This window comes from Dipodomys ordii, unplaced genomic scaffold (genome assembly GCF_000151885.1).
Source record: "Dipodomys ordii isolate 6190 unplaced genomic scaffold, Dord_2.0 Scaffold20, whole genome shotgun sequence".
Classification (NCBI taxonomy): Eukaryota; Metazoa; Chordata; class Mammalia; order Rodentia; family Heteromyidae; genus Dipodomys; species Dipodomys ordii.
The window spans coordinates 9850306-9916140 of record NW_012267236.1 but is presented as its reverse complement, the minus strand read 5'-3'; the positions used below and the strand labels follow the sequence as shown (position 1 = coordinate 9916140).

The window sequence follows — 65835 nt, the reverse complement described above, 5'->3', positions numbered from 1 at the left end:
GGGGGCGAGAAGCCGAGGGGCCCCACGGGGGCCCCCACTTGCCGGCGCCGAGCGGCGATCGCTGCGGGGCAGCCCCGGTGTGCGGCGGGGCTCGGAGGACGGGGTAAATAAATGCACGCCTTCCCGCGAGCAGGCGGGCGGGTCGGGTCTCCGAAGATCAAAACCCGGGGCCGGCCCTCCCGCAGGTGAGGCGCCCTCCGGGGCACCCGCCGCCCCTCCTCGGCCGCAGCTTCCTTCCGGGGCACGCAGAGGCCCCGAACTGAGGTTTGGGGGCACCGCTCCCCTACCGGGCGCGCCCGGCCTACGGGTCCCCGCCCACCGGGAGCCCGATTGTCTGGCGCAGGGCCTGAGCTTTTGGAAGAAGGGACGCGGCCCCGGAGCCGTGGCACGTGGAGCTGGGGGAGGCCGGCCTCACCGAGGTCTCCCCTGGCACATCCTACAGATCTCAACAGTGTGGAATTCACGATCTCTCCCTTAGAACCTCAAGTGCTCCTTTGGAGTGGTTAATCCCATCAGTCTCCCACTCCACAGTGTAAGTTATTTTCCTTGAATTTGACAGAAAACAGGAGGAGAGAGAGGTTGCTTTGGAGCCAGGAGAGGTTAGTGCCGAGGACTGCCCGCAGCATTAAGGATAGGGGCCCTTTTCAGAAACTCAGGCACTCCCCTGGCCTCCCTTAGGGTACGGAGGATCCATCCGAGAGGACTCATGCCTTCAAGGCTGTTTGCATCAGTCCCTTATTCTATCTGAAGTCAGCTGGGACTCCTCAAGGCTTTGATTCCAAAGGGGAGGGGGGCATAACCAGATAGAAGAGCCAGGGCTATGTGCATAAAGCAGCAACTTTTCTCCATTGTTTTAATTTGTATGGAATCCAAAACTTTATTTTGACTTGTTACCTAATGGAAGGGGGGGTGGGGGAGGGAAAGATGAACAGGAGCCATCGGCGGCCCCCATCCTCGGGATGTTACCAGACTTCTGGCTGAGGGGGCCTGAAAGTGGCACCTTCCAGGTAGCCGAAAGCCCCACCCTTGGTCTGCATTCTCAGTCCGGGCCATTTCCTGTGGGGGAGAGGGAGAGCTGGGCAGAACAGCTACCCTCCCCTGGGCCTCCCTGCCCAAAGAGGGTGTGTGTGTGTGTGTGTGTGTGTGTGTGTGTGTGTGTGTGTGTGTGTGTGTGTGTGTGTGTGTGTGTGTATTCCAGAGCAGGAGAGCTGCACACAGACCTGTACAGGGAGAGTTCAAGGAATTCACCTGGAGCCTGGCACTTAGTGGATGCTCAACACGTGGTCATGGAAGGAATGTACCATATCTGAGAAGACATGGTACTTTATAAGGGGACTAGGGAGCCCCGAGTGAACCATCCAGCCTTATTCCCTGCTGCTGAAAATGCCTTAGTCCAAGGACAATTGTAACCACTCTCAGGGCTGCAATGTGGTTGGAGTGGTAGAATGCTTGTCTAGCATGTAAGGTGTGTGAGTCCCAGGATTCGATCCCCAGCGCAGAGGAGCCATCCTCTAGTGAAAAGGGAGGGACTGAAGGATGGGCTTTCGGTTTCCAGACTGTACTTGCATCTGATGATAATCTGGACAGCTGGCTTGCTTTGCTTTTGCAATCAAAGCTGGAAGAACAAGTGGTGCTCACCTGTAATCCCAGCACTTGGAAGGATGAAGCAAAAGGATTTGGAGTTGGAGGCCAGCCTGGGCTACATTGTGAAATTCTGTCTCAAGAGAAGAAAAGGCTACAGTAAATCTGTCACTAAAATACCCACATACACCTGCACAGAAACCCTGAATGGCTGCATGGATAACCAGCATGCACATCTTGGAGGTGAAGAAGCTGGGAGGGAAGGCTTCCTGACCCCCATCCTCTCTCAGAATCTGCTTGGATGGGGTTGTATTGGTTGAAGGCAAGGCTAGAGATGATTGCTGAGAATTAATTGTTATTGGGTAAACAAGAGTGGTTAGGCTCCCCAGGGACGTGGTGGCTCCTGAATCCAGCAAACAATAGATCTGAGCAGAACTCTGGTGTCCTGGGGGAAGGAGGAGGGGGAGAGGAGAGATCATTAGTTCCCTGGTGTTAGGTACCAGGAGGGCTCTGTTTGGGACCTAAAAACAGAGCCCGAGACAGGGCCTGCCAAGCTAGTTTAATCGGGGAAAGTGATTCCAAGGGAAAGGAGTCGGGGTGCTGAGAAGCATGAAACAGAAAGGGAAAAGCTGGGAACTATTAGGGTTTGTGACAGCACTGAGAGTGAGGGACTATAAGTAGTTTTCCAGAACATGCCTTGGAGAGTTAAGAGAAGAGAATTCCTCTACCTGCCCTCCCTTGGTGCAGATGTCAGTTCTTCCAGGTTTGTGCACAGGAGGCTGCGCTAGAAACGAGAACGCAGTGCAGATGCCTTGCTCCAGGGTGCACCTGCAGAGATGGTGGGACTATATGATAGTTCAGGAGGACATGGCCCCTGACCCCCAGTATCAACTAAGGTTCCAAGTTTACAAATGAATCAACTTGCTCCTGATCCCACAGTCAGGAAGGGGCAGGGGTCCATGCACACACAGGTCATCTGTAAGCCCAGCTCCTTCTGGAATGGACTGCGCCCATAGTTTCAGAGGCTCCACACCTCTTCCACGGGCAGGGGGCTACAAAAAGGAACTTTAGTCAGTATTCTTCTCCCACCTGAATGGGTCTAGGGCAGCCCAGAGAGGTTAGAGAGAAAGACTCCTGCGTGCCTGTGAGCCAGGGCAAGGAGTGCAGCGTAATCCTGGGGCCTCTGTGGGAATGTCACATTTTTTTCAAAAGTGCTCATGCAAGGGCCCTTCGGGATGAAGCACCATAGAAATACATGCTAACAAGCCTCCCCTGGCCCGCTGGGGACAAGGGAGAGCAGAGGAAGAGTCTAGAATAAAAGAAAAGTGGCTAGAAAAGGCCAGGCTGGCAGGAGATGAAGACCCATCCCATGGCCTCTTGTGGATGAGAAACACACTGATGTTCAAGAATGAGACCTATAATCCTAACTATGCAGGAGGCTGAGATCTGAGGATCAAGGCTTGAAACCAGCCTGGGCAGGAAAGTTCATGAGACTCTTATCTCCAATTAACCACCAAAAAAAAAAAAAATCCAGAAGCAGAGATGTGACTCAAGTGGTAGAGTACCATCCTTGAGCAAAAACAACTAAGGGCCCAGGCCCTGAATTCAAGCCCCCCTCTTCTCTTTCTTTTCTCTTCTGTCTCTCTGTCTCTGTCTGTCTGTCTGTCTGTCTGTCTGTCTCTCTCTCTCTCTGTCTCTCTCTCTCTCTCACACACACACACACACACACAGAAAAGTCTGAGATAACCCAAGACCTCACCTGCAGAGAAGGATCTAATTGTCCTAGTGTTGCCCCATGCTAGTCTGGACCTCATTTCAGTCATCAGCCTCCACCCTGCCCTTTCTCCCTCCTTCCTTTCTCTCCCACTGCACAGCCCCTGAGCAAGAACACCCCAAATCCACATCTGATCCATCATTATCTTCATGAAACATCTGGCCCATTAGCTGTCTCTCCCCAGTGCAGCCACCACCTGCCTCATTCTGTGCTAGAGGATTAACTAGTCAATCTTTTTTTCAGATTCTGGGACTTAAACTCGGGGCCTGGGTGCTGCCTGTAAGCTTTGGTATTTTTTTTTCTCTCAAGGCTAGCACTCTATCACTTGAGTCACACACAGACCTACTTCCAGTTCTTTGGTGGTTAATTGGAGATAAGAGTATAATGGACTGGGCTGGGAATGTAGCTTAGTGGTGGAGTGCTTGCCTAGCATGAATGAAGCCCTGGGTTCAATTCCTTAGTACCACATAAAAGAGAAAAAGCCAGAAGTAGCACTGTGACTCAAGTGGTAGAGCAAAAGAAGCTCAGGGACAGTACTCGGGCCCTGAGTTCAAGCCCCAGGACTGGAAGAGAGAGAAAGAGAGAGAGAGAGAAAGAGAGAGAGAGAATGGACTTTCCTGACTGGACTGGCTTTAAACCACAATCCACAGATCTTAGCCTCCTGAGTAGCTAGGATGATTGCAGGTGTAGGCTGCTGGACACACTGCAGAAAATGATATTTGAGAACTTTATAAGATTGACTTCTTAGCTGGCACCAGCAGCTTACACCTGTTATTCTAGCAATTCAGGAGGCTGAGATCTGAGGATGGTGGTTTGAAGCCAGCCTGGGCATGAGACTGTGAGACTCTTATCTCCAATTACCAGTGTTAGGTTATTAAAAAGAGGTAGCTAAGAACCACACCACGCACATGGTATTCAGGTAAAGGGTAGGTTTATTCAGTAGACCTGCTGGGACCAGGCCAGGTTGGCCCTCCACATGGCTGGGAAAGGCCTGGGAAAGAGCTGGGAAAGTGAGCTGGGAAATTGACAAGGAAAGAGCTGGGAAAGAGAGGTGGGAAAGAGAGAGGTGGGAAAGAGAGAGCTGGGAAAGAAAGCTGGGAGAGAGAAGAGAAAGCTGAGAAAGAGAGAGAGCTGGGAAAGAGATAACTGGGAAAGAGATAGCTGGGAAAGAGAGCGTTGGGCGAGGCCTTATCTAGGGTATGGGTGGAGAAAGGTGTGGCCACATCAAATTCAGATGTGACCTCAGCGGATGCAGATGTGATCTCTTCCAGGTGTGCCAGTTGCCTAGGTAACGCAGGTACTGGGTAGAGACGTGCTGCGAGGAGGGTGGAGTCTGCTCGCCATCCAGGAGTGGACCTTACAACCAGAAAACTGGAAGTGGAGCTGTGGTTCAAGTGGTAGAGGGCTAGCTTTGAGCATAAAGAAGTTCAGAGACAGTACCCAGGCCTTGAGTTCAAGCCCCACAACTGACCAAAAAAAATTATATAAGTATCCCCTTCCCTTTGCAGCTATCCTTGAGTAATTTTTAGTCCTTTTTTTTTTTTTTTGTGGTGCCTGAACTCTGGGCCTGGGCGCTGTCCCTCAGCTCTTCAGCTCAAGGGCTAGCGCTCTACCACTTGAGCCACAGCGCCACTTCGGCTTTTTTCTTTTTGCTTATGTGGTGCTGAGGAATCGAACCCAGGGCCTCAGGCATGCAAGGCAAGCGCTCTACCACTGAGCTACCTTCCCAGCCCCCCCTTTTTTTTCTTTTTTAAACTATACTGTTGTTTTGACTCAGAGCTTCTTAAGCAGGTGCTCTACAAATGGAGCCATGCACCTAGTCCTTTTTGCTTTAGTTATTTTTATTATTTTGTTGTTGTTGTTGGTTGTACAGCTTGAACTCAGGGCACAATCCTCAGAGCTCAGGCTCCAGAGTAGCTAGGATTATAGGCATGAGCCACCAGTTCCTGGTTTCAATTATTTTTCTGATAAGGTCAAACTTTTGCCCTGGGCTAGCCTTGGACTTTGATCCTCCTACCTATGCTGCTTCCCTTATAGCTAGGATCCTTGGCACACATACCATGCCAGTTTATTGACTGAGATGAGGTATTCCTCATTTTTGCCCAGGCTATCCTTGAACTTTGATTCTCTTTTTTTTTATATTCTTTTTTTTTGGGGGGGGGGTCCGGTCGTGGGACCTGAAGTCTGGGCCTGGGCGCTGTCCCTCAGCTCTTCAGCTCAAGGGCTAGCGCTCTACCACTTGAGCCACAGCGCCACTTCTGCTTTTTTCTTTTTGCTTATGTGGTGCTGAGGAATCGAACCCAGGGCCTCATGCATGCAAGGCAAGCACTTTAGCACTGAGCCACCTTCCCAGCCCTGAACTTTGATTCTCTTGATCTCTGCCTCCCCAGAAGCTGGGATTATAGGCATGTACTGCCACACCCAATTATTAGTCACTTTTTTACTTGGAGATCATAATGGGTTGAATGGTGTCCCCCAAATAGAATGTCTATATCTAAATCTCATGAATTGGGAAAAGGAGTCTTGAAGGTATAATTAAGTAAAAGATCTTGAGATAAGATCATCCTGGAATACCAGGGAAGGCTCTAATCCAATGGCAAGTGTCCTCATAAGAGACACACACAGAAGAGACACAGAGGAGGAAGGGAGTGAAGGAGTCAGGGGTGGCAGGGATGTAGCCACAAATCAAGGAAGCCAAGGGTTTCCTCCTCAAGCCTGTAGCGGGAGTGAAGCTCTGCCTGCCACCTTGATTTCAGGCTTCTGGCCTTAGAGCTTCAAGAGGATAAATTTCTGTTGTTTAAAGCCACCAAGTGTGGGTTAGTTAGTTATGACCACCACAGAAAACCAAGGGCAAGATCTAAGTGCTAAGTGCCAAGTGCACATCTTCTTTTCTTTCTTTCTTTTCCTTTCTTCCTTTCTGTCTCTCTCTCTCTCTTTCTTTCTTTCTTTCTTTCTTGGTGCAGGTCGTGGTGCTTGCACTCAGGGGCTGGGTGCTATCCCTGCTTTTGCCAGCTGGGTTTCTCTCTTTCTTTTTTGTTTTTTGCCAGTCCTAGAGCTTGAACTCAGCCTGGGCATTGTCCTTGAACCAATCTGTGCTCAAGGCTAGCACTATTACCACTTGTGCCACAGTGCCCCTTCCAGCTTTTTCTGTTTGTGTGGTACAGAGGAGTTGAACCCAGGGCTTCATGCATGCAAGGCAAGCACTCTACCACCAGCCAGATTCCCAGCCCCCTTTTTCTTTCCTTCCTTTTCTTTCTTTCCCTTCCTTCCTCTTTATTTCTCCTTCCTTTCTTCCCTTCTTTCCCTCCCTCTTTTTCCTTTTTCTCTTCCTTCCTTTTCTGTCTCCCTCCCTCCCTCCCTCCCTCTCTCCCTCTCTCTCTCCCTTCTTTCTCCTTCCTTCCTTCCTTTCTTTCTTCCCTTTTTTTTCTTTCTCTTTCTTGTAGTCAATTGGAGATAAGAGTCTCACAGACTTTTCTACCCAGACTGGCTTCAAACCATGATCCTCCATTCTTAGCCTCCTGAGTAGCTAGGATTACAGGTATGAGCCACCTGTGCCTAGCTCTGAAGTGAACAATTTCATACCTGTATTTTAACAATGCTGGAGTCTATTGTACATGATTCTTGCCTTGTTCACTGGACATTAAGCAAGGTCTATATGCCTTTCTGTACATGGAGTGGTGGCTCCCTGAGACTCTCAATAAATTTTTGTTAAGTAAAATTTAAGGGCTGGGAATGTGGCTTAGTAGTAGAGTGTTTGCCTAGTATGCATGAAGCCCTGGGTTCAATTCCTCAGTAGTACATAAACAGAAAAAGCCAGAAATGGTGCTGTGGCTCAAGTGGTAGAATGCTAGCCTTGAACACAGAGAGGCTCAGGGACAGATACCAGGCCCTGAGTTCAAATTCAAGGACCAGCAAGCAAATAAATAAATATCTGTCAGGTTCTCTTTTTCCCCCTTCCTGTCCCTACCCTCACATTACATAATTCATTTTTTACATAATTTACATTGAATTATTGCTATTTCATTGTGAAAACAGCAGAGATTTGTTATGAGTGCAGTACATGAATTCATATCCATTCTCCACATACAGGGCAAGACAGACAGCCATGGCTCCTGTGATTTTACCCCCCCCCCCACCTCCTGCAGGCTCTTTCTATCTACCTCTGTAAAGACTTCTCAAGTGCCCAAGCTATGGCGTGGATGTTTACCAAGATGGCGTCTCTCCTGCCGCTCTCCCTAGGCTAATGTCCTTCTGAACAGAGCTGGGAAAGAGCTCCAATTTTAAGGCCTCATGTGATTAGACTGGACCCATTAGAATGTTCCTGGATAATTCCCCATCTTAAGAGTCCTTCCTTGAAATTGTTTCTAGTGTTCACATTGCTTTTAGATTCAATTCTAAAGACTTTAGTATCCAGGATGTCTCTTATCTAGACTTTAAACTACTTATCACACATAATCTTCAGAACATTCCTAGGAGGTATGTACAATTACCACATCCATTTTCCAGAGGAAAAAACTGAGGCGAGATTGACCACTCACCCAAAGCCCCACAGGCAGTAAAGGGTACTGCCCAAGTGTGCCCACATATCTGACTCCAGAGCCTGGCTCTCAGGCCTGCAATCCGCTTTGCATCATCAGTCAGGAAGGCAGGAATGAGGGAATGAGGGGCTTCCTACTTTCCTATCTGCTTGAATAAGAGCCAAGGTGGCTCCAGCCAGGGGGCTGGATCCTAGGAAACAGCAGGAAGACTGGGTTTTGACCTTAAGGGACCTGTCTGCTCAAATCCAGTCATCCTCTCCACCAGCCTAGTCAGAGGGTGGAGACCTAGACAGCAGTACCACACTCACAGCGGGCTAGCCTGGCTTACATATTGCCAACACATTGTATCTTTTTGTGTTGTTTTGTTTTGCTTGTGTGCCAGTACTGGGGCTTGAACTCAAGGCCTGGGCTCTATCCTCTAGCTTTTTTGCTCAAGGCTGGAACTCTAGCCCTTGAGCCACAGCTCCACTTCCGGCTTCTTGGTAGTAAATTGGAGATAAAAGTCTCCTGGATCTTTCTGCATAGGCTGGGTTTGAATCTGGATCCTTAGATCTGATCCTCCTGAGTAGCTAGGATTACAGGTATGAGCCATGGGTGGCTGGCACATTTTCACATCTCAAAATAAGAAGCATTATGTATAATTTCAGCCATTGTATTTATTATTCAGAACACCATGAGGACCAGGTTCCTGAAAGCTGAGGTTCATTTGTCTACTTTGTTCTCTGCCCCCACCCCCCACCCCTGGCTGGCCTGGAGCTCAAACCCAGGGCCTGGGGAGCTCCCTAAGCTTTTGTGTGCAAGGCTAGTGCCCTACCACTTGAGTTACAACTCTACTTCTGGCTTTTTGGTGGTTCACTGGAGATAAGTCTTATGAACTTTCCTGCCTAGGCTGGTTTCAAACTGTGATCCTCAGATCTCAGCCTCCTGAGTAGGTAGGATTACAGGCGTGAGCCACCCACACCCAGTCCATCTTGCTGTTTTGAGGCATCTTCCTTCCAGGGGCCAGGTCTTGCAAGTACTTACAAGCTTCCTTCTCTCTGTTCTCAAGACATGACGTCAGAACCAGCCCCTGAGAGTGGCCACATGGATGACAATAGAGTGTCACTGCTCAGATTGTGCATGGTCATGTTTTTCCTGTTCCTGCTCTGGACCACTCAGGACACGGACCAGGGAGAGAGGGAGCAAGAGACCAGTCATAGGGATGAAAGTGAAATGGGTCCTAGGGCTCAGGTATGTAGCCACCCTCTTCCATATGAACTCAGTCTGGACTTGAACTCCACACCCAGTCACTAGCAGGTGAGGCTGCCAGACACCTCCCTGGGGAAGGCAGAATGGTAGGAAGGGGACAAGTCACAGAAGGCCTTGAATACTGAGCTTAAATATCTCCATCCGCTGTTAAAGGTGCTGGTGAAGTTTTTTTTTTTTTAAGCAAATGACTCATCCCTCTTTCAAAAGATTAATTCAGGATAAAAAGTGGTTTCGGAAGGAAATAAACTATCAAGAGAAAACTGGTGAGAAAGCACAAGATCCTGCACACCGAAAACAGGCCCACTAAGTAATGTTATCTAGGATTCATTCCACAAAGTTCTCAGGCCTCTCACAGATACTGTGCTAACTTACACTCAGAGTCAACACATGAGCGTTTTTGGTTGAACATATCTGTGTGGCATTGCAGACAGTAAATTTTATAACTATTTTTTTTGGGGGGGTCAGTCATGGGGCTTGAACTCTGAGTCTGGGCACTGTCCCTCAGCTCTTCAGCTCAAGGGTAGCACCCTACCACTTAAGCCTCAGTGCCACTTCTGGCTTTTTCTGTTTATGTGGTGCTGAGGAATTGAACCCAGGGCCTCATGCATATAAGGCAAGCACTCTACCATTGAGCCACCCTCCCAGTCCCAAATTTTATTACTATTAAATAGTTCATGGGGGTGGGGGACAGAGAAGACCACTCTTGGAAAAATACTTTTTCTTGCACGGGTAGAGATGAAAATAAATGAGCCACCTGCTCAGCCATCTATTTCCCAATCTTGCTGGGTCATGTGGGGGCAACCAGGCGTGGCCAGACACTTACTGGCAAGTGTTAGAGTCAGTCGAACATGTGCTAACCTTTCCTAAAACCAGATCTCTATTTAGCTGTGTATCTCCATATTTAATTTTTTTTTCAGGGATTGAACCTATGACTTGTGGAATGCTAATTAAGCTACATCATCAGCTCCCCAGGCCCTTTTTTTTTCTATTAGGATTTTCATTTTAATTAGAAAAAAAGTATGTGTTTTCCATGGTATTTAAACTCAGATGTCTGGTTAGGCATGATGGTACATGCTTGTAATCTCAACTATTCTGGAGACAGTGATGGGAGGACTGATGGACAGAAGTGCAAGACCTTATCTGAAAAACAAGTAAAGCAAAAAGAAGTTGGGATTGTGGCTTAAGTGGTAGAGCACCCAGCAAGCACAAGGCCCTGAATTCAATTTCTAGTAATGCAAAACAAACCAAAACCAAAACCAAAAAAAAACTCATCTCAGTGTAGTGAGTTTAGAGAGGGTTTTAGTAATTCTTTCTCTCACCCATTCTCCTGCCAGATGGGAAGCACATGGTGGCCCTCACTCATCACAGAGTGAGAATGCAGAGCCCAATGCTGGCTCCCTAGGCAATGTGGCTGAGTGGCTATGACTCTTCCATTCATTTCCAGCTTCTCAGAGCGTGGGCATGTGCACACATGCATGCATGCATGCACACACAGACACGCGCACACACACACACACACCTGCCAGTGTTAAATCTAGACAGGAAAGCTTGAGACACTGCTCTGCTAATTTTAGGAACTGCTAGGTTGAGTCAGTCTTTCTGCTGGCTTTGTGCCCTCTGTCCATTCTTTCTCATGATGTCTGTTTAGGAGGAGATGCTGGCTCTTATCTTCCAAGGATGATCTTGCCTCCCTCCACATGTGGCTCAGCGTGATTCTCTATCCTCACTCTGTCATCTGTCCAGGACAAATTTTCATCCATCCCTATTGCTTTTATCAATTGCTTGCTCATTCCCTTCCTTCCTTCCTTTTTCTTTTTTCCTGCCTCCTTCCCTCCCTCCTTTTCTTCCTTTCTTCCTTGGATTTAAACTCAGTACCTAACACTTGTTAGGCAGGTATTCTACTATTGAGCCAAGCCTCCAAGCGTTTTGGGGATGGTAATTCTGCTTCTTGCCCAGATGCCTGGACTATGATCCACCTATTTGGGGTGACCTCATTGTAACTGGAATCTACTAGCACATGCCACCATACCCAGCTTCTTCTGGTGAGATGGAATCTTGACATTTTTTTTTGCCCTGCTGGCATCTTGATCCGCTGGTTGTCAGCCTTCCAAGTAGCTAGGATTACAAGTGTGAATGACAGTGCCAGGCTTTCCTTACTTTTCTTTTTTTTTTTTTTTTTGGATCCGGTCGTGGGGCCTGAACTCTTGGCCTGGGTGCTGTCCCTCAGCTCTTCAGCTCAAGGCTAGTGCTCTACCACTTGAGCCACAGCGCCACTTCCGGCTTTTTTTTTGCTTATGTGGTGCTGAGGAATTGAACCCAGGGCCTCGAGCATGCAAGGCAAGTGCTCTACCACTGAGCCACCTTCCCAGCCCCCTTACTTTTCTTTATAGAAGCCTCACCTCAAGTTGCACACATGTACATGGATGGGACCCAACAGCCTTGTGTTCACACTTTTGAGTTAATGAAGCCCTAAGAGGGAATTGTTATTTCAGGAGGGGGAAAAAAACCCTCCAGATCTAAATTCAAATATGCCTTAAAACTAAAAATAATTACATTTAAATAACTTTAGAGAGAAGGATATAAAGGAGGATTTAAATGCCAGCTATAAATTGATGCACTTCCTCATTTTTCTGTCCCAGGGTAGAGCAGAGTGACTGACAGAGAGAAAAGGCACTTAGCACATGTTCCATGGAGGAAGGAATAAATGAATACATTCCGAGGCACTAACAGTTTGGTAATTTCTCCCTCTCAAGGGCAAAACATGTAATTTAGCACATAGGTCTTTTCTTTAATAAATGACATGGTAGAGTTTTCAGACCTTGGTCCTGGGGCGGCCCCTGGGTTGTATTTTCATTGTTGGGATGATTTCTGTCTTAAGTTACTCCATGCTCAACTCCAAAGGGCATCTATAGAAGGAAAATGTATTATTTCTACCCAAGTAGTCTGGCTAGTACAAGTCCAAGGTTATATTCTAGCAGCTTCCTAACATTTTTGGAAGAGGCACTGCTAGGGATGGAACTCAAGACCTTATATATGCCCTACCTCTGAGCCACATCCCCGCTCCTCAATAATACCTTTAAGGTCCACAGGCTCTGTATATTCTTCTCTGTCACCTGCAGGGAATTAGTTTTACTCTCAGGACCCTACTTTTTTTAAACTAACAGTTGAATTCTGTGAATTTTTTCATATTCACAAGACTTATGTATGCATGTATCCTGTACTTCATCTCACAGTTGAGCAAAATTACCATTCATTTGTTCAAGTACTTGTTATACCTGTATTAGGACTCAGACACAGAGGAAGTTGGAAGTCATCATGTTGAACGAGATAAGCCAAGCTCAAAACACCAAATATCATGTTTTCACTCATTTGTAGTATCTAACTTTATTTTTTTTATTTTTATTTTTTTGGGGGAGGTCCGGTTGTGGGGCCTGAACTCTGGGCCTGGGCGCTGTCCCTCAGCTCTTCAGCTCAAGGCTAGCGCTCTACCACTTGAGCCACACCGCCACTTCCAGCTTTTTTCTTTTTGCTTATGTGGTGCTGAGGAATCGAACCCAGGGCCTCATGCATGCAAGGCAAGGGCTCTACCACTGAGTCACCTTCCCAGCTCCTGTAGTATCTAACTTTAAAGACAGACATATCTACATACATACACACACACACACACACACACACACACACACACACACATATACATAGAACCAAATACACATATAAACACATACACACAGAATTAAATTGTAAACTATAACAGTGTTTCAGGGCAACATAAACCAGGACACGACAAGGACACCTGCACATCCATGTTCATTGCTGCACTGTTCACAATAGCCAAGATATGGAAACAACCCAGATGCTCTACTACAGATGAATGGATCCAAAAAATCTGGTACCTAGATACAATGGAATTTTACACAGCCATTAGAAAGGTAAAGTAATGGTGTTTGCAGGGGAATGGCTGGAACTAGGACAAATCATGTTGTGAGGTAAGCCAAGATCAGGGTTACAGTGCATGTTTTCCCTGATATGCAGATATTAGATCTAAAACACAATGATATGACAAAGTAAACAGGACTCGAGATACCCAAACACAGTAAGACCAAAAGAGGCTACCAAAATATAAGACCCAAACACCTCTTCATATGTATATAAAATAATATACCAACTGAAAAGAACCCTAACTATAAGAAAACAGAAGACCTCTTCTGAATTTGTCTTATTGTTTTTAGATGACCATGTATTGTTTACCTCATACATCTACATCTACATCTATACATATATATATACCTAATGTAAACACGTGCACATCAATGAGGAGGGTGAAAAAGCGCAGCAGCAGGGCCCATCAGTTGTACTGGACATTGATGAAAGTGAACTAAGCAACTTGTGGGTGGAGATGGGAGAGAGGGAATGAGAGGGCAGGAGGGAAGAGCTGATATTAAGCAAAAGGAAAGAAATGTACTTATCACCAAAGATATGTAAAGGTAACCCCACTGTATATCACTTCTAAACCAAAACAATATTAAAAAAAAAAAAAAGAGGGCTGGGAAGGTGGCTCAGTGGTCGAGTGCTTGCCTTGCATGTCTGAGGCCCTTGGGTTCGATTCCTCAGCACCACATAAGCAGAAAAAGCTGGAAGTGGCCCTGTGGCTCAAGTGGTAGAGTGCTAGCCTTGAGCTGAAGAGCTGAGGGACAGCGCCCAGACCCAGAGTTCAGGCCCCACGACCGGATCCAAAAAAAAAAAGATTGTTTCAGGGAAAGAAGAGAGGAAAGAGGGGGAGATATGATAGAGAATAAGTAAAATGTAAATACAGCAAGAAGCTGGTGGCTCATGCCTAGAATCCTAGCTACTCAGCAGGCTGAGATCTAAGCCCAGATAGAAACTTCTATGCTTTTTTTTTTTTGTCATGGGACTTGAATTCTGGGCCTGGGCGCTGTCCCTCAGTTCTTCAGCTCAAAGGCACTCTACCACTTGAGCCACAGCGCCACTTTCTGTTTTCTGGTGGTTAATTGGAGGTAAGAGTCTCATGGACTTTCCTGCCCGAGTTGGCTTTGAACTTTGATCCTCAGATCTCAGCCTCCTGAGTAGCTAGGATTACAGTGGTGAGCCACCAGCGCCCAGCTGACTTCCATCTCCAGTTAACCAGCAAAAAGCCAGAAGTGGAGCCACAGCCAGGCTTGAGAGGTAAGGGGGGGCAGGGAGAGGAACCCAGCAAGAGTGCAAGGCTCTGAATTTAAGCCCCAGGACTGCCCCCCCCCCCAGCCACTGCATCTACATCACAAAGAAATACATTGCATCTACACATGAAGAGGGAATAGAATGTTACTAAAAACTGTTAAATAGGGTTAAGGATGCTGGGCGCTGGTGGCTCACACCTATACTCCTAGCTACTCAGGAGGCTGAGATCTGAGTCAAGGTTCAAATTCAGCTGTGAAGATAAATCAAAGAGACTCTTATCTCCAATTAACAAGCCAAAGGCTGGAAGTAGAGGTGTGGCTCAGCTTTAAGTGAAAACAACTAAGCAAGATTTTGAGGCCAGTTCTAGTACCAGAAAAAAAAAATCTTTGGGGGGAAAAAAGGAGAATATCTTCATCTATCAAAAGGTTATATATCAGGGAGACTTTTACCTGAGAAGAAAGTCTGCTATACGTGCCTGGGTGACGCAATGGAGTAGAGGAAATTTCAGAGGACTCACTGATCTAGACCTACAAATGGAGGAAAAGTTTGCCAGGCTCAGAGGAAGGAGGAGGGCGTGCAGAAGGAAGGACAGTGAAGGGGGGGGGGGGAGGGTGTGCTGGAGATGCAGCAAGTACAAAACTCAAGGCCATAAAGGACAGCGTGGTCAGAGAACATGGAGTTCTGTGTACGGAGAACACAAGCAAAGAGAGAAATGAAAGGCACAGGCTAGAGACAGACAGCAGACTCCAGATTGCTCCAGATTCAGGTAGGGAGATTGGGGTGGGGACACTCCGGCATTGAAATGGCCAAGGCCAGGCACCATTACAAAAGCTCAAGGGCTTTGTTTCCTAGGGTGGTCACAGCAAAGGACAGGATGAATATCCCCAAACCTTAAATTTGAACACTGAGGGGCTGGGAAGGTGGCTCACATGCATGAGGCCCTGGGTTTGATTCCTCAGCACCACATAAGCAGAAAAAGCCCGGAAGTGGTGCTGTGGCACAAGTGGTAGAGTGCTAGCCTTGAACTGAAGAGCTGAGGGACAGCGCCCAGGCCCAGAGTTTAGACCAGAGTTCAGACCCCACGTCCGACACCTCCCCCCCCAAAAAAATTGAACACTGAAATGTTCCAAAATCTGAAGCAATTTTTATTTGGGGGCAACAGGACAGGGTCTTAAGACTTGCCATGGGGGACCAATGGCAGCATCACTGATTATTATCAGGAGGTACCAGAAGGCAGACAGCTGAAGTTCTGGACAGAAGATGAGTCTTCAGGCCAGGCGGGGAGGTTATCACCTACTCTAGGTTAGCTAAAGAAGGAGAGTAAGGGTGACCATGAGGAATTGTGCATGGGTTGTAGTGTAATTAGTATTGCTGGTACTGGAATCTGAAATCAGGACCTGGAGTCTACTCAGTTTGCTGGCACTCTACTCCTATGTCATGCCTCTAATCTGGCCCTTTGCTGGTTATTTTAGAGACAAATCTCTCGTCTGTCCAGGCTAGCTTTGAGCTGTGATCCTCCAGGCTTCATTCAGCATCCTGAGTAGCCAGGAATTACAGGCATGAGCCAGCAGTGTGGGCTATATTTTAATATGTAGTCAATCATGTGTAAAATCTGAGTGACGGACTTCCCTTGCCAGGAGATTTTCACTTTGCTATCTTTGATGAAATTATAAGCTTGAGAAGCAAGACAATTCCAATTTTATAGAAATGAGTGGTTTTAAACATGCAAGTCTAGTGGACTTGCCACTAACAATTTCAAAGCTGTGACAGCATGTGCCTTTGTAAAATGAGAAGCTATGGGGCTGGGAAGGTGGCTCAGTGGTAGAGCGCTTGCCCTACATGCCTGAGGCCCTGGGTTTGATTCCTTAGGACCACGTAAGCAAAAAGAAAAAAGCCAGAAGTGGTGCTGTGGCTCAAGTGGTAGAGTGCTAGCCTTGAGCTGAAGAGCTGAGGGACAGCGCCCAGGCCCAGAGTTCGGGCCCCATGACCGGACCCCCTCCCAAAAAAATGAGAAGCCATATTAATAATTGTGTGTAGTAAGAAATTTAGCCACTTAGGAGACTGAAGTCTGAGGATAAAGGTTTGAATCCAGCCTGGGCAGCAAAGGCTGCTCTTATCTCCAATTAACTACCTAATTCACTAATTTTGTTAAAATTAATTTCTCTTTATCTCTTTTTCTTTCTAGAAGTAGAATTACAACAGAAATTTAAATTCTATGAAAAATGCAATTACATGCAAGAGGGGACCTCATTTTCTTGCTTGTAAAATGTATAAGATAGTCACCTTTAAAAAAGTTCTTAGAGGCCCAGTGCCAGTGGCTCACACCTGTAATCCTAGTTACTCAGAAGGCTGAGATCTGAGGATCATGGTTCAAAGCCAGCCTGGGCAGGAAAGCCTGTGAAACTCTTATCTCCAATAAACCACTCAGAAAACTGGAAGTGATGATGTGGCTCAAGTGGTAGAGCACTAGCCTTGAGCTGAAGAGCTGAGGGACAGTGCCCAGGCCCACAGTTCAAGCCCCATGAACAGGGGGAAAAAAAAGACCTTATTGTTGGGTGTAATCCTAGCTATTCAGGAGGCTGAGTTCAAAGCCAGCCTGGGCAAGAAAGCCCATGGGGAATCTATCTCTAATAACCACCAAAAACCCAGAAGTAGACCTATGGCTCAAGTGATAGGCTATTAGCCTTGAGCAAAAAAGCTCAGGGACCATGCTCAGGCTCTGAGTTCAAACTCCAGTACTGGAATGTACACAGACACAGACACACAGACACACAGACACAGACAGCCACAGACAGACAGACACACACACACACAGACACACACAGACACAGACACACACACACAGACAGACAGACAGACAGACACACACTATCTTAGGTGTTAAGTAACCAAACAGCCTCACAGTGAAGGAAAGCAACCTTACCTCAGGGCCTCTTTTTTAATTAACAAGAGGAGAGTCTATCCCAAGTCTCCTGGCTTCATTTCTCCTCCTATGTTACTTACAGGAGAGTGAAACCATATTAAGTGGATCTGAAATTCAAGCCAGAGAGCACTGATTATTATGTCACCTTTCCAAAAAACTTGTAAGTGGCTAAAAGCTTTTTCCTCTGTGTCTGAAGTTTCTCCTAATGCAAAGAAGCAAGATTTAATTACATTCTAGAACCACAAAGACAACTTCAGAAAAGTCTTTTTCTTCAATCAGTGCTATGTTTAGTGAGTTAGTTTCATATAGCTTCTTAGATGATCACATTAATTGCTACTCATTAGGAAAAGTCAAATAGAAAAGAAAAACAAAGGGCAAAAGGCAAAACCATCTCACCCATCTCCTAAATCACACACTGCCAGGTCAGCCACTTCTTCCAGTCTGGTGACTACAAACTACCTCTTCCTTTAAGTCCAGAGTTTCGAACACCAAGCCTGGCTTTGGGGAAGGGGTGAGGAGGGAAATGGCCCTTTTACTTCATTATAGTTAGAACACAAAAGAATATGTTAGGGACATGAAAATAACTCACAACCAAAATCTCTAGGGTAGATCTTCCTGTCTTACTGTTTGTTAGTTTCTAGGTGACCTGACCTTCAGTTGATGGTGTGGTTAGGCATCCCCAAAGACGTGATTTTTCTGGCCCTTCAGGAAACATCAGATGTCCTGAATATTGGTCCCAATTTCATTTAAAAAAGACAATGAACTCAGGAGGCTGAGATCTGAGGATCACAGTTCAAAACCAGCACTGGCAGGAACATCCATGAGACTCTTATCTCCAATTAACCACAAGAAAACTGGAAGTGGCACTGTGGCTCAAGTAATAAGAGTGCTAGCCTTGAGCTGAAGAGCTGAGGGCTAGTGCCCAGGCCCAGAGTTCAAGACCCACAACCAACAAAAAAAGAAAAAAGACAATGAGCACAATCATGCAAATGTATCATATTCCATACCTGAACAGTTAATCACTTATTGTCTAACCGTTTATGGTTTCACATCAAGCTGATTTCCTGTTGTTTGGGGTACAACTCAGAAGTTTTGAAACCAAAGGAAAAACAGGAATAAACCACCTGCTCTTGGTTCCTAAGATGACCCGCTAGATTCCACCTGCTTCGGCTGACACTGATAGCCACTCTGATGTGTGGCCCACGATGGAAGAAGTTGATGCGGTTGGATATGATCACCTTTCTCCAACACCTCAGTTTACAAATATCCCCAATCCTTGTCCTTTGCTATGTAGATCTGAGACTTGTTCTTCACTGTCTTCAGGCCTGGCCACCTGTCAGAAGAAGTTTCTCCTTCGTTTCTGTGATTGTCATCTAATGATGCAGTTGTAACGATAGCTGTTTGTTATTCCTCTGCATCCATTCTCAGTTTGAATTTGTGTTACTGATGAGGAAAACTATACTCTCAATTAGTCTTCTTAAAAAAATACAGAAATCCCCTGGCCATAAAGGAAATGCAAATCAAAACATTGAGATTCCATCGCACCCCAGTTAGACTGGCCAACAAGGAGACCTAAACAATAACAAATGCTGGCAAGGATGAGGGGGAAAAGGAACCGTATTGCACTGTTGGTGGGAATATAAATTAGTACAACCACTCTGGAAGGCAGTTTGGAGATTCCTCAAAAAACTAAACATAGAACTTCCCTATGATCCAGCCAGACCACGCTTGGGCATCTGCCCAGATTATTATAAGTCAGGATATGGTAAAAAAAAAAAAAATACCCCCACACCCATGTTCATTACTGCACTGATCACAATAGCCAAGTTATGGAAACCACCCAGGTGCCCTACAATAGAGCAGCAGAGCAAAAAAAAAAAAAAAGGTACATATACACAATGGAATTTTACTTATCCATTAGCAAGAATAATACTATGTCATTTGCAGGAGCTAGTTGGACCTAGAACAAATAATGTTGAGTGAAGAAAGTCAAACTCAGACAAATATTACATGTTTTTTCTCATTTGTGGAAGCTAGATGTAAAACACATTGGACATGACAACTTATACAGGCCCTATGCATTTACACACAAACAGACTAAAGGAGGATACTCTTAGGGGAGGAACCCAAAGGTGTAACCCCTCTGAACTTTTAGAATACTACTTACCAAAACAAATTCTAGGAAATGTTATTGTTGCTGCTGTTGTTTTTTGTTATTTTTTGTTCTTCTTAGTGGGGCAGAAGGAGGGCATAGCAATAGAGGAAGAGTAAACAAATGCAGTCATGGTATTCAATATACACTATGTAAAACAATGAGCTATGGAACTTATGGGCAGAGACAGGAGGGGGGAAATGGAGGGAAGTAAAGGAAGGAGTGAAAAATTGTCCTCATTACCTGACCTATAGAACTGTGGCCCCCTTCGTACAACTCCTTAATAGTAACAACAAAAAATACAGGCCTCTTTGTATTCATATAGTCAGCTAGTACAGTGGTTATATTATTCACAAGTATGAAACAGAACACAGTCACCAACTTAATAATGATTCAACTTGATATTATTTGACTTTACAATGGTGCAAAATGATAGGCATTCAGTAGAAATATACTTGGGCTTTTAGATTTTGAACTTTTTCCAGGCTGGTGATAGGGTATATACCTCACCCTTGCTGGATGGTGGCAGGGAGATACAGTTTAGCCCAGAGATCACAGGGGAAAAATGCTTAGGATTTGTTTATGGAACAAAACATGGTTAAGTTGAGGAGCATCTGGATTTGAAAATGTGGATCTTGAGGCTGACAGTATAACTTGGGAACCTGTAATAGCTTCTAGTGTGACTAAACCTCTGTAAAGTAGGAATAACACTACAGGAGCAAAATATATCCATCTTCTTTAGTCACTGGAAACTTTTGTGTATCTAGTATCTGACGTGTGTGTGTGGGGGGGTACTGGAGATTGAACTCAGGGCCTCATGTTTGGTGAAATATTTAGGAAACTAAAGATGATCGTTAAAGACAATGATGAATTGAAAATAAAGTCAGATACAATTTTGTATTTTAAATCAACCCTGAGATAAACTGAATGAGCCTAATTTTTCAACTGATTATTGGTTTAAAACACAGACAAACTGGGTGTAGTGGTGCACAACTGTAATTTCTGTGGGCTGTGATAAGAAGTTTGAATCCAGCCTGGGCTACAAAGACCTTGTCATAAAAACCTATAGCTGCTGGGTACCAATAGCTCAAGCCTGTAATCCTAGCTACTCAAGAGGCTGAGATCTGAGGATCATGGTTTGAAGCCAGCCTGAGCAGGAAAGTCTGTGAAACTTATTCTTAATTAACCACCAGAAAACCAAAAGTGGAGCTGTGGCTCAAAGTGGAAAGCACTATCGTTGAGCAAAAGAGCTCAGGGACAGTGCCCAAGTCCTGAGTTCAAGTCCCACCCCCCCAAAAAAAAAACCAATAAAAAAGCTATAGCCAAAGATTTGGTAAATACCAAGTGACTGGATATATGTTAATATTTAAAATGTTGCAAAATACTTATCAATGTTATAGCAGTCTACAGACCTCAGCTTTCTCATCCTGCTAGTGTCTTTCCTTTTTTGGAGGACAGGCTATTTATTATTAATGCTGTTTTGTTCTGAAGTGGCTAATGAGCCTGATGAACCACCAGTGCTGGGGTCCAGAGACTAGGACAGGCTCCCAGCCACCAAGCTCTGCCTCTCACTAGTTGGCTGTTTCATTCTTTTACATCTTTCCTACAAGTCTGGAATCAAGGCTGTTGGCATTTTCAGGACTCATCCTCTCCTGAGAGGAAACTTGAGCTATTCCAATTAGCAAGACCACAGAGAGAGGGAAGCTGAGTGGCTCATCTTGCATCACATTCCCTCCCTTCTTCTACTGCCCTGTAGTCAGAAAGGATGGACAAGTCACACGAAGAACTGGGATGTTTACAGCACAGCAGTAGGCTGGAGAGGATGGCATAGTTTCCCAAAAGAGGGGTGGACCATTTTGGAAAAAAGGCACACTGGGCAGCTGAAGGTCTGGCATTACAATGAGCGGAGCTCTTGTTTGTAGCCTCACGAGACATGATGCTTCCTGTGGACCAGTCCTTCAAGACTCTGAAATTCTAGAGTGACTCTAGTCCTTTAAGGCTTAGTTATTAATAATTCAGCTAACTGAATTATATACAGCTATATACATTCTCTTTTTGGTAGTAGGGATAGAACCCAGAGCTGTTCTGCACCTCCAGGTCCTAGCCTGCACTGTTGAAAATGAGTTTCATCTGAGTTGAAAAGGTAAATATAGTCCCAGTATCTTTTTTTTTTTAAAGGTATCCAATGCTTTCGTCACAACTTAAAAAAAATATCCAAAACAGCAATATAATTTCCTTCCTTAAGCCCTGCGGAAGCATGAGCAAGATGTCCTGCTGGAGGCCCCAGCTGGCAAGGAACTGGACGTGCTTCTAGTGTGTTTTTCACTGGAGAGCAGGGTCTCAACAAATACAGCCCACAGACCAGGGTTTGATATTTGGCTTTACTTTATAAAAATACACAACTTAAATACGTATGGCACTCTGTATACAAGACATAAACAACTGGTAGATTTAACAGCTTCAGTTAGTTCACCAGAAAGCAAATATGGGCATTACCTTACAGGAGCAAAGACTCTGCATTCACAGTCAGAGGGCAAGAATGCCCAGGGGGCATCCAGGGCAAACAGCTAACCCAAAAGGTCAAGGTCCCAGCAAAAGCCCCTTACCAAGGGCCTTCATGGCACTGTACAGCTTAATATTGCACTGCTTATTAGATATAATCTCACTTTTTATCCACATCACAAGCTTCTTTCTTTTGTAGGAATGGATAATGGAAAATATCAATGTCCAGACAGCACTGACTGTCTTAAAATTGTGCTCAATACCAAATATGAGAGACAGGAACTGCTCTGTACTCTGCCAAGCAGCTAAATTCATTATCTCAAGTTCTACAAAAAGCAGTGGCAGACTCAGGCAAGTTCCAGGGGTGCAGGGACAAACGAGGAGCCTTTCTAAGCCTACTGAGTTTCCAGTTAGAGGGGCAGCACTGTCACTGTCACAAGGCAATCTGCACAGGGCTCTAACCTGAGCTGGAAATCTCTCCCTCCCTCTGGTGACTGTCACAATTCTGTGAGGAGACATTCCAGGCATCTAACTGCCTTATCTATGGCTCATTTAACTAAGCATGAATGAGGTGCTACTTTCTAGGCATAAAGAAATATTTACCACGTGAGAATTCAATACACTTGTGAATTCAAATACTTACCATTAGAATAAGTTTCCTGAGGAAAATGTAAGACTTAGACTGGTGTGCAATCTTCACAAGTACAGTGATCTTAGCACTGCTGAGTAGCAAGTCCATACTTTAAACTAACAGGCTACTAAAACTGTAAGCACATTTACATGAAGAAATAAAAGACAGTGCTGAAGTGAAAGAAATATTGACAGTTGAGAAGGAGGAGGCACAAGAGATGGAAGCTGGGGAACAAATGGGAGAAGTCCTTAAAGTGCTTAAGTAGGCTGATGGGAGACAATCCCAAATGCCTCCAGGGATTTCTCACAAGTTTAAGAAGTGTTCCTTCGTGGTGACTCAGATGTGGAAGACATGGCTTTTCTTTAATTATAGCTGTTCAAACTTTTTATTCTTTTTGAAAATTATTCTGCTAGTTGTGACTCTCACCAATGTGTTTTGAAATCTTAACTACATGAAGACACTTTAATAAGGTTCAACTACGAAGTATACATCTGCTCCAAGCACTTAAATTAATGCATGAGATCTGTAAACATTTGGCATGAAGTTTGTACTAAAAATACTTCTCATTGCAAATCATTCTCTGTTACATCTTAACGTTCTGAGGATGGGGTACTGACATCTGAAAAATTCTACAACCTTAGCACTTCCCTATCTTATTCCTATTAAGTACATAAAGTAGCATATGGCCATTCTTAATGTTAATAATGAAGTTTGTTGAAAACCCAGTCCTGAAACCTAAGCCAAGGCTACATCTGAAAAAACGACTGTGAATGTATGAATGCAGCTCTAGAGAATTGTTTCTGCTCTAATCACTCATCTGAGAAAGGACACTGAATGAGGTGACTGAGTGTTTAATTCCTTACGCAGGGCCATGCCCTCAGAGAGCTATCCAGGCAATTTGGGCAGACAGCCTAAGCACAATTACTCATTCACAGACTCCTTCATTCTGTTACAAGAGAAACCTGAAGCTAGGGTATTTTAGGAGAAAGGCCTTAAGCAAAACTTAGACCAAAAGAATTTCAGTAGGGGTCTTGTAGTCCCAAAAGCTACTTTAATGGCCAGAATAAAATCTCACAAGAAATAATCCATCAGATCTCAACTCCTTAAAAAAGAAAATTAAGCATTTTTGATGATCACTCAGAGGAAACTAATATTGGGGAACAATGCTCTGTTTCTGACTTTAAGTATAGCCACACAAAGTGAGGCTGCTTTCAGGGAAGTGAAAAACCCAGAAAAGTGAAGTAGCTTGGACGGTAAGAAACTAGGTTTACCTCTTAGCTACTAAAGTTATGTTATTTGGCAATCAATATGGGATGGGAAAGCGGTTACAACTCACAGAATAGTAATATTTGCTCTACTTCAAAGCTCCAACTGGCACAGGTGGCTGCAGCTAAAAATGTGATATAATGAGAGTGATGCCATAATGAGTCAGGCCACAGGCAGGTTCCCCAAGCACTGGAGAGAAGACCTCCTCTACACTATGCCTCTTCTCCACTCCCTATGACACTGCCACCGAACAGATTCTCCATGGGAAATTAGTTTTTATAATCTGTAGCTTAGGATTTTTGCTATTTAGAAATTTGTAGCCCAAGCAGAAATTAGAAGTATTCTGTCCCATACAGGGCTTAGATCTGCCCCACTGTCCCCAAAGGACCAACTTGTTTCTGGCCAACCAAGCTCAGGGCAAGGCTGGCAGGGGGGAAGAGAGGAGGCTGAGGCAGATGTGAGCAGAGAGAGACGAAGAGGGAAGAAGAGGTGTGGAAGCCTGTCAGACGCTTGTGAGGACACTGCCCGTCCTACAAACACACCTGCTCTTAGCTGGTCTTCCCCTCTGGGTATGTGCCTACGTTTGGCCATGTGCAGTCTCCAGCGTACCCTGCAAGTGCTTCTGTCATGGAGCCTGCGTCTCATTCCAGTGCACAGGGCTCCCAGCTGCTCCCAGCAACCATTTCTACAGCAGGCAAAGGCCTCAGATGGTGGGACTGGTAAGCCCCAGCAGTGTTCCCACAGCTAAGCCTGCCTCCCACTCTTCTCTTAGCAATGGCTTCTCTCTCCCCCTGGTGGCTGCTGAAGGAAACACAATGAATGTCAATCCAGAATTGTAACGCTACTCCACATAGTTCCACAGGGGTGCCCAGAGCTCACTTATAGATGCCTTTTCCTTTTTTTTTTTTCCAGACAGGGACTCTAGTAGCCCAGGCAGGCTTAGACCTCTCAATCTTTCTGTTTCAGGCTCCTTAGTGCTGGTATTATACAAATGTGCCACCACACTCAGCTAATTATAGAATGATAATTAAAATATCACCAAAGGAACTCATTTCATTGATAATGGAACAACTTGTTTTAACCAAGCCTTCTGGGGGCTTGAAAGTTGTCTGCTTGTTTTTGTTTTCTCTCCCTCCACTTTTTTCTCTGATGATGAATTAAAAAGTAAAAGCGTGAAATTCACACTGTCTCTTGTCTCCCTCCAGTAACCTCATGGACTTTCTCAAGCCTAAAGGGTGCTCCCATTACAAAGCTTACAAACAGATGAGAAAACCCAACTCTGATAATAGGAAAGGAAGAGCAGTGCATAACGACGCGGGCTTCTCTTCACTTCACGCAAAGGCAGATCCTTTGTTGTAAATGCCTGCAGGATGGTAAAAGGCACCTGCATTACTGAGCTACAAATGATGGCACATGAGAGAACAGAGCAGAGAGATTTCATGAAGGAAAACTCCATGCAGGCTTTTCAACTAGAGGGGTCTGTCTGCACTAAATGCTGTCTCCCTCTGTCTCCTATTTGATGTTTTTCAGGAGGGCTGTCCGGGCATTCACAACTGCTTTGAAGGCATCTTCACTCCCAGGAGCCGTGCACTTGTCAGGGTGGAGCAGCACAGCAAGCTTCCGGTAGGCCTTATTGACTTCCTCCCTGTGGAAAGCAGCCAGGCTTTAGTAACGGGTCAGTCCAAGACCTGCCTTTCAGCTGTTTCCACATATACTGTATCTTTTGTTGTAAGCATATCCCAATTATTTACCTTCTCAAAGGTAGATCTAAAAAAACTAAAACAAAACAAAAAAACCCCCAACAACCTCATAAATAAGAGGCAATGTGTAAGTAAAAGAATCTAATACAGAACATACACAAACTCAGAGGAAACGGTAAAACATGATCAGATGACAACTATAGCACTAGGCAGCTGGGGTTGCTGAGCAAGCCTTTGCTGGCTGGATGATGATTGCCTGGGGTACCAAGGAGCCCCTACTCCCTGAAGCATTCTGAAAGTGGGGGCTTGGGATTAGTATAAGTTGGGAACTCAAGAGTGCCAGAGAGAGAACGGACAGAGGCAGAGTGCGGGCTCACATGGGAATAGTCCCAAAGGAACCCAGCTGGCCAGGGAAGAGGGGACAGTCAAGGATAGGCCTGGATCATAACATCAGGGGTGCTTCGTGGCAAGCTGGCACCGGGAAGTCTGTTTCTCAAAGGAGGGAGAACAGAGCTGCGTATCATGCCTCACACCCATAATCCTAACTACTCAGGCGGCCAAGACCCACAAGTCTGTGGTTTGAATCTGCACAGAAAGTTCTCCATCAAATAGAAAAGATGAAGGAGAAGGGACTGAGCAGACTTCCAGGTCCTGAGGAAGAGCAGAGCCTGCTGGGGACGACCTGGAGATGCTGGGACCCACCCATCCAGCTCTCCAGCACCCTCAGCAGTCAGGATACTAGCTGGTTGGAAGTACCCAGCACTACTAGGGTCAGATTAAGTTCCACCGCTGCCAGTTTTATTTCCCACTCCTCTTTGGAAAGTAACCAGGACCCACCTATCCCACACAACTGGCCATGGTGCTATGGCCAAGTGCTCTGGCCTTTCTTTTGTATTTTTTTTTTTTGGTCCGGTCATGGGGCCTGAACTCTGGGCCTGGGTGCTGTCCCTCAGCTCTTCAGCTCAAGGCTAGCGCTCTACAACTTGAGCCACAGGGCCATTTCCGGCTTTTTTTTTTTATTTCTTCTTATGTGGTGCTGAGGAATTGAACCCAGGGCCTCGAGCATGCAAGGCAAGCGCTCTACCACTGAGCCACCTTCCCAGCCCTTTCTTTTGTATTTCTAACAGCACTTTCTAATCTCCATCTCCAAATCAGGGAGATACTCTCTGACACCCTGGAGGTAATGGAGTTTCATGTGTCAACCTGGACACTTGTATCTTAGGCATACATGCTAAGTCTTTTTCTCTTACAGAAAAATTCCCTCTGAATTTTCTTGTTTTAACTTTGAATGTCATCTTTTTCTTTTTCATTTTTTTCTCTTTTCTCTCTCCCTTTTTTTTTTTCTCTTCTTCTGTCGGTTGTGGAGCTTGAACTCCTGGGTGCTGTCCCTAAGCTTTTTTTGCTCAAGGCTAGTACTCTATCACTTTGAGCCACAGTGCCACTTCTGGTTTTCTGGTGGTTAATTGGAGGTAAGTTTCTCATGGACTTTCCTGCCAGGCTGATTTTAAACCGCGATCCTCAGGTCTCAGTTTTCTCTTAAAGACATTGAAGGGCCAATGTTTGCATTTCTCCCCTCCAGGCAGCTATCTGATCCCTGCTTTCTCCCCGAAGGAAGTCCTGGGCAGAGCCAGGGGCCACTGTGCTCTGTATCCACCTGCTCAGTGTGATGGTTGGCCTCTGGGTGGGGAGTGCCTGTCAAGATATCTAAGTCCTGGAGAGACTCTCAAGGGGAATTTTTGGAGAAATGAGGCTGATTCAGGTCCACACCAATGTATCAACTCTGAGGAAGATTCTTTTAAAGTCAAGAACGGTATAATGGTTGGCACCAAACAAATATCAAAATTCTCTGCAACTTAAGAAAACAAAAGCGTTTTAAGATTTTCCCCAAATGTGCTTAGTATTATTTTGACAGACCCTGTTAAGCAAAAGTAAGAGATGTTTTGTTTAATTTATTTCAATGTAGTTATTTGGTTGGTTTTGTTTTAAAGTAGTAGGGCTGAACTCAGCCTCCTTGTTAGGTAGGCCCTCTATAACTTGCGCCATAACCCAACTCTCTTTTGCCTTAGATAGGTCTTATGCTTTTTTTTCCCCCTGGGCTAGCCTTGGACCTCAATTTTCCAACTTACACCTCCCATGTAGCTGGGACTGCAGGCACCACCATGCTCAGCTTTTTTGTTGTTGAGATTGGGTCTCAATAACTTTTTGCCTGGGATGAGATCAAACTAAGATCCTCCCAGGCTTTCCCTTCACGTAGCTATATCACAGGCACGAGCCTCCTAGAAGTATATATTCATCATGGATACCAGCATTTTATTTTTACTAATCAATACTATGCTAAGTTCACTAATAAGTAGACAACTGGCCAAAAAAAAAGATTTCTAATATTACAGCTTCTATCCTTTGGAAATGACATGGAAGGATTTAGAGTGAGACTATGGAGGTCTTAAAGGACATTTAAAAGACACCAATAAGCTCTGCGTTTTAGACATGAGGTAATATGAGTCCCTTCACAAGTCCCTTCAAGAATGACGGTGGAAAATCAGACCCTGATTACTTGTAACACGTGAGGTTAAGGTGGTAACAGTACACCATCAGCAGTTATACTGCACAAACAATGAAGAAGAGCAACTGTACTTCTCTTCCTGATTCTTTTTCTTGAGATAGATTCTTGCTATTTCACATCAGAGCTAGGTATGGCTCAAGTGGTAGGTCATCTACCTGGTGAAACTAGTACCAAACAAAGAAAGAGAGATAAAGAGAAAGCGGGGGGGGGGGGGGAGAAGAGAAGAGGGAGGGAGGGAGGGAAGGAAACAAAGAACATAAATACACCCACAGATGAGGAACTACTAGAGCTCTTGAAAAAGCCAGGTCAGAGATAGGCAGATGCTATTATTAACTTCTAGGAGGTTAGAACATGCTTAATCTCAAAGAACCCCAATTTTCCCACCTATGAAATTTCTGAATGAGTTGATTGCTGATACTCTTTCTCCCTGTTGATTTGAGAATTCTCTTTTATAAGTTTCTCATGGTTACACTGGCTCTGAAGTAATCCATGTCCACACACCTTCATTTTTCTAGCCCGGTGGAAGGGGGGGGCATGCCTATCAGAGCTCAGCACTGAGTACCCCGGAGCCATGCTTACCTTGATGCCCCGGGTTTGACTCCCAGCATGTCCCAGCTATCTTTGCTATTGCGAATTCTGCGAATTGTGTCTGCTTGTTCTTTGGTGAAACTAGCACTGCTGTTTGTAGTTGGACGCTTCCCACCGTTTTCACATAAGTCAACTATGGACACATAAAAGGTCTGCAAGAAGAAAACACAGAAGAACTGATTCTGCCAAAATAGGAATGCCTTTCAAGTGTCAACTTAAGGATTTTTCACATACTTCACTAACACTTCAAAGTCACAAATAAAGCAAATGTGTACTTTGGAAGATCTTTTTTCCTCTTATACTATTTAAATATTTGGCTTAGGTACTATGTGTTCTTTAGCTTTTCCACTCAAGGCTGGTGCTCTACCACTTGTGCCACAGCTCCACTTCAGAGTAAAGAGTCTCACACACTTTCCTGCCTAGGCTTCCTTTCCAAGTGTGTAGCTGGACTGTAATCTGCCCCTTTCAGACTTCCTGTCATAGATAAGATCACAGCTGTACACTACCACACTAAGCTTCTTCCATGGAGATGAAATCCAGTGGACTTTCAGCCTATAGTTGGCCTAAAACCATGATCTTCCTAATATCAGCCTCCCATGTAGTTAGAATTACAAGCATGAGCCACCAGCACTCAGCATTTCTTTTGTATGTGTGTGCCAGTCCTAGGACTTGAATTTAGGGCCTGGGCACTGTCCCTGAGCTTTTTTTTTTTTTTCTTCAAGTGGTAGAGCGCAGATCAAGGCTAGTGCTTTACCACTTGAGCCTCAGCTCTACTTCTGGCTTTCTGGTGGTTAACTGGAGATGAGAACTGCCCCGTCTGACTTCGAACCACAATCTTCAGATCTCAACCTCCTGAGTATCCAGGATTACAGGCATGAGCTACCCACACTTAGCATGGCCACAAACTCTTGATCCTACTGCCTCAGCCTCCCAAGAGCCAGGATTATAGACACTGCCAAAAAATATGGCTTGAAAATGTATGTGTGTGTGTGTGTGTGTGTTTTGTTTATTAGTGCTACTGGGGCTTGAACTCAAGGCCTCATGTTCACTAGACAGGCATTCTAACACTGAGCCAAACATTCAACCCTTTTTGTTTGCTTATTTTGAGAAAGGTCTCACTTTTTGCCTGGAACAGGGCCTGAGTGCAATCCTCCTATTTTATGCTTCCTCATGAAGCTAGAATAGGTATGTCCCACCACACCCAGCTATCAGCTGAGAAGGGAGTCTTAATGAATTTCTACCCAGATTAGCCTGCCAATCCTAGGCTTCCAAGTAGCTTGAATATAGCTGGGAACCACCACATGTGGATTGAGAATGCACTATGAATGAGTACACAGAGAATCTTAGCAGAGAATTAGGAATTATGCAAAAGAACCAACTGCAAATTCTAGAACTGCAAAAAACTAAATTAAAAATTCGTTCAATGGGTTTAACATCAGATTGTTGATAAACAGAAATTATACAACATAAAAAATTGAAAAAAATGGAGGAAAAGAAGCAAAGCCTTAGGAACTGTGGGACAAAATCAACGATCTAGTATAAATGTAACTGGAAAGAAAAAAAAACAACGAAAATGAGGCCAATTAATATTTGATCTAAAAAGGAGAAAACACCAGGCATAAAAACCTAGCTACTGAAGAGGCTGAGATTGTTCAGAGCCAGTCCTAGCAAACAAATAACTGAGACATCTCCAGTTAACCAGCAAGAAGCCAGAAATGAAGGTGTGGCTCAAAACCCCAATACCGGCATCAAGAAAAAAAAAAAAAGCCAACATAAAGAAAAATAAAACCTTCCCAATTTTGATGAAAACCATCTAGCTATCAACCTTTGAAAAATCAACAAATCCCAAAGGGAATAAATGTGATGAGAACTACCCCTTCGTACATCATGGCATAATTGCTAACAACTAAAGTTAAAGATAAATTAGTGTGCCAGGTGCTCATGCTTGTAATCCTAGTCCAAGCAAAGTTGGTAAGGCTCTTATTTCCAATTAACCAGCAAAAAGATGAAAGTGGAGGTGTGGCTCAAGAGGCAGAAGCACAGCCTTGCTTGAAAAAGCTAAGCAAGAGAATAAGGCCTTGACTTTGGGCCCTGGTACTGGACTACTCTTTACCCCCCAAAAAAGATAAGTTATTCAAAGCAGTCAGAAGCGGTAAAAATATATTTATGAAGACTAAGAATGTGAACAGGTTCAACTTATGAGACACAATAGATGCCAATGAGAATAAAATTTAATTTATGGAGATACTAATTACCCTGATTTGATCATAACAGATTGTATATAAATATATATCTAATTATTATGACACTCCCCATCAGTAATGTATAATTATAACAATAACATAAAACAGAATAAAAAAGAAATTTAATCTCTAACAGTTATTACTTACTCTCCTTAGTAGCTGTTCTCATGTATAAGAAGTGAATTATTTGCCACACTTTGTAAGTCTCAAAAGAGATAAAATATAAAGCATCTCCAGAATTGCAAAATACCACTGAACAGTTGAGAATCATTACTGCACACATAGACCTGTAAACTCAAATAGGTCTATGTATTCAAACAAATAGAAAGCATAGCAAATGAATATCAACCTTGACCCTGAAATAGAGTTCAGCCTGTCAGCCAAAAATGAAGCCTGTCTGATAGTAGGAGGGACAATATCTTCTAAGAGGAAACTCAGCATAAAAGATACAATACTGCTGGGTGCTGGTGGCTCACACCTGTAATACTAGCTACTCAGGAGGCTGAGATCTGAGGATCCCAGTTCAAAGCCAGCCCAGGGCAGGAATGTCCTGAGACTCTTATTTCCAATTAACCACCAAAAACTGGAAGTGGGCTGTTGCTCAAGTGGTAGAATCAATAATTGAGAACAACTCGTTATAGTAATAGCTATATTACTGGAAATGCTAGAAATAGCCGAACTATCAGCTATAGTCCTAAGAAAAATTATTCATACCATCTCTCACAAACATACCTATAATTAAGAGCTGACTTTATAACTTAATGTTTTAAAAAGCCTCCTTCACTTAAGTTATTCAAAGTTAGCAGGTTTTAAAGAGTGACCATCAGCTGGCTGCTGGTGGCTCACACCTGTAATCCTAGCTAAAGAAGCTGAGATCTGAAGATCACGGTTCAAAGCCAGCTTGGACAGGAAAGTGCTTATCTCCATTTAACCACCAGAAAACCGTAAGTGACACTGTGGCTCAAAGTGGCTGAGCGCTAGCCTTGAGCAAAAGAGCCTAGGGATAGTGCCCAGGCCCTGAGTTCAAGCCCCCCAACCAACCAAAAAAAAAAAATCAAAAACCCATAACCATCACTGGGTACCAGAGGCTCATGCATGTAATCTTAATCAGAAGTCAAAGATCCAGAATTGGCAATTCAAAGCCAGCCTCATCAGAAAAGTTTGAGAGATTCTGTTTCCAAAATAACCAGCAAAAAAAAAAAAAAAACAGGCTAAAGGTATGACTCAAATTGTAGAGTACCAATTGAGCAAGCATGAAATCCTGAGTTCAAACCTTAGCACCAGGGGAAAAAAAAAAAAAAGAAAAACAATGACCAACTATTCAGGTTGCTTGCTTCCCTGCTGACCTCATTTTTATGCGGTTGGCTAGATTCTGCATTGACCATCTTGAAAAAAATCTTCTGTTTCACTTTAAGCAATACACTAACTTGTAGACTTGATGGACCTCAAAATCACCTGGAGAGCTTTTCCAAAATATCGATTCCTAGGTTTCATTACAACTTTCAACTTCCAATAGGTCTGGAACCTAGAAATCTATATTTTGAATAAGTTCCAGTATTCTGATTATCAGCAAGGTCTGATCTGTAATAGACCGCATGCAGATATCACATACACACACAACCTTCTCACTCTCTTATCTCTCTTTCTCTAAATAATTATATCAATCTATCTATAGCTTCTTTGAAAAGAATTTGTTCTAATGAAAACCTCCTATTACTACTTTGCTAAAAAATTGGTACTACTGATCTTGATTCAAACTGTAAAATAGCAAAATGTTCATTTACCTGAAACATCTCATTGATACCTTCTCCAGTTTGTGCTGAAGTTTCAAAATACAGAAACCCTTTACTTTCAGCCCAGAGACGCCCTTCACTTTCATCAATGCAGCGGTGCTTCGTGCAGTCGATCTGAAATAAAGTCAGTGACAGAGAGGATTCCTGACATCCCATTAGAATAGGCCAGAGGAGGCCTTGTCAATCCTCTACTGATGCAAAACAAATAAAAACAAACACAGCTTTTTTTGTGTGCTGGTCCTGGCATTTGAACTAAGGTCTCTGGCACTGTCTCTGAATTTTTGTGTTCAAGGCTCGTGTACTACCACTTAGTCACAGTGCCATTTTCATTTTTTTGGTAGTTAATTGGTGGTAAGAGTCTCAGACTTTCCTGCCAAGGCTGGTTTTGAACTGCAATCCTCAGGGTCCAGCCTCCTGAGTAGCTAGGATTATAAGCATAAGCCATTGGCACCATGAAAAGCAAAATAATTTTTGTTGTTGTTGGTCATGGGGCTTGAACTCTGGGCCTCGGCGCTGCCCCCCAGCATTTCAGCTCAATGTGAGCACTCAACCACTTGAGCCACAGTGCCACTTCCAGTTTTCTGGTAATTTATTGGAGATAAGAGTCTCACAGACTTTCCTGCCCGGGCTGGCTTTGAATCATGATCCTCAGAGCTCAGCCTCCTGAGTAGCTAGAATTACAGGCGTGAGCCACTGGTGCCCAGCAAAGCAAAACTTTTTTTTTAGGGGGGGGGTCCGGTTGTGAGGCCTGAACTCTGGGCCTGGGCGCTGTCCCTCAGCTCTTCAGTTCAAGGCTAGCACTCTACCACTTGAGCCACAGCGCCACCGGAAGGTGGCTTAGTGGTAGAGTGCTTGCCTTGCATACATGAGGCCCTGGGTTGGATTCCTCAGCACCACATAAGAAAAAAGAAAAAAGCCGGAAGTGGCGCTGTGGCTCAAGTGGCAGAGTGCTAGCTTTGAGCTGAAGAGCTGAGGGACAGTGCCCAGGCCCAGAGTTCAGGCCCCATGACAGGACCAAAAACAACAACAACAACAACAACAACAAAGTCAGCCTGGGCAGGAAAGTCCATGAGACTCTTATCTCCAATAAACCACTAGAAAACCAGAAGGGGTGCTGTGGCTCAAGCAGTAGAGCGCAGTGTTCAGACCCAGAGTTCAAGCCCCAGGACTGACAAAAAAAAAAAAAAATTGGACAGAGGGGTTACAGTTACATGAACAAGGTAATGAGCACATTTCCTATCAAGCATTGTTACTCCTCCTTTGTTTTTCCCCTACCATCTCTTCTCTCTCTCCCACCTCCATGACTACACCTCCTCCCCTCTCCCCTCCCCACCTAAATTGTAAAGTTCATTTTTCAACATAGTGTCTTGTGTATCTCATTGTTACAATGGGTCAACCTGTATCCCTATTTAAGCATTGTTTTTTCCCTTCCCCTCACCAAATTAGAAAAGTGTATATACAAGATGCAGGGTACCGACATCAAATACAGTGAAAACAGAGGTTATACCATGGGGGAGGAACATACAAAGAAACAAACAAACAAAAAAATCACATGGTACATTATAAATACATTAGAAACAATAGCAAGAAAGAAAAAACCACTTGTGTCCCTATCTTGGTGTTCATTTCGCTTAACAACATCTTATCTGGTCATATGTACATAGCATTTGACCTTTTCTACTTATCTCAGACATATACTAGTTATTGCAAATAAGGGAAACCATGGGACCTATGTTTCTTTGGATCTGGCTTACTTCACTTAATATAATATTTTCCGAGTCTTTCCATTTCCTAACAAAAGGGGCGATGTCATTCTTTCTGATGGAGGCATAGAATTCCATTATATATATATAAATATATAATATATATATATATAATATATATATATCACATTTTCTTGATCCATTCATCTACTGAGGGGCATCTTAGCTATGGTAAATAATGCAAAGCAAAACATTTTTAATGAGCCTTACCAAACCAAAAAAACCCAACAAGAATAATAAAACTGAGTGTAACTGATTTTTGTCTGATTTTCTATCATACATCCTACTTCCTCCCTTGGTAGAGCAGCTACTACCTTTGTGAAAGGGGCTTCATGACCTGCCACACCCAGGGAGCTGCTGTCTACTTTCTGCACCTTTCCATGGTCTACATATCCTGCATGCTCTTTCTCCCAGCAGGTCAGGGTTTCATTATCAGGCTCTAGAGCTTCTGCTCAGTTCTCAACCTGTTTCCTTAAGTAGGGTACTAGAAAAATAAAACAAAATAAAAACTTTGATGGTACTTTTCTGGTTGTTTTGGTTTTGTCTTCAGGCATTCCTTTTTTTTTTTTTTCCTTCAGTCCACGGGACTGAGCACTGTCCCTGAGCCTCTTTGTGCTCAAGGCTAGGGTTCTACCATTTGAGCCACAGCGCCACTTCCAGCTTTTTTGGGGTAGTTTATTTGAGATAAGAGTCTCATGGGGACTTGTCTGCTGGGGCTGGCTTCAAACCACAATCAGATCTCAATCGCCTGCATAGCTAGGATTATAGGCGTGAACCACTGGTGCCAGATTTACAGGCATGTCTTACTGAAAGATGAGTGATTCTATGTCAAAGAATAAAAAACCTTAGGGCTGAGCTGTCCCTTTTCCCTAGGAAGCTGAGTGGTTACCTTGTTGGCACACACCACAAATATAATATTGTCCATATTTCCATGAGGCCCAAGCTCCTGTTTCATTTCTGCCAGCCATGCATCAAGGGCATCGAAGGAGTCTTTCTGCCCAACGTCATAGACCAGAATCACGCCCTGTGTGTCCTTGTAGAACTCATTGCGCACCTTCAGATGGAAGGACAGATGCATAAGATGAGGTTCTCCAATTTCATAAGAATGTATCTTCCAGTCATTAACTCAGCAAGTGTGTTCTTTCGTGTACTCAGTACTTAAATCTCCATATTTACTGTTTTTTAGAGGTTTTTTGTTTTTTACAAAAATCAAAGTAACATAAAAAACTAAAGTTCAAGTACTGGCACACACATACAAAATCTCCTAGTACACAAAGTCTCATAGCAGAAAGCCAGGGCATCTTGCTTCAGCCCTCTCCACCTCCAACTCCACAGCCAGAGGCAATCACTAGCTAACTGTTCATAGACCTTAAAGGAATACCAGTCATGCCAAGCTCTTTTTACAAAGATAAACAATTAAAAAATTTTAAGGTAAAAATGACACAAATCTCCACAGTTGGTACAGCCATTGAGATATTACATCCCTATGCTGGCTTCTTCCAGGATGCTATAAAGAGCTCCAGGGAGTTTGGTGGAGGAAGCGTTTATATAACAACTTTCAAAACTCCAAATTCAGAGCCTTGGCATAATGGGACAGCAAGGAACACAGGCTTTGGAGACAGACAGACATGGGTTCACACTTACTGGCTGCATGATCCTAGACTAGTCATTTAATTTTCTGTGTCTCAGTATTCTCATCAGTATAATGAGGACAATACTACTTGCTTCAGTTAGTATGAGAACTAAGTGAAATAATGAAGCCAAAGCACTTAGTATGGTGTCTAAAAAGCCATGTGTATCGGCACTGCCTTCCTTCTGTCCTGTGGCCATTATCTGATGATTCTCAATGTTCTATCAGAAATGACAACCTGGCCTGGCACTGGTGGCTCATAGTGTAATCCTATGCTACTCAAGAGGCTGAGATCTGAAAATCTCTGTTCAAAGCCAAAAGGTTGGGCCAGTGGCTAAAGGACCAGGCGCGAAAGTGTGGTGTCCTAGGTTAAAACCTCAGGACAAGTGACTCATGCCTGTAATCCTAGCTAATTAGGAGGCTGAGATCTGAAAATCACAGTTCAAAGCCAGCCCAGGTAGGCAAGTCCATGAGACACTTATCTCCAATTAATCACCAAAAAGCCCAAAGTGGAGCTGTGGTTCAAGTGAGCACTAACCTTGAGCAAAATAGTTCAGAATCAGCTCCTAGGCCCTAAGTTCAAGCCCAAGACTTGAACACACACACACACACACACACACACACACACACACACACACACACACACACACACACACACACACACACACACACACCAATTACATTTCATATCCCTATTTAAGGATAACATAAAAGACTAATGGGTTCCTAACAAGTTAAATCTCAGAAGGCAAGCCACAAACATGATTAATTTCACACATGATTCCAATATTGGTTGTTTTAAGTAACTCTCAAAATCACTTTCCCTGGTGTTCCCAAACCCACTGACAATACTGAATAGAAGGTTTCCTTACCTCATAGAAGAAGGGATGGCCAGCCATATCAAAGATGTTGACTTTGATTTCTCTGTCTCTGACTTGTACTCTGAAATATTCAAACAGAAACAATCCCAAAGGAGGTCACAGTTTCCATTTCTGTCAGTTATGAATTTGAGAAGGATCTGTGTGTGAAATTTCAAAGAGGCTTTCTCTATGCCTCCTTCTGAGTCCAGATAATCTTTACCACAGGAGCCAATAACTGGCAGACTGCCCTGCTGCCATGCTTTGTGAACACTGAGCTGACTTGGAGCAAACACCGTCATGACTTCAAGATAATTCAGTCCACAATCCTGAACCAATCTACTGTGGCTACTACTATGGTATTAAGAAAAATTTATTCAGGATAATCAGGAATAAGATAAAGGAGAAGAAAAAGCCGTGTGCCAGTGGCTCACACCTGTAATCCTAGCTACTCAGGAGGGTGAGATCTGAGGATCACGATTCAAAGCCTGCGAGACTCTTATCTCCAATAAACCTCTAGAAAACTGGAAATGGTGCTGTGGCTCAAGTGGTAGAGTGCTCGCCTTGAGCTGAAGAGCTGAGGGACAGCGCCCAAGCCCAGAGTTCAAGCCCCACGACTGACCAAAAAAAAAAAAGTTTCAATTTACTAGGATAATTTTTATTTTTTCCCCAATACTGGGGAATGATTTCAGGGTTTCAAGCTTGCTAGACAAGTGCTCTACCATTTCAGTCATGCCCCCAGTCCCACTAAGATATCTTAATCATCACTGGTTATATTTGGTTACCATACAATAGAAGAATACATATATATGTTAATAGTACTGGTCTAATTCTCTTGTGATTGTCATTAGAAAAAGAACAATAGTCAATTTGTTTGCTTTTCTGAAACAAATTGGAAAATAAGAGAACAAAAGGGCAAACAATAACAATTCCAAAAGAATGAACAACTATTAGTATCATGGAATGTTTCTTCCTAGTTTTTTTCTGAGAAAATTGAAAAATACTTAATGAATAATTAAAACCTTAAGGAAAACCACAAATATTTAAAAGGTAAACATTTAAGTTATCCCAAATCCTACCACCTACAACCTTCATTAATATAAATATAGCTATAGACTATTTTCTATGCATAGATAAGACTGATAGACATAGTCTTATAAAAGTGGGATTATACTATTATAACTAACCTGAACTTTACTTTTTAATTGAATTTAAAAGAAAAAGAGACTAAATGAACTGAGAGGAAATTACAACACTTTAAACGTTAATGTTTCCTCAGCACAAGAAATGATTTCCTAAAACACCCTTCAAAGTTTATGAGTAGAGAATATTAACAGTAAATAAACAGTAGAGTCATTATGCCTTCTTAGTAACATGTTTTGGGTTTTGACATTATGATATGACTCCTTACTATGGAACCTGAGGGTCTCAGCACCTGCTCTCAATGCCCCTCTACTGCTTCCTGTTTTATTCATCCTCACTCCCTGTCCAAGTTTATAGCATTGACTTTCTGATCTGAAATCCCTATTCCTACAGTTGTTTTATACCTATATATTTAGATTAACCTAGTCTCTAATCATCTGATCATGATTTTTTTTTTTGTCGGTTGTGGGGCTTGAACCCTTTGCCTAGGCGCTGTCCCTGAGTACTTCAGCTCAAGGCGAGCGCTTTACTGCTTGAGCCACAGCGCCACTTTGGTTTTCTAATGGTTTATTGGAAATAAGAGTCTCAAGGACTTTCCTGCCCAGGCTGGCTTTGAACCATGATCCTCAGATCTCAGCCTCCTGAGTAGCTAGGATTACAGGCGTGAGCCAACAATGCCTGGTTCCAATCATGATTTTTTTCACACCTGAACTGTTGGTTGTTTTTTGTTTTTGTTTTGGCCAGTCCTGGGGATTGAATTCAGGGCCTGGGCACTATCCCTGAGTTTCTTTTGCTCAAGGCTAGCACTCTACCACCTGAACCACAATGCCACTTCTGGCTTTTTCTGCGTAGGTGGTACTGAAGAATCAAACCCAGCCTTCATGTATGCTAGACAAGCACTCTACCACTAAGCCACATTCCCAGCTTGGCACACCTGAGTTTTCTACCCACATTCCATCAATTCTAAGGTGCCTATTTGTTTCCATTTTAACATCTCTGTGAAGTCAGGATCCATCTCACAAAAGAGAATAGGAGAAAAGCAAAATAAAAGAACACAATGGCACAATAGTGAAAGCAAAACAATACTGATTTAGCTCACTGTTAAGATTACAAAAACAATAAAGCTTGAAAGTTTCTGGAAAAGATACAAGAATTTGTATTCTTCTTCTTATTATTATGATTTTACTTTGAGAAGACAGAAGCTAAAGAGATGGAACCTATAAAATCTGCAAAGTCAGGAAGTAACACAAATGTCTTCACATAAGGAAATCTAAAAGAGGGCAGCCTAATTACTTATCCTGTCCCTAAGAAACCCAAAAATGGAGCTGTGGCTTAAGAGGTAGAGTACTAGCTTGAGCAAAAAGAACTCAAGGACAGTGCCCAGGCCCTGAGTTGAAGCCCCAGGACTAGCAAAAAAAAAGAAAAGAAAATTACTGGCAGAGAGTAAGTAGAAATGGGGTAAAAGGGATGGCAGATGTATTATGTACAGTTTTGGCTTTAGAACTGTATTAATGTTTTATGCACTATTAATAATTTATATATGCACTGAATGAAGTATTACATAGTTAAATTTATATCAATAAGATACAAATAAACCTCAAAAGTGAATACAAAGAGAAATAAAAAAATAAAAACCCACAAAACTTCCTTAAATGTGGTCTCCTACCACATCATTACAGAAAATAGAAAAAAAATAGAAAGTGTGTTATAAACTGATTGGTTGAATTGAGTACTACTTAAAGATAATAAAATATAAATTAATTTAAAAAGGAAATGTGTATTTCAGTGAAGAGCTTCATACATTACATAGTAAAGAGGTTACAATTTTCAGTGTGTGTGTGCGTGCGCACGCATGCGCGCACTCCAGTCCTGGGACTTGAACTAAGGGCCTTGGCAGTATTATTGAGCTTTTGTGCTCAAGGATAACATTCTACTACATGAGCAACAACTCTACTTCTGACTTTTCTGGCGACTAATTGGACTTATCTGCCCCAGGCTGGGGGGCTTTGAACCAAGACCTTCAGAGTTCAGCCTCCAGAATAGCTAGGATTACAGGCATGAACCACCAATGGCTGGTTATAATTTTCATAAGGAAAAGTTGCTGTAATAGACTCTGCTGCTGTCTGAAAATGGTGATGTTGCAAGAACTCTTGATTTTATTTTGCTATGTATTTGAACTATTTTAATTATAGTCACGAAAGATACCTGAACTCAACTCTGTCCTTCGTCTAATTGTAATTCAGGTCAGATATACTTTTGCCACTTTTGTCAACCCACTTGAATACTGCTCTCAGATTTGAATCTGGCAAACTTCCTTTTTAGATGTACTTAATTTATGCAACAAGATATATCTATTAATCATCTAAAGGCACTATATATAAGCACATCAGTAATCTAAAGAACTTTAACATTTGCCATTAGCATAAAGGACCTGATGAATAGAGAGGATGTTCAGAAGCCTTAAAAAACTCAGACATTTTACTCTCTAATGAAAAATGGCAGTGGAGAGGTGAGGGGACAGAGTCATAGCAGCACTGAAATGGGAACAGGAGGCAGCAGTTCAGGGCAGATAGAACGGAAGGGTGGGGGAAGAATAGGGAGCACTGGCAAGCACATGGTTAGGGAGTGTGCTGCCCACCCCAATTCTACTCTTTGGTAGTGTTATTCCTGCTCAAACTCAGCCTTCTTAAGACTCAATTCCAATTCAGTTCCCACTGTCACTCAATTTCATTGTTCCTAGATCATTTGTACTAGTTTTTTTTTTTGTTGTTGTTGTTTTTTGGGGGTCCGGTCGTGGGGCCTGAACTCTGGGCCTGGGCGCTGTCCCTCAGCTCTTCAGCTCAAGGCTAGCACTCTACCACTTGAGCCACAACACCACTTCCGGCTTTTTTCTTTTTTCTTATGTGGTGCTGAGGAATCGAACCCAGGGCCTCAGGCATGCAAGGCAAGCGCTCTACCACTGAGCCACCTTCCCAGCCCTGTACTAGATTTCAATACATAAAAATCATATAATAATAATGGAAGTTTTGAATAGAAATTTCCAACTAAAATACTTGTTTCAGGAAGAATTTTGTCCGTCATGGGCTTGAACTCAGGGCATGGGCACTATCTCTGAGCTTTTTCACTCAAAGCTAGCACTCTACCACTTTGAGCCACAGCACCACTTCTGGTTTTCTGATGGTTAGTTAGAGTTAAGCATCTCATGGACTTTCTCATTCTCACCCAGGCTATCTTCGAATTGTGATTCCCAGATCTCAGCCAACTGAGTAGCTAGGATTATAGGGGTGAACCACTGGCACCCAGCAGGAAGAATATTTTTCAATGTTCTAGAAACATCCCTGCTGGTAGGACCTGCTTATACAGAACATGTTTCCTGAGAGGTTCATCTGCCAGTTACACTCTGTGTTGACTGGCTCAGCACAGTCCACCTCTACCACAAGGCCTGTTAGTAGAATGTGCTCAATACATTGGCTGGATGAAGGAAGGATATGAGGTCTGTTAGTTCTGTCTTTTCTCATTTATCTTCAAAGTCTCTATTTCAAAGATAGCCTGCATACATCCATAGATGCAAGTACAGATCATTTTAAAAGTTCTCAATTTCTGTGTCATTTATAAGCCAGGGAAACAAAATACTCACTTTGTGACTCCATAGTCAATTCCAATTGTTGCAAGGTATTTAGACACAAATCTTTTCTCACAGTACCGCTTTATAATACAGCTCTGAAAAAGTAAAAAATGCATTTCACTTAGTAAATACATACTGAGATAGATATATGAGATAGACACAGTTCTTTGTTATGGTTTCTTCATTTACTATTATGAAAAAGAAGTGTTTTCAAAAGCCAAAACTATAAAATAACAAACAAATCCCAAAAGTAAACATTTTAAAGAATATTTATTTATTTTGTCAGTCGTGGGGCTTGAACTCTGGGCCAGGGCACTGTCCCTCAGCTCTTCAGCTGAAGGCTAACACTCTACCACTTGAGCCATAGTACCACTTCCGGCTTATGTGGTGCTGAGGAATCAAAACCAGGGCCTCATTCATGCAAGGCAAGCACTCTACCACTGAGCCACCTTCCCAGCCCGAATACTTATTTTTATATTCTTGTCTTAATACTAACTAGGTTTGAACTCAGGGCCTAATCCATTTGCTTGGTTTGTTTGCTAAGCTGGCATTCTACCACATGAGCCATGCTTCCCACCCAACTTTTTTTGTGTGCCAATACTGGGGCTTAGAACTCAGGGCCTGGTCACCATAGGTTAGATTTTGTACTCAAGGCTGTTGCTCTACTACTTGGGCTCCACTTCTGGTTTTTGTGGTTAATTTGAGATAAGAGTCTCACAGACTCTCCTGTCCAGGCTGGCTTTGAACCATGGTCCTTAGATCTCAGCCTCCAGAGTAGCTAGGATTACAGGCATGAGCAATTAGTGCCTTGCTTATAACTTCTTTTGTTTTTGTGGTGGAGGCTTGAACTTAAAACCTCTAGCTACAATTCTAAAATACACACACACACACACACACACACACACACACACACACACACAAAACGCCTTTCTTTTTATTTTGAAATAAGAGTGTGCTAATTTTGCCTGGGCTGGTCTCAAACTCTAAGTAGCATGTACTATCATACCCAGACCCTTTTGCCACTCTGTCTTTTTAAAAATTTTAAATACTATCTAGCAAGAGTCTTACATACTCTCTAGCTTGGGCTCAAATCCTCAAATCTCAAATCCTCAAATCTGTCTCCTGAGTAGCTAGAATTACAGGTGTGAGCAACTGTACCTGATTCCTTTTGTCACTTTAAAATGTTGCTCATATAACTGGATTTGTTTGGGGCTCTATTCTGTTCTACAGATCTATTTGTCTATTTTTATACCAAAGTAATACTTTTCTCTGTTAGAAGTAATAAGGTTTGAACTCAGGGCCTTATGCTTTACCAGGCAGGTAACTCTACTGCTAAGCTATGCCACTTACTCTTTCTCATACAGGTTGTTTTTAAGGTAGGTCTCACTTCCTACTGAGGCATGTACCTGGACCATGATCCTATTTTTTTGGGGGAGGTTCCAGTTGTAGGGCTTGAACTCTGGGCCTAGGAGCTGTCCCTCAGCTCTTCAGCTCAAGGCTAGCGCTCTACCACTTGAGCCACAGCACCACTTACAGCTTTTTTTTTTCTTTTTTCTTATGTGGTGCTGAGGAATCGAACCCAGGGCCTCATGTATGCAAGGCAAGCACTCTACCACTGAGCTACCTTCCCAGCCGGTGGTCCTATTTTTTTATTTTTTGCTTCCCTCCACAGTTGGTATGACAAGTGTATATCATAACACACAACATTTTCTGTTGAGATGGAGTTGCACAGAATTTCTGCCAGGACTAGTCTTGAACCACAATGCTCATGGCTTTCAACCTCCCAAGTAATTCATGATATAGGAGTGGACCACTTGTGCCCAGCTTGTAGTACTTCTTTGATTTGTTTCAGTCTGTAATATATCTGTCTAGGCAAATTCTCTTTCTACTATCCTATTTCATTTTTCTTTTCCATTCTTTGACTAGTCATTCTGAGATAGCTATTCTTTCATATGAATTTTAGAATAATTCTACCAAAAAAGCTCTGGGGATATACAGTTCAGTGGTAAAACACTTGCCTAGCATTCATAAGTCCCTAGATTCAATCCCATCACCAGAGAAAGGAAGGGAAAGGAAGGGAAGGGAAGGGGAAAGAACAAGAGAAAGAAGAGAAGGGAAAGGAGGAAGGAAGGAAGGGAGGGAGGGAAGAAGGAAGGAAGGAAAAGAAAGGGTCAGACTCATCCCTATTTTCAATGGCACTATATTAAATTTGTATATTAGCTTTGGAAGCACTGGTGTTGCCATAATGTCTTCCGGCAAAAGAACATGATTTGTCCATTTGCTTAGATTTTGTTTGATGTCTTTCAATTATTTTGGCTTTATTCAGGTAAGTACTATATCTTTCTTACTATATATCTCCCTAATGTATTATAGGTTTCACTATTATAAGTGGAATATCTTTTTTCATTTCCATTTTTAGATTTGTTAATGTAATTTATTAGTCTTTATGCATTTATGTCATATTACTCTACCACAGCCTCTAATTAATTAAACTAGATTAAAGAATCTTTCAGATATTCTATATATAATGTAAAATAGCAACACATAATTTTTCTTTTTTAACATTTATACCAGTTATTTCAATTTTTTGTTAATCTCTAGAATTTCTAAAACAATGTTGAATAATAAGAATAGTAGGTATTCTTTTTTTGTAGCTATTTACTAGAAACGGTCTTAGTGTTTTACCAATTGGCATGACATTTACTGTTAGTTTATAATAATTTTCTACTGTACTTTGTTTGCATTTTATTATGATTTTGCTTATGTTTATCAAGATCTACTACTGGACTATATGAAATGTTTTATAGCACTGAAAGCATCATGTAACTTTTCTGCACTAATTTGTTGATGTAACAAATTACATGGATTCTGTTCTGCATATTGAACCGTATTTGCAATCCTGAAACAAACCTTCTTGTGAAAGAATGAATTCTTTGATACACTGAGTTCTACTTGCCAACACTCATGTACCTATGAAATTGGTATATACACTTTTCTTTGATACTACTTCAAATTTTAATATTTAAGCTACAATAATGAGTTGGGATGCTGTTTTATCTTTTTCTTGGGCCTGGAATAACCTAATTCAAATTATTTAAATTTAAATTAATTCAAATGACTTAAAATACATAATTCAATTCATTTATTTCTTGGGCCAGTACTGGGGTTTGAACTTAGGGCCTAGATGCTGTCCCTGAGCTTTTTTTTTTTGGGGGGGGGTCCGATCATAGGGCCTGAACTCTGGGCCTAGGCACTGTCCCTCAGCTCTTCAGCTCAAGGCTAGCAATCTACCACTTGAGCCACAGCACCACTTCTGGCTTTTTTTCTTTTTGCTTATGTGGTGCTGGGAAATCGAACCCAGGGCCTCATGTATACAAGACAAGCACTCTACCACTGAGCCACCTTCCCAGCCCTGACCCTGAGCTTCTGTGCTCAAGTCTAGCAGTTTACCACTTGAGCCACAGCTCCATTTCTGGCTTTTTGGAGGTTAAGTAGAAATAAGAGTCTCATGGACTTTCCTGCCTGGATAGCCTTTAATCCATGATCCTCAGATCTCAGCCTCCTTGGTAGCTGGGATTACAGGTATGAGCCACTGGAACCTGACTTCAACTTCTTTTTTGAATTAATTTTAGTAACTTATACTTAGCTAGGAAATCCTGCATTCCTTAGTCATTCTTACCTTCTTTTCCAATACATTCTTATCTCCTTTTCAATATTAATCTTGTAATTCTTTTTTTCTAGTTTTCTTACATATATTTTTAGGCAGTTTTCATCTTCATTAATTTTTCCAAATAATTTTCTTTTCTTCAGTTATTATTAATTGGTGGTACTGGAGTTTGAACTCAGAGCCTCATACTTGCTAGACAGGTATTCTACAACTGAGCTGCTACTCTACCAGCTGTTTGGATTTTAGTTTTTTTGGTGCTGGCCTCAGGACTTAACTCAAGGCCTAGGCACTGTCCATGGTTCAAAGCCAGCACATGCAGGAAAGTCCATCTGATTCTTATCTCCAATTCATCCCTAAAAAGCCAGAAGTGGAAGTTGTGGGTCAAGTAGTAGTGTACTAGATTTGAACAAAAAAGCTACGGGACAATGCCCAAGACCTGAATTCATGTGTGTGTGTGTGTGTGTGTGTGTGTGTGTGCGACAGACAAACAGAGACACACACACACACACACAATCTGATAATTAGCCTCCTCTTATTTTTCTTTTCATATTTTCTTGGGTAGTCATATATTTTTCTTTCTTTTTTGTTTTTTTTTTTGTCAGTTGTAAGGTTTGAACTCAGGGCCTAGGTGCTGTTCCCTTTGTTCTCAAGGCTGAAGCTCTACCATATGAGCCACAGCGCCACTTCTGGTTTTTGAGTGGTTAATTGGAGATAAGTCTTATAGGAACTTTTCTGCCTGGACTGGCTTCAAACCCCCATCCTCAGATCTGAGTTTCCTGAGTAGACTTGCAGGTGTGAACCACAAGCACCCAGCATATTTTTCTTTTTTATGTTTACCTTTTCATAAGGACTTTAGTAAAGTTATTATATCCTGAAAAAGAAAGCTTAACTGGTGTTTTAACTAGAATTGAATTAAATTTGTATATTAAATAAGTGACATACAATATTGAATGCTCTAAGGGAAAAGTTTATCTTTCCATTTGCCTAATTGCATATCCCTCCACAGAATTTAAAACTTTTCTCCACTTAAGTCCCTTCCTATTTCTTTGTATAAACCTAAGTATTTTACATGGGTCATTATTTACCTTGTTTATTATTGTAAAATTGGCCATGCATTAGGGGCTCATGCCTATAATCCTAGCTATCCAGGAGGCGGCTGAGATCTGAGGAACACAGTTAAAAAAGTCAGCCTGGGCAGACAAATCTATAAGGCTTTTATTTCCAATTAATCAGCAAAAACCTAGAACTGGTAGAGCAGCAGCTGTGAGAAGGAAGCCATTTGGAGGCCCAGAGTTCAAGTCCCAGTCCCAGCACCAAAAAATAGATAAATGAAATAAATCATTTATGTATTTCAGTAGCCTTTAACTCCAATTTCCTGCATGGGGAGAAGGAAATAGTTTTTTTTTTCTCTAACCTAGTTCTTTGAGCCATGTAGTTCTCTGTGTGTGTGTGAGAAAGTTAGTACACACACACAAACACATGATCTAAATGGTATAAAAAGCTATTAATTTATGCATAATTTGGCATGATTGTTTTATTGTTTCTAGCAGTTTTTCAGTTAATCTTATTTTTTTTAATCGGTCATAAGGCTTGAACTCTGGGCTTGAGTGCTGTCCCTGCGCTCTTAGCTTGAGCCACAGCGCCAGTTCCAGTTTTCTAGTGGTTTACTGGAGATAAAAGTCTTACAGACTTTCCTGCTGGGGCTGGCTTTGAACCCTGATCCTCAGATCTCAGCCTCCGGAAGAGGATTCCAGGCGTGAGCCACTGGCGCCCAGCTTTTGGTTAATCTTTCTTTTAGTCTCCAGGTAAACAATCATATCATTAACAAATAATGATCATTTTGCCTTCATCTTGTAAATATTTTCTTTCTCTTGTCTAATTTTATTTGCTAGTAAAGAAAACAGTATTACATATATGTGGTGACACTGGGTATTTTGCAATGTTGCTAATGAGCCATTATAAATGTAGTAAAATTACAAACATGATACACACTCATTTAGCCAGCTTAGTATATAACTTGAGACTTTTTAACTTTCTTGCTAATGTCTGGTACATAGTTGACATTCAATAAAGTTTGACCTACAGAAGATAGTCTGTTAATACCTCCACACACAGAGATGAGTAGTACACATACAGAGAAAACACTAATAAACATTTCCTGGACATCTCTTATGTGAGGGCCTAAACACTGTCATCAACTGCTGTTTTGCACTTAAGGATTTTTTTTTTTTTTTTTTTTTGCCAGTCCTGGGGCTTGAAATCAGGTCTGGGCACTGTCCCTGAGCTTCTTATGCTTAAGGCTACCACTCTACCACAGTGTGACTTCTGGATTTTTCTGTTTATGTGGTACTGAGGAATCAAACTCAGGGCTACACGCATGCTAGGCAAGCACTCTACCACTAAGCCACATTCCAGGCCCCAAGGAGTTGATTTTTTAAATTAGTTAATTTTGTATTGTCTTAAGTAAGTTGTACAAAGGGCTTTCAACATGTCACTTTATGAGTACAAGCATCTTGACCAATGTCACTGCTTTCATAATTCAGGGAGTTGACTCTGCCAGCATTCAACGGTGGAAACAGCAATGCCTTTAGGAGGGTGAAGACTTAGGATCTGTCACTGATGACCTTGGGTGTTCTTAACCAACAGCTTCCACTTAGACAAGAGTGACAATTGGGGTGAAGAAGAAACAGTCTCAGAATTCATGTGGGAACAGGCCCCAGGTTACCTCTGATTTTTCCCTTCTCCATGCTAAGGGAATTTATAGCTGATACTCAGCAGAGAGCAGAGAGTAAAAGCGGTGGAAAACAGGCTTCTTTAAGAAAGTAGACATGGATGCTACCATATATTATTTTAAAAAAGTAGCAGATCCTCGCCAACCGCCTCCCCTGTGAACCATGCCTCTTTAGTTATAAACGCTCTCAAGATGAGGGTGTCGACTCCAGGCTGTGCTGCCACACTGCACACGCTCTATCCTCACACGCACCTCATCCCAGCACCTCTCAAGCACCGCCAACAGTAACTCAACTTTTACTCTCCACCTCCAGCTGCTGGACCTGTCACCTAGACCTGTTATCTGAGCACACGATGAGACAGTAGGACACCTCCTTTACTCTCTGAGGAGTGCACTCGAGGGTCCAAAGGCACCCCAGACACATTCCTAGGGAGAGTGGTGTCAGCGACCACCCAGAGGTCAGAAAGGTCGGGATAGTTTTGCCCAAGCAGCAGCAGCATCCCTGGCCTGCTCGGGGGAGGGGTGGAGAGGAGGCTGCGCCCGGCTGGTGAGTGACGGCCTTCTCAGCCAATAGGGACGTCACCCCGCCGCGTGGCGTCCCGCCCAGCCTGGCGCGCAGTACTCACTTTCCCCACTTCGGCGTTGCCCATGGAGATGACTTTGATGCGGAGGGATTTTCCCGGCTCCTTCCGCTTTGGCACGTTGGCCTCCATTACCCTCACTCTCTCGAGGCCACTCGCCTCGGTCTCCTGGTGCACCGAGGTAGCCGGTCGCTCAGGCCTCCTCGACCAAAGGTGGAGCTGCAGCTGTCGTCCCAGGCTGGGGTTCGCGGCTCTCCATCCTCAGGCAGCGGGCGCGGACGGTGAGGAGGCTGGGAGGCGGGGTAAAAGGAGGAGGGGCAGGGGTAGGGAAGGAGTGAGGAGAGAATCTCGCGATACGAGCGCGCAACGCCTGACGTCATCTCCGGGTTCCGGGCTTCAGTTAATCGGTCTCTGGAGTCCGGTGAGGAGCGCGGCCAGGTTTCTTGGCGAGAAGGCGGTGGCGGGAGGCCCGGGTGGGGTGAGGCGGGGCGAGGCGGCGGCCGGGTTCACTCGCGGCGAGCACACCGTTGATTTGTAGGCGGCGGGACGGGAGGCATTCGTTGCATTTGCTACAGAAGTTTTGGCGGGCCGGTGCAGGTCCGGAGTTGGGAGTTGGTGGGCTGTTGGTTGTAGTAGTGGTAGGCCCAGCCGCGCCCAGCCGCGGCTTAACCGCGGTTTCTCGGAGGTCGCCCCTCCGCCGTTCCCCTTCTCGTTCCTTATGGGGGGCGAGGCGGGTCTCCCTACCCCCGGGGTGTCGGCTCCCGGGGGCGGGTAGATATGGCGGCTGCTCCAGCCCCCGGTGTAAAATGGCTGGTGTGTGTTGTAACTTATGCACCCCCCCCCCCAGGCATACTTTGAAAATCATTGAATCCCGCCTAAAATGCTGTACAGTTGAAGAGTAACAAGGAAAAGTCGACACGTTTGCTACACTGTAAACGTAACTTTTGTTCCCAGAAGGTTCTTGAAAGTCTTGAGTCAGGAGCTGGGAAGTGGAGGAGTCAGAGTCAGATGCTGATTATGGGTGAGAGGGCCTCAGGCAAGACAGGACACTGAATTTGGTTCTTATCCTCCCGTCCCCAGAAGTTGGATGTGAATTCTGAGCTCCAAGCTTTCGCTTTGTCCATGGATGGCGCTTTACTTCTTGAGCCACATCCCCAGCCTAGGTTTTTTGCCACCCCCTTTTCTGTTAGTTTTGTGTGGGGAGTTTTGCAGACTTTTCGGCCCAGGATGGCCTTGAGCTGTCATCCTGTGGATCTCAGCCTCCTGAGTAGCTAAGATTACGCAAGAGCTTACCTGTGTTTAGCTCCTTTTCTTTCTTTCTTTTTTTTTGGCCATCCTGGGGCTTGAACTCAGAGCCTGGGCACTGTCCCTGAGCTTTCTTTTGCTCAAGGCTAGTGCTGTACCACCTGAGCCACAGCACCACTCGCAGCTGTTTCTGTGTATGTGGTACTGACAAATGGAATCCAGGGCTTCATGCATGCTGAGCAAGCACTCTACCACTAAGTCACATTCCCAGCCTTTTTTTTTTTTTTTAATATTGTATATTGGAGTCAAGTTTAATTTTGAATCTCCCTTACTCAGATCTAAGGGCTCGGGATTACTTAATTAATTTGAAGGGAGAAAGCTCAGACCATATGTGTCATTATGTTTTTGTCCAGCTCTCTTGAGGTGTAGGAGTGTAACTCTGAGATCTTCTGGTACCTCTGCGCGCCTCAAGTTCGACTTTGACTGTCTTTTGATTCTCACCTGCCTCTTAACTGACGGTAAGAATAAAGAAGAGTACATTCTACTGTTCCAGGGGATGAAAAAAAAAGACACCATTTGAACAAGAGGCAGTCTGACAAGGAAGTTTTGTTCTTTTGAGCATGGCCTGGACGCTGTCCCTGAACTTCTTTGGCTCAAGGCTATCACTTGACCTACGGTTCCACTTCGGACGTATTTGATAGTTTAGTGGAGATAAGAGTCTCACAGTCTTTCCTGTGTGGACTGGCTTCTAATCAGGGTCCTCAGATAACAAGTCTCCCAAGGAGCTAGAATTATAGTCATGAGCCATCAGCATTCAGTTTAAGGAATCATAATTTTAAGTCAATAGTTTCAGTTAAAACTTGATAAATGGTTAATTCCCAGAGGGTAAAAAATGCCTATTTTCAAACAAACTGCAAATGTAAAGGGAGCATTGCTTTTCTTAGATAGTTTTAAAAACATCAAAAAAGGCCGGACACCAGTAGCTCACACCTGTAATGCTAGCTACTCAGGAGGCTGAGATCTGAGGATCATGGTTTAAAGCTAGCCCGAGCAGGAAAGTCAGTGAAACTCTTACCTCCAATAAATCACCAGAAAACCAGAAGTGGTGCTATGGCTCAAGTGGTAGAGTGCTCACTTGAGAGAGAGAGCTCAGGGACAGCACTCAGGCCCAGAGTTCAAGCCCCACAACCCTACCAAAAAAAAAAAAAATCTAAAAAGAACTACTGGAAAAGGCTGAACATGACAAAGTAGTTTTAAGTCAGGTTTTCAGACATTATCATTTTAACATAAATGCTTTTTTTTAAAATTTAATTTTATTTGTGAACATACTGTACAGAGGGGTTACAATTGCATGGGCAGGATAATGCGTACATTTCTTACCAAGCATTGCATCCTCCTCCTTTGTTTACCCTTCACATCCCTTCCCAGCCTCCCCCCTCCCCCCCAATCCCAATCCTTCTCCTTCCCCCCACTCCCCCCCCCCCACCGACGTTGTAAAGCTCGTTTTGGACATGACAACTTGTACTTCTCATTGTTGCAACAGGTCCACCTGTATCCTTAAACAACTGGTTTTTCCCCATCTCCTCCACAAGTTATACTGACATCAAATACAGTGAAAGCAGGGGTTATACTGTGGAGGAGGGACATACAAAGCAACAAAGAGATAATCTTATAAATGCGTTAGAAACACATGCATGAAAGAAAAAAACATTAAAATACATATCTAAGGGTTCATTTTCCTGACATCACATACAAATGCTTTTTTAAGTTAACAAGTCTGCTCTTTTCTGCTCTTTTCTAGTATAGTCATGGCTCGTGGTCCCAAAAAGCATCTGAAGCGGGTAGCCGCTCCAAAGCATTGGATGCTGGATAAACTGACTGGTGTATTTGCTCCTCGGCCATCCACTGGTCCCCACAAGCTGAGAGAATGTCTGCCTCTCATCATTTTCCTTAGAAACAGACTTAAGTATGCCTTGACAGGAGATGAAGTAAAGAAGCTTTGCATGCAGCGCTTCATTAAGATCGACGGTAAAGCCAGGACTGATATAACTTACCCTGCAGGTTTTATGGATGTCATAAGCATTGACAAGACGGGAGAGAATTTCCGTCTGATCTATGACACCAAGGGTCGCTTTGCTGTCCATCGCATTACATCTGAGGAAGCCAAGTACAAGTTATGCAAAGTGAGAAAGATCTTTGTGGGCACGAAGGGAATCCCTCATCTGGTGACCCACGATGCTCGCACTATTCGATACCCTGACCCTCTCATCAAGGTGAATGACACCATTCAGATCAATCTGGAGACTGGCAAGATAGCCGATTTTATCAAGTTTGACACCGGCAACCTGTGTATGGTGACCGGAGGTGCTAACTTGGGAAGAATTGGTGTGATCACTAATAGAGAGAGGCATCCTGGTTCTTTTGATGTTGTTCATGTGAAAGATACCAATGGCAATAGCTTTGCCACTCGGCTTTCTAATATTTTTGTTATTGGCAAAGGCAATAAGCCTTGGATTTCTCTTCCCCGAGGAAAAGGAATCCGCCTCACCATTGCTGAAGAGAGAGATAAGAGGCTGGCAGCCAAGCAGTGCAGTGGGTAAACAGAGCAGGGGGTGAACTCTGGTTCCAGGTGGTATGTTCTAGAGGATATGTCTTTTTACATAAAGTTAATAAAAGATGGTTAACTTTTAAAAAATTGGTTGCAGAATTTTCATAAAACGTAATACAACAATTCTGGAAAATGTCTAGAATTCTTTTGAGTCATAGTTAGAATTTTGATATAGCTTGAAATAATGCTTCTTTACAAATCCAAGATACAGACCTCATGAGTTATTTTTTATTTTTATTTTTTTTGGGGGGGTCCGGTCGTGGGGCCTGAACTCTAGGCCTGGGTGCTGTCCATCAGCTCTTCAGCTCAAGGCTAGCGCTCTACTACTTGAGCCACAGCACCACTTCCAGCTTTTTTCTTTTTGCTTAAGTGGTACTGAGGAATCGAACCCAGGGCCTCATGCATGCAAGGCAAGCACTCTACCACTGAACCACCTTCCCAGCCCCAGACCTCATGATTTAATAAATCACTAAACTTTGATGTTTCATGTTTATCCAGGAGAATGATTACATCATTCCTTTCACTTAGATATGATACTATTGAGACTGTCAGCAGAAAACTGTGCACACACATCTTTAGTCCCAGTTAATTTGGAGGCTGAAGGTGGGAGGGAAGTGTCCATTGAGCCTAAGAGTTAAGCCCAACTATGTAACAAGAACTTACCTCAAAAAGAGATGCCAAAGATTAAAATACTATTTTTACATTGACTTTTGATCCTCTGATAAATATATATAGCCATATGTGCATGTATATTAATTTGGAAGTGAGAAAGTTGGCTCTTGTTTTCTAGTCTTTGTAAAAAAAAAGAAAGCATGAATCAACTTTGGACCTGCAAAATTTGGTATAACCATGAATTCAGGAGTCAGCCATCATAGATGTTTTATGATGGCATAAGGGTATATGGTGGTAAGAACTATGGGAGATCAGTGAGTTGGTGGATAATCAGAAAGGTAAGTCCTCCTATCCCCATAGCAACAAGCCAGGTGTGGTCTTGTGCCCACCTATGGTCTTAGCTACTAAAGCCTTAGGAGGATAGTGGTTCTAGCAAAAATCAAAACACTGAAATAAAGGCTTGAAGTAGTGATTCAAGTAGTAAGGTGCCTGCCTAGCACCTGTGAGGCACCTGCTTTAATACACCTTCAAACTTCAGTAGTACTTCCCCAATTAAGGTTTGTACATTTGGTACATGCTATCTCCCTCTCCCCAAATATTTCTTTTTTTGTTTTTGTTTTTGTTTTGGTCCAGTCATGGGGCCTGAACTCTGGGCCTGGACGCTGTCCCTCAGCTCTTCAGCTCAAGGCTAGCGCTCTATCACTTGAGCCACAGCTCTACTTCCGTTTTTTTCTTTTTTTTTCTTTTTTGGTCGGTCATGGGGCTTGAACTCTGGGCCTGGGCGCTGTCCTTCAGCTCTTCAGCTCAAGGCGAGTGCTCTAGCACTTGAGCTACAGTGCCACTTCCGGTTTTCTGTTGGTTTTATTGGAGATAGGAGTCTCATGGTCTCTCCTGCCCGGGCTGGCTTTGAACCACGATCCTCAGATCTCAGCCTCCTGAGGATTACAGGCTTGAGCCAGCAGTACCTGGCTAATACATTTTATTTTATTTAAGAGAACAAGGTCTCATTATGTAGCCCTTGCTGACTAGGAAATCACCATCCAGCCTCAGCCTCCTCTATGAGGCTTGGTTTGACAGGCATACCTTAATGATTTCACATCAATGAACTGTGTTTCAAAGTGTGCGATCTATGACAGACAAAGGAACTCAGTTTGTTTCTGGTCTGCAGGATTGTTGTCCTGTGTGTATTTTGTCCTGTCGTTTCTTGATCAGTTTTATGATTTATTTGCCTGTCCTGGGTCTTGAACTCAGGCCCTGGGTGTTGTCCTTGAGCTTCTTTGTGCTCAAGGCTAGCACTCTACTACTTGAGCCTCAGCACACTTCCAGCTGTTTCTGAGTAGTTTACTGGAGATAAAGAGTCAAAAGACTTTCCTGCCTTGGCTGACTTTAAACCACAGTTCTCAGATCTCAGCCTCCTGAGTAGCTAGGATTATAGGCATAAGCCACCAGCGCCCAGCTAATCACTTTTATTTTTTAGAGCAGCATTAGATACAAGAGAAAATTAAATATTATATACATTTCCAAATTCATCTATTGTTACTATCATGTCCCATTTATATGTGCATTATTTTATGTGCACCTCTATTTACATGTACATGTATGCACACATTTTTTTAATAATTTGAAATTAACCTGCACACACATTTTTTTAATCATTTGAAATTAATCTGCACACACATTTTTTTAAGGTGGCAAAGCAAGGAGTTTAATAGAGAGTTCACCTTTATGGAAAAATGACAGGCTCCAGCTGGAAGGCTCAAGAGCAATTTAGAGTAGGAAAAAACATTGCTTTCCATCTAGAAAACGTGAGTTAAAGACTGATCACATGGGGCTGGGAAGGTGGCTCAGTGGTAGAGTGCTTGCCTTGCATGCATGAGGCCCTGGGTTTAATTCCTCAGCACCACATAAGCAGAAAAAGCCAGAAGTGGCGCTGTGGCTCAAGTGGTAGAGTGCTAGCCTTGAGCTGAAGAGCTGAGGGACAGTGCCCAGGCCCAGAGTTCAGGTCCCACGACCAACCCAAAAAAAGACTGACCACATAGGGCTAGGAAGGTGGCTCAGTGGTAGAGTGCTTGCCTTGCATGCATGAGGCCCTGGGTTTAATTCCTCAGCACCACATAAGCAAAAAAAGCCGGAAGTGGCGCTGTGGCTGAAGTGGTAGAGCACTTGCCTTGAGCTGAAGAGCTGAGGGACAGCGCCCGCCCAGAGTTCAGGACTCACAACTGACAAACACACACACACACACATTTATTTATTGATAAGTATTTTAATGTGCATTTCCTAAAAATGAGGACTTTCTCCCACAAAACAACAATGTATTTACAACATTTAAACATCTCCATTATACAATCCTGTGTTTCTGAAACTACATAGAGATATCTTACAGCCCCACATGAATGCACAGTGGGCTCCAAACTTTCAAGGCAAAGATAGACTGCAAAACTGCTAGCTTGAAGTCCTTTACCATTCCAACTATAGATGGCACCATAGTCCTTGCATACGTCATATCTTGGGGAAACTGGGTCTTCCCAGGCACCATACAAAAATCAGTATGGGATAGGATGGTCTTGTCCACAGTGCCCAGTGGACACATGCCTTTCATTTGTAATCAGGAATTTAAAATGAAAAATATTCTTTGGCTTTCAATTGATATGTATTGGCTTTTTAAATTGCTACTAAGTTGTTAAGACAATAAGTAATACATTTTCTGAATCTAGATAGTTCTTTTGTAAAAAGGGCAATATGAAAAAAAAAATCTATTGGGCTAGGTGCCAACGGCTCACACTTGTAATCCTAGCTACTCAGGAGGCTGAGATATGAGGATCACAGTTTGAAGCTAGCCCCAGCAGGAAAGTCCATGAGATTCTTATCTCCAATTAACCACAAAAAAAAAAAAAAAAATCTGGAAGTGGTAGAGCACCCAGTCTTGAGCAAAAAATAAAAAAATTGGGGGTGAGTGGGGGGACATTACAGTCTTGACCAAAACAAAAAGTAGGAAACTTTGAACTAGTCTATAATTCACACTTATATTTTACTCTTAGTCTCAATAATATTCTTTATAGCTATATTCATTCAGTCAGCTGCTCTGTGGTTTAATCTAGAGCCGTTTAATTGTCATGTTTAATCCTCTTTAATCTGAAATGATTCCTGTTGTTTTAGGTTTTCTTTGTCTTTCAAAATGACAGTTACTTTTAGAACCACCTCAATTTGTGTTTGTCTGGCATGTTCTTGTAATTAGTTTTCGGTTATGTTTAGGTGGAAAGCCACAGAGATGTCCTTTTTAGAACATCTTATCAGAAAATTTTAGTGGTACTTTGTTCCATTAATTAACAAGGTTATCTTAGTTATTTTTCTTCCCCCATACTATTTTTATCTTATTTTTTATTTAATTTTTATTTTTTTATCATAAAGATGATGTATAGAGGAGTCGCAGTTACACAAGTCAGATAATGAGTACATTTCTTTTTGAATAGTGTCACTTCTTCCCTCATTTTCTCCTAGTTTTTCTCCCTCCCCAACCCCCTCTCCCAGAAGTTATATGGTTCACTTTCAACATAGTGTCTGGTGAGAACCACCACTGAATTAGTTCACCCTTTGTCTCCCCATTTCTGTGTTCCCCCTTATCCTCCCAAATCACATACACTTCCAAATAAGACAAAAGGTACAGAAATCACAAACATTGACAAAGGATGAAAAAAAAACCAATTTTTTTTCTCCCTATATTGGAGATTGAACCCAGGCTCTCACAAGTGCTAGGCAGGGCTTTACCAAGTAAGCCATACCCAAAGCAACTTCAGTTAGATGGTAAAGAGGTATTTACAAGGTTAATTCACAGAAAGGTGACTTTCCCCTTTTAAAACAACAATTTGTAATGAAATGCTTAGACATTTTATACAATTCCTTTCTTTCTTGAACTTCCACCAACAAATGTTTAGAATTCAATTCACAGTTGAGATTATCACTGTGACAGGTGAAAATGCTGATTTTTTCAGGCTCCATTATTCTACCTCTATTAATTTTCTAACATAAAGGACAGAATTTTTCGGGGCTGGGAAGGTGGCTCAGTGGTAGAGCGCTTGCCTTGCATGCATGAGGCCCTGGGTTCGATCAGCACCACATAAAAAAAAAAGGACAGATTTTCTTTCTCATTCATTTATTAATGTATCAATATAGCTTTTTATGTGTTTATTTTACTCCTTGAATATTCTGTGATTACTATTATTAATTTTGATGTCTATCTCCTAAGTGCCTTATGATTCTGGTGATCAAATCCAGGGCCTGGAGCATGCTAGGCAAGCATCCTGCCACTAAGCTCCCAGCTCTTTTATCTTCTTTTTTTCCCCCCTGGTCCTGGGGCTAGAATGCTGGGCCTGGGCGCTGACCTCGAGCTTTTATACTTAAAGCTAGTGCTCTACCACTTGAGCTGCAGCTCTACTTCTGGCTTTTTGGGGGAGTTTAGTGGAACTAGATTCTCACAGCTTTTCCTGCCCAGGCTTCAATCCACAATCTTCAGATCTCAGCCTTCTAAGTACCTAGGATTACAAGTGAGAGCCGCCAGGTGTCTGGCTTCTTGTGTCCTTTTGATATGTCTACCACTTTTTGAGTACTTTCTTTCTTTCTGAAACACCAAGAAGCTCTGTTTCCCTAGGTCCTTTTCATGGTGAATGGCATTTAGAGTTGGTTGCTAGATTTGCTCATTGGTACTAATGTGTACTTGTTCTTGGCTCTTTCAGTTGGCTGAAAAAAAAATACAAATACAAACATGTGTGCATCTAAACCCATATATTAGAACATATTTGGCTAAGCATGATGATGTGTAATCTCAGTACTCGGAAGGATGAAGTAAGAAGATCAAAAGTTTGAAGCTAGCCAGGTACTGGTGGCTCATGCCTGTGATCCTAGCTACTCATGAGGCTGAGATCAGAGGATTGAGGTTCAAAGCCAGCCTGTGTAGAAAAGTTCAATTAACCACCAAAAAGCCAGAAGTGGTGCTGTGGCTCAAGTGTTAAGAACATCAGCCTTGAGTGAAAAAACTAAGAGATAGCATCCAGGTCCTGAATGCAAGCCCTGGTATTGGCATCAGTGTGTGAGGACACATGCCCATGCATGCAAGTGCATATACACACTCACAAAGAGATACTTCTAGCCAACAGCTAGTAAGAAAATAAGTACGTAGGTCTTCAAATGACTTAATCCTTCCAAGAACCTGAGTGCATTTTGGTGTTCTACATAAGAACATGGCTAGCTGCCTGATGGCTCAATGGTTTACCTTGTGAGATTTCTGATGAAGTATCAGTGCCTGGAAATCTCTGTGGCTTTAAATGTCAGGTCCGAAGCAGTTAACTTTTGGTGAGACATGAAAAAGTTACCCAAAATTTGTCAGTGATCAATTTTTTCCCCCAATACTGGGTAGTAAGAGTTTTACTCATGGTTTTATACCTGGTAGGCAAGAACTCTACTGCTTAAGCCATTTTTTCCTCAGGTGACTTATTTTATTTTATTTCTTACAATAGTAAAGGATTGAACTCTAAGTACTTTATCACTTGAACTTTTTTTTTAATGGTCACGGGGCTTAATCAGGGCCTAGGCACTGTTCCTGAGCTCTTTTTGCTCAAGGCTAGTGCTCTACTACTTTGAGCCACAGTACCACTTGCCGTTTTCTTGTGGCTAATTGGAGACAGGAGTCTCACAGACTTTCCCACCTGGGCTGGCTCCAAACCAGAGTCCTCAGATATCAGCCTCCTGAGTATCTAGGATTACAGGCATGAGCCACCAGCACCTGGTTGTCTTGGTTATTTTTGAGGCTAGGTTTTACATTATGCCCTGGACTGTGATCTTCCTATTTGTGCTTCTGTATGCCACTGCCTCCTGACCATTGTTTGTTGTTTAAGCTATCTTGGACTGTGATTTGCCTATTTATGCTGGGATGAGAGGCACATGCTACTGTAGCCAGCTATTGGATGAAAGGGCTCAAGAACTTTTTTCCCAGGGTACCCTTGAAACACGATTTTCCCAATCTCTGGCTTTCAAGTAGCTAGAATTACAGATGTGCACCACAGGTTCCTGGATGTGACCAGTTTTCTGTGGGAAAGTTTTAATCTACAAATTCAATGTTCCTGAGATGATCTGCTTCTTTAGGATAGTGCCAACTCCACTAGACCAACTTTCCTACTGATGATAGCCATAAACTCTGGAAAGAATACAAAAAAGGACCCAGGGATTCTGAAGGGTAATATATACCAGCAGATGGGCTGGAGACATAGCTCAGTGATGGAGCAATTGCCCAGAAATCTAGCAGATGGTGGAAAGGGAGTTAAAGTCTTGGAGAAATGACTGGCAGGGGGATGGGTTTCTCCCGAGCAATACATGTTAACGCACATAGGCTCTGAGTAGTACTTTCTGTTTTATTAGTGTACAGGCTTTGCTTTCTGAGTGTGTACTACATTGTGTCAAAGGCTAAGTACATATCCTCCTTTTTTGTTGTTGTCCCAGTATTGGAGCTTGAACTCAGAGCCTGGGTTCTGATCCTTAGCTTTTTCACTCAAGGCTAACACTCTACAACTTGAATTACAGCTCCACTTCTGGCTTTTTGGTGGAGATTCATGAACTTTCCTGCCCAGGCTAACTTTTAGCCTCTATCTTCAGATCTCAGCTTCCTGAGTAGCTAGAATTATAGGCATGAGCCACTGATGCCTGGCTTCATACCACTCTTAATGAGCTCAAAGACTATGTCATAGTTTGTATTCTCCAAAAATGGCTATATTGTATCTCTCATTACATGTAACTCTCTATGTGTGCACGCATGTGCACCAATCCTATGGCTGGAATTTCAGGCCTTGGGTTCACACTTGGCTTTGTCACTCATGACTCATACCCTACCACTTGAGCCTTGCTTCCAGTACAGATTTTTTTTTGCTTGTTAATTGGAGATGAAGTCACAGGGATTTTTCTGCCTGAGCAGCCTTTGAGCTGCAATCCTCTGGATCTCAGCTTTCTGTGTAATGAGGACTACAGGAGTAATCTACCAGTACCTGGCCCATTTGAACCATATTTAATTGTACATTTTGGTGGCATTACATAATTCATCTACAGAACTTTCCATTCTGAAAAATCTGTACCCATTAAACACAATCTTCCTATCTCCCCTCCTTCCTACCCTTGGTAAGACTCATTCCACTTGGGTAGAATACACAAATTTGGCCTTTTGTTTATTTTACTTAAGGTTTTCCAATGATGTTTTTGTAAGAGGGCAAACAGTCCTAGGGAAGTGAAGAGTCCGTGCTCCCTCTCCTGTGAATCTGGGTGGCCTTGTGTCTATAGTGTCAGCCATGTAGCCCACCTCCTGAGCTGGGTCAGAAAAGGCAATACAGATTCCCTTCTGGCTCTCTTGGAACCCGGCCAGCAAGATGAAAAAGTCTCCATAACTCACAGGACTACTTAGACAGAAGCTGGACCTGGCCACCCACACCCACACCCACAGCTGAGCTCCCATATGACAAGTAGCACCAACTTGCCAGTCGTGGGACTGAGCCATCTTGAAAGTGCCAAGACAAGGAAGCAAAGATGCCAACAGGAAGTGGAAGGAGCAATAAGGATGTATGACAAGTGAGAGTAATAAAGACAGACAGAAATGTCGTTAACTCTAGCAAGGAATGTGAGCCCAGAATAAGGCACGGATTCCTTGGGAAACATTCTAGGATGCCTGCTGGATTGCTACAAGAGCTCAGATCCCGCTTTCCTTCTTTTCTTTGAATGTCAAGTGTACTTGTACTTAATGGCCTTTGCATGTGACTTTCCTCTTTTTCACATGCTGTTCCCCAGATCTCTGGCCACACTGGTCTGGTTCCCTGTGGAGGAGAGATTTGGGACAAACCAGTGATCCAACCTGCATATCTATTTGCAGTTAACGGCACCTACTTGCCTAATGAAAAATTTTAAGAAAAAGAGGATCAGAGAAGGGAATGATTAGAAACATAAGTAAAAAGCAGAAAATCTTTAGCACTGTGGTACATAGGGTTGTGTGTGTGTGTGTGTGTGTGTGTGTGTGAGTTCTGGGGTGGGAACCCACGGCCTGAGTACTATCCCTGAGCTTTTATGAACAAGATGAGTGCTCTAGTAATTGAGCCACAGCTCTACTTCCAGTTTTTTGGTGGTTAATTGAAGATAAATAACTCAGACTTTCCTGCCTTCACTGTCTTGGAATTGTAATCCTCAGATCTCAGCCTCCTGAGTAGCTAAGATTACAAGTATAAGCCATCAGCACCTTGCTGGGTTCTTTTGTTTGTTTGCAGGTTACCAGAGTTTGAACTCATACCTGGAATTTGCTCTGCTGGTACTCTACCACTTGTGCTATGCCTTCAGCCTGTCTCCTTGCTGATTATTTTGGTGACAAAGTCTTGCAGACTTTTTTGCCTATGTTGTCTTTGAACAGCAGATCTTTGAGTAGCTAGGGTTAAAAGTGTGGGCTACAGGTATTATTATTATCAACTCTTTGACAATTTAGGTAAGGATTGAGCAAAGACCCAGAAGTGGTAGAAAACCATGCAAAATTGAGAAATATGTTGTTAATAATGAACAATTAAAAGAGCTTACATGAATGGTCGTTGCAAATTAGCCATGTATATTAGCAGTTTGGTGCAATTTTAATGTTTTGAAGTTAACGCCCATCAAAATCACTTATCTTTGGAAAAAAGAAATGAAAAATTACTCCTATTAACCTATCTGTTTACATTTAGGAGTGGACTAGGTTTGTTACAGAATACGTATATATTCAGCTTTTTGAAGTCCTACCAGATCATTTTTTTTTGGGGGGGGGGTCTGGTCGTCTGGGCCTGGGTGTTGTCCCTCAGCTCTTCAGCTCAAGGCTAGCGCTCTACCACTTGAGCCACAGCACCACTTCCGGCTTTTTACTTTTTTCTTATGTGGTGCTGAGGAATCAAATCCAGGGCCTCTGAAATATAAGGCAAGCGCTCTACCACTGAGCCACCTTCCCAGCCCAGATCATTTTTATTTTATTTAATTAATTAATTAATTTATTTTTATTGGTCATGGGGCTTGAACTCTGGACCTGAGCGCTGTCCCTGAGCTCTTCACCTCAAGGCTAGCACTCTACCACTTGAGCTACAGTGCCACTTCTGTTTTTCTGGTGGTTTATTGGAGATAAGAGTTTCACAGGCTTTCCTGCCCAGGCTGGCTTTGAACCTCAATCCTCAGATCTCAGCCTCCTGAATAGCTAGGATTCCAGGTGAGCCACCGGCGCCCGGCTTCTACCAGATCATTTTTAAAGGGGTTTTACCAGTTTATCCCCTCACCAACAGTGACATGAGAATTCTAGCTGCTCCAAATTCTCAGTGTCCCTTACTAGACAGTCAAGCTTTGCTTTGCTGTGATGAAATGATCTGAAATAAACAATGTAAGGGAGGAATTATTTATTTTGCTCATAGTTTTAGAGGATTTAGTTCATGGTTGCTTGTCTCATGTACTTGGGCAGAATATCATGGGGGTGGGAGCTTGGCTGAGAACCTTCTTCACTTCATAGAGAACATGAAATTCAGGGTTTGAAGCCAGACCAGGCAGGAAAATTCATGAGAATCCAGTTAAACACCAAAAAGCTGGAAGTGGAGCTGTGGCTCAGGTGGTAGAGCACCAGCTTTGAGTAAAAAAGCTGAGTTCAAGCTTCAGTACTAGCACAAAAACAAAAAAACAAAATAACAACAACAACAAAAACCCACAAAAAAAACCCTCATGGATTCAAATGATCTTCTTATCTCAGCCCCCTGAGTTCCTGGTAATACCAGGTCACCAGGGTCTTCAAATTTCAGCCTCCTGAGCTACTTAGATTACAGGGCATCTGGGCTGTTTCCACAACTTGACTATTGTGAATAGTGCAGCAATGAACATGGATGTGCAAGTGTCTTTATGGTACCCTGGCTTGTGATGTTCTGGGTAGATGATCAGGAGTGGAATGGCTTGGTCATAGGAAGATCTATGTTGAATTTTTTGAGGAACCTCCAGACTGCTGTCCAGAATGGTACTTTTTATGGAAATTGGGTCTCATTATGAAGCTTAGGCTGTCCTTGAACTTGAAATCCTCCTGCCATAGCCTTTGAACTCTGGGATCATAGGTATGTACCATCCTGCCTTGCATGTCCTGTATCTTGATTTGTGTGGAGTCTTATGGGTAATTTCACTTTGTAAAAATTCAGTGTCCGGGGCTGGGAAGGTGGCTCAGTGGTAGAGTGCTTGCCTTGCATGCATGAGGCCCTGGGTTCGATTCCTCAGCACCACATAAGCAGAAAAAAGCTGGAAGTGGTGCTGTGGCTCAAGTGGTAGAGCACTAGCCTTGAGCTGAAGAGCTGAGGGACAGTGCTCAGGCCCAGAGTTCGGGCCCCACGACTGGCAAAAAAAAAAAAAAATTCAGTGTCCGAACACTAGTGATCCTGCACTTTAGTATAATATGTTAGGCTTCAATTTAAAAATGTAGAAAAACAATTTCTAAAAACAATTTCTGCTTAATTTTCTCAAGGGCCTGAAAGCTTCAAAAGGCAGACTTGACCTGATGTTTTTCTCCTCCCAGAGTTTCTCATGCTGTTCCTGCAACAGATCTTGGTGTCCATGGAAACCAGACAGAGAATGAGAGGAAACATGGGAGGAGGGATCTAGGCCTGGAAAGGACAGTGTGTGTGACAAAGGAACAGATATCTACCCAACCAGTCTCCCCTGGACTCTCAGATCTCACCTGGCTACAGCCAGTTCCCTGCTTGTGTGACCCTCTTATGATGCCCATACTATAGCTAGCCACCCTAGAACTTGTCCACCTTGCCTGAGACTTGTTTCCAATTACTCAACACAGGAAAGATAACCTGACAAAGATCTGTAATCTCAAAAGCCTTGCCTGGATTTGGGGCACTAGCACCTCGCTAACTAGAGGTCACCTGCAATGGAGACTTACTGAGCACTGGTTGCTCACAGCTATAATCCTAGCTATTGGGGAGGATGAGACTGATAATCTCAGTTCAAAGTAGAGAAGTCCAAGAGACTCTATCCTGCAAAATGGACTGGAGGTATGGTTAAGTGGTAGGGGCAGAGCACCAACCATGAGCAAGAAAACAGGGCCCTTTGTTCAAACTTTAGTATTGATGAAAGGAAGATTGAGTTAAAAAGTTCTATCGATGAGTTGGGCCCAAGGTCCCTGGAAGAACATCATGCAGTAAAAAGCTTTGCAAGTTTGGCAAACTGAGATCAGAAAATGGAAAATGCAAGATTGTTTCAAAAACTCTATGGGTTCCAGAGAATGGAGTGTCTGCCCCACTCCTCTGGGCTTAGTCTTAGTTGAGATGGGGTGGATACAGAGACAGACCTAATTGAGAACTGAATTTTCTGCAGGCTCACAGTGACTGGTCAAGTCTTCTTTGATGGATTGTTGTTCTGTACCTCATTTGCACAGCATTCCTAGACTCAGAATGTGACAGAAACAGAGATCACACAACAGAATGGGAGAGCAGATGTATAGATACAGACAGAGCACCAGAGGTCTGGACCAAGAGACTTCTTTGAATAAAGTTCTTTGCATTCATGCGTTGTTCTGAACATTCATCTAACTCCTGAGAAGCCTACGACAGCAAGGCTGGCATCACCTATCATTGAACTGCGACACTGGCAGGCACTGTCTGCTGCTAAGCTGCAATTTTAAGCAGGTATTGACTAATATAGGGCTATAATCTTAGTGATCTCTGCTCTCTGACTGAACAGCCAAAAGGACTGTGACACAAACAGAATCTACCCACTGTGAGCAGCTACAGAGGAAAATTCTGCACACACACAGATATGTGCATATACATTCATACATGCACACGCATGTACACACAAGGAAGGAAAGCCATTGATGGCTCACACCTGTAATCCTCACTACTCAGAAGGCTGAGATCTGGGGCTGGGAAGGTGGCTCAGTGGTAGAGCGCTTGCCTTGCATGCCTGAGGCCATGGGTTTGATTCCTCAGCACCACATAAGCAAAAAGAAAAAAGCCGGAAGTGGCACTGTGGCTCAAGTGGTAGAGTGCCAGCCTTGAGCTGAAGAGCTGAGGGACAGCGCCCAGGCCCATAGTTCAGGCCCCACGACCGGACCCCCCCCCCAAAAAAAAGAAGGCTGAGATCTGAGGGTTTCTGTTTGAAGTCAGCCTCTTGAGCTCAAGTGGTAGAGTGCTAGTCTTGAAACAAAAACAAAACCTCTGGGACAACGCCCTGGCCTCAGGATTAGCACAACAAGAAAAAAAGGAACAGGGGTGTGGTGATACACCCTTACAATCTCAGCATTTGGGATACTCAGGCATATGGATTATGAATTCAAGGTCAGCCTAGGCCACATTGTGGGAACTTTTTTTTTTTTGTTCAGTCATGGGGCTTGAACTCTGGGCCTGGGTGCTGTCCCTGAGCTCTTCATCTCAAGGCTAGCGCTCTACTTCTTGAGCCACAGTACCACTTCTCATTTTCTGGTGGTTTATTGAAGATAAGAGTCTCAGGGATTGGGGCTGGGAAGGTGGCTCAGTGGTAGAGCACTTGCCTTGCATGCTCCAGTCCCTGGGTTCGATTCCTCAGCACCACATAAGAAAAAAGCCGGAAGTGGCGCTGTGGCTCAAGTGGTAGAGTGCTAGCCTTGAGCTGAAGAGCTGAGGGACAGCGCCCAGGCCCAGAGTTCAG

The 65835-nt window shown here is 43.3% G+C and overlaps 2 protein-coding genes across 3 annotated transcripts; one reads left to right on the top strand and one right to left on the bottom strand.

Moving 5' to 3' along the window:
- Positions 1–24702: 24702 nt before the first annotated feature.
- Dnajc27 (DnaJ (Hsp40) homolog, subfamily C, member 27) lies at positions 24703–48831 on the bottom strand. Its single transcript, XM_013013726.1, has 7 exons — positions 48723–48831; positions 41711–41793; positions 36946–37015; positions 35333–35497; positions 32672–32794; positions 28636–28796; positions 24703–25438 (listed from the first exon to the last, which is right to left on the bottom strand). Exons 1-7 carry the CDS (start codon positions 48807–48809, stop codon positions 25306–25308), a joined length of 822 nt encoding a protein of 273 aa, XP_012869180.1. The 5' UTR covers positions 48810–48831; the 3' UTR covers positions 24703–25305.
- A 36-nt stretch (positions 48832–48867) lies between these two features.
- Positions 48868–52689, top strand: LOC105983725 (40S ribosomal protein S4-like). 2 transcript variants are annotated; one of them, XM_013013728.1, is made up of 3 exons: positions 48868–48958; positions 50336–50440; positions 51724–52689. In XM_013013728.1, exon 3 carries the CDS (start codon positions 51731–51733, stop codon positions 52520–52522), a length of 792 nt encoding a protein of 263 aa, XP_012869182.1. In that variant the 5' UTR covers positions 48868–48958; positions 50336–50440; positions 51724–51730; the 3' UTR covers positions 52523–52689. The 2 variants fall into 2 exon arrangements, with proteins under 2 accessions (XP_012869182.1, XP_012869181.1); XM_013013727.1 differs by lacking the exon at positions 48868–48958 and adding an exon at positions 49019–49098.
- The last annotated feature ends 13146 nt before the right edge of the window (positions 52690–65835 follow it).

Excerpts from the sequence above, each read along its gene's own strand:
- Dnajc27 (XM_013013726.1), bottom strand. The coding sequence starts at position 48,809 with ATGGAGGCCAACGTGCCAAAGCGGAAGGAGCCGGGAAAATCCCTCCGC. Across the intron at positions 37,016-41,710 it reads ATTGACTATGGAGTCACAAA|AGTACAAGTCAGAGACAGAG; the intron begins GTGAGTATTTTG and ends TGAATATTTCAG. Across the intron at positions 28,797-32,671 it reads GTATCAATGAGATGTTTCAG|ACCTTTTATGTGTCCATAGT; the intron begins GTAAATGAACAT and ends TTCTTCTTGCAG.
- LOC105983725 (XM_013013728.1), top strand. The coding sequence starts at position 51,731 with ATGGCTCGTGGTCCCAAAAAGCATCTGAAGCGGGTAGCCGCTCCAAAG.